We start from the raw sequence: 72,089 nt of genomic DNA on the forward strand, positions 1-72,089 counted from the left end.
GCTTCATTTCTGATTCTAGCTCCCAAGTTTATTCTGGTCCTCTCTTTGAATTCCATTTGACTTTGACCAGCACTAGTCGTTTGTGCTTGAGAAACTTGACTTTTCTATCTTCGATTTGTAGTGGTTTTTTTATGTATTTTAGTTTTTCGTTTACCTCTACATCTTGAAGAGGTACTACCAGGGATTCGTCTGATAAACATTTCTTGAGATTGGATACATGAAATACATCATGTACTCCAGCTAGTTCTTCTGGTAGTTGTAAGCGATAAGCAACTGGTCCTATTCGTTGTATCACTGGGAATGGTCCGACATACCTTGGACTCAGTTTTCCTTTCTTACCAAATCGTACTACTCCTTTCCAAGGGGAAACTTTTAATAGTACTTTGTCTCCGACTTGAAATTCTAATGGTTTGTGACGATTGTCTGCATAACTCTTCTGACGATCTCGAACCGTTTTCAGTCTTCCCTTGATCTGAGTTATCTTGTCAGTAGTTTCTTGTACGATTTCTGGACCTGATAGTTGATTTTCTCCTATTTCTGCCCAACATACTGGAGTTCTGCACTTGCGTCCATACAGTGCCTCGAATGGAGCAGTTTTAATGCTTGAATGATAACTATTGTTATAGGAGAATTCAATTAAAGGTAAATGGTTATCCTAGTTACCACCAAAATCTATTACACATGCTCAGAGCATGTATTCCAAAGTTTGTATCGTCCTTTCACTTTGTCCGTCGGTTTGTGCATGATATGCAGTACTCAGATTTAGTTGGGTTCCCATTGCTTTCTGGAAACTAGTCCAGAAATAGGAAGTGAAACAACTATCCCTATCTGATACAATGGAGAGCGGAACTCCATGTAAAGATACGACTTCGTCTACATACAACTTTGCTAACCTTTCCATGCTAAAGGTTTCTTTCATTGGTAGAAAGTGAGCTGATTTGGTTAATCGATCTACAATTACCCAAATCGCATCATTACCTTTTCTGGTTCTGGGTAACTTAGTAACAAAATCCATTGTTATGAGTTCCCATTTCCATACAGGCATTTCCAATTGTTGTAGTAGTCCTGAAGGTTTCTGATGTTCAGCTTTAACTTGGGAACAGGTTAAACACTTAGATACGTATTCGGCTATATTCTTTTTCATACCTATCCACCAGAAATTCTTCCTTAAATCTTGGTACATCTTATTATTTCCTGGATGTATAGTATACCTAGATTTATGAGCTTCTTCTAAAATCTTATTTCTTAATTCTCCTTGCTTAGGTACCCAAATTCGTTTCTTGTGGAATTTCCAAATTCCATCATTTCCTTGTTCTAGTTCTTTTATGTAACCTTTCATTCCTTCAGCATCGTCCTTGATTGCTGTTTCCTGTATTTTCTTCAGTTGCTCCATTAAATCTACTTGTAGATTTAATCTAAGAGCACGGACTCGCTTTTGTTTCTCATGATACTTACGACTTAAGGCATCTGCGACTACGTTTGCCTTTCCTTCATGATATTGAATATCACAGTTGTAATCACTTAGGATTTCCATCCATCTTCTTTGTCTCATATTTAACTCTTTTTGCCCAAATATGTACCTTAAGCTTTTATGGTCTGTATAAACAGTAAACTTACTTCCATACAGATAATGTCTCCAGGTCTTAAGGGAAAAAATTATGGCTCCTAATTCTAAGTCATGATTCGTATAATTCTCTTCATGCTTTTTCAATTGCCTTGAGGCATACGCAATTACCTTCTTGCGTTGCATCAACACACATCCAAATCCTAACCTTGAGGCATCACAATATACTTCGAAATCTTCTATTCCCTCAGGTAAGGCTAAAATTGGAGCATTTGTCAATCTGTGCTTTAAAATCTTAAAAGCTTCTTCTTGTCTAGGTCCCCATTCAAACCTAATGGCTTTACAGGTCAACTTAGTCAAGGGTACAACTATCTTAGAAAAATCCTTAATAAATCCTCTGTAGTATCCAGCTAAGCCTAGAAAACTTCTAATTTCCATAGCTGTTTGTGGGACCTTCCATTTAGTGATTGCTTCTATTTTAGCAGGATTTACATGAATTCCTTCGTGATTTACCATATGACCTAAGAATTGCACTTCTTGCAGCCAAAATTCACACTTCGAGAATTTGGCATAGAGCTTTTCTTTTCTTAACAAAGTTAAGAGTACATGTAGGTGCTCGCAATGTTCCTTCTGGCTTTTGGAGTAAATAAGTATATCGTCGATGAAAACGATCACAAATTTATCCAAGTATGGTTTACAGATCCTATTCATCATGTCCATGAATGCTGCGGGTGCATTCGTTAATCCAAAGGGCATGACTGTAAACTCATAATGACCATACCTAGTTCTGAAAGCAGTTTTAGGTATGTCCTCCTCTTGTACCTTCAGTTGGTGATATCCAGATCTTAAGTCTATTTTGGAAAAATATATAGCTCCTTGAAGTTGATCAAAAAGATCACCAATCCTAGGGAATGGGTATCGATTCTTAATTGTAACCTTATTTAATTCTCTATAATCGATACACATTCTCATCGATCCATCCTTCTTTTTCACAAACAACACTAGTGCTCCCCAAGGGGATGAACTAGGTTGTATAAATCCTTTGCTTAGTAATTCGTCTAATTGCTTTTTCAATTCTAGCATTTTGGTAGGTGCTAATCGATAAAGTGCCTTGGCTATTGGTGTAGTTCCTGGAATTAGATGAATTCTAAATTCTACTTCTCTATCGGGTGGTAGCCCAGGTAATTCTTCTGGAAAAATATCTGGGTATTCTGAGACTACAGGGATGTCCTGCAGTTCCTTATTTTTAGTGTTAATGATTACAGAAATCATATACACCATTTCTTGTTTTCTCGAATAACTAGCCAATTTCATCACTGAGATGAATTTCAATGGTTTTCGAGGTTTATCTCCTGTAATTAAAATCACATCTCCTGTGGGGGTACGAATTTCTATGGAATTCTTATCACAGAGGATACGAGCATGGTTGGCTATTAACCAATCCATTCCTAATACCACATCGAATCCGGCTAAGTTCATAGGTAACAGGTTTGCAGAAAACTTATGGCCTAATAGTTCTATTTTTCCTTCTTGCAAAACTTTATTTATGTTAACAGAATTCCCTTCTGCGGTTTCGACCATAAAAATCTGCCTAAGGGTAGTTAATGGTAAATTAAGAGCTTGGCAGAATGAAGTATTAATAAAACTTTGGTTTGCACCAGAGTCAAATAATACTTTTGCAAACACGTCGTGAACTAGGAACGTACCGACTATCACATCTGGGATGAGTTCAGCTTCTTGAGTGGTCAACTGGAATGCTCGTGCATTCTTCTTAGTAGCTCCGTCGGCTTGTTTGGCTTTGTTGTCTGCTGGTTTGGCTAACTTAGGACATTCAGATTGGAAATGTCCCGTTTCTCTGCAGTTATAACAGATTCTTGTTTTCCTTCTGCACTCTTCTTCACGATGTCCTCTTGCCTTGCAAAAGTTGCAGATTATATTGCATTGTCCATAGTGTTTCTTCTTGCAATTTCTGCAGAAAGGAGGTGATGAGGATTGCCCTGTTCCTCTTTTCTTAGTATTACCCACACGAAATCCTTGGGTAATCTTTTGAGCCAATTCCTTCTTTCGATCTTCTTCCCTTGTGCGTACCAGTTCATCGGTTAAGGTATTAGCTAACTCCACAGCATCGTCAATAGTGCGTGGTCTCGCAGCCTTAACGATGTTACGGATTTCTCCGATTAATCCCCAAATATAACGGGAAATGAGTACTGGTTCTGGCGAAGCCAGGGTAGGTACCACTCTCGCATATTCGAAGAATGTCGAAGTATATTTCCGACAATCTACGCCTATCATACGATGATTTAGGAATTTGTTGGCCATTTGTTCCTTTTCGTATTCGGGACAGAATTTTCTTTCTACCAGATTCTTAAATTCTTTCCAGTTCATTGCATAGGCCACCCTTCTTCCTTTTGCTTGCAATACAGTGTTCCACCACTCTAATGCTCCTTCTTTGAACAAATTTGACGCATACATAACTTGATCTTCTTCGGCACATTTACTTATTGCAATTACTGCTTCGGTTTTCTCTAACCAACGCAGTACTGCAGTTGCTCCTTCGTTACCTGCAAATTCAGCAGGTTTGCAAGCAAGAAATTCCTTGTAAGTGCAACCAGGCATTGCAGCTTTCATTTTCTTAGGAGGTGGAGCCTGTCGTTGATTATTATTGTCATGATTGCCGCCTCCATTTACACTATGACTAAAATTATCTTCTTGGGTACGTTTACTAGGAATGATTTGTTGCGGTTCAACAGGTTTCTGAGCAGCAGCCATGATTGCAGGAATAGCATTAGCTATCCCTTGAGTGATGATATTTTCAATATCTTGTCTAGTCATGTATTGGTTTTCCTGATTTTGCTCAGATTGATTCTCTTCATTAACTGGTTCATTACTAGCGTTTTCCATCTAATAATTGGTATAAGTGTAATTTATTAGTGTCAAATAATTGCTAGTTAAATATAATAAAGCAATTACACATAAACACATAAAACCTTACAACACAAATCTATAACCAAAATTGTCGATTTTCTCGACTTCTGATTTGTTTGATAGATTATATAGGCGTCAATACACACTATCTTTCTTACAATGTTTTATTTCCCATTTTACAGAGTTAGATTTCACTATTACTATTATTATACAAACAGACTTTCCAACCCCACTATTCTTTGATCAACTGGCAGTTCAGTAGTGACGCTCCCTCTCCTCATACTTCCAAGAGATTTGTTCCCCTATTTCCCGGATCCTATTCCTTGTACCTATCAGTTCTTCACCAAACTGATGAAGTTCGGCCAGGTTTTCATAGCTCATTGGCGGGTTGGGGATAGGTTCTGGATCAAATTGAGGAAGTAAAGTAAAGGGACTATTGATCATATTTTGGAATTGCCAGTCATTTGTCCACCACTCTTCCATTTGGCCTAAAGGTTATGTGTGGATTAGTGGGTCTGGAATAGCTGGTTTTAAGTTTATTGGGAATTGGGCTGTGGCAGGGTAAGAGTAGAGATTATTGTTGATAGGTTCTATGACATCACAATTTGCTAGTAGACGGTCTATTTTGTCTTGGAGTGTGATCTCCTCAGGTTGTTTAGAGCTCTCTCCGATCTCTATTCCCTTTTGCTTAATATCTTCCCTTATTTTATTTCTGCTTGTTTGGAACTCTCTCCAGTTTCTATTTCTTTTCCTTTGCTCACAGGATTTTCTATTTTAGGAAGTCTCCTAGTGGCTGGCTTCCTCCTGCGTACTTTTCTCCATCCTACATATCTTCTTCTCTTTTTAGGTTTGGCTTTTTCCAGCGGTGGAGCATGGAATTCCAGGGGTTCCTCTATGTCAGCAATATAACCAGTAAAGTCGTGGGAGACTTCAATTGGTACTGGGTAGAGGTTGAGATTCTGAAATGCTTCCGATATCTCATTCATGCTGGATAGCATATATGCAAAATGCACAAAAATGTTAAGTTAAAACTTTGGAACAAAGTTTAACAAATAAACATTGAAGTTTTATTGCATACTAATTTGTACAAAGACAACAGGAAAGAGAACACACTAGGATTGATTTATTTATTTACGGAGTAGCAGTTTTCTACTAGTTCAGGTTTATTGGTAATCTAGAGGTTTGCATTTTCTGCTACGGTAGCTAGCATATAAAGACTTGCCCATTTTTCATCTACTTCGTCCTCCCAAGGTGGACTAGTAACAAATTCCTGGATTTCTGGATTAAACCTCACTTTCTTGGCTTGGGGTTTCTTTATTTTCTCCTGACCCTTCCTAAGAATTGAATTTCTTTTCTCTGGAGTAAGGGGATTTTTATAATTTGATTTACGAACAAAAATTCCTTCTTTTAGATCTGCTGGGGGTTTGGAGGAAGAGGTTCCTTTTTCCTGAGGTGCAGTATCTAATTTGTGGTAGATAGCAGAAAGCTTTTGTTTACCCATACTGTATCTAATAAAGAACCAGTTAATAATCACATATAATCACAAAATAGCAACTAGTATTTTGTTAAATACTTAATTTATAGGCTTAAATCAGTGGCTCGATCAGTGGCTCTGATACCACCTTTTCCTGTCACAGCCCTCGGCCTCGGTTTGACCCGGTTCAAGAGCCGCGGGACAGGAATCCCGTGGTTTTTAATTTAGGCAATAGCGGAAGTCTTTTAATACAGGATCTTTTAATACTAAAAATGCCCGTTTAATATATTACATAAAGTTTTAGGGAGAAAATCCCATAATTTACAATAAGATGATTTCACAAGGAAATCTTTATTTCTCAAAACACGTTTCTTTATTTATTTACATTGAGCCACTTATCTGAGCTTGTAGTGCTTCACGGCACTTTCCTTGGATCACAACAGATCACCTGAAACATGTTTGGAAAAGGTTTTGTCAGCAGGGAAATACTGAGTGAATCATTCATTTTACTGAAAACATTACGTTTGTTATAATTCACAGTATTAAGAGCGATTACAATGTTTCTGATATCAAACCAACTACCCACAGTATTTGTCACTCGACCATCCATTGGCTAGCCCATTTGTCCAATGGTGTCTGTGACTGTGGTCAGATCACCCCTTGGCCACCCGTTTGTCCAAGTGTGACGGGAAACAAGTAATGTATACAAAACCCCACATACCGGCTGTAACTTGGTGATTACAAAGACTTAATCCCTGTAATTATAACTTTGAAAATAATTTGGAGTTTTGTAAAACAGTTGATAAAAAGAGAATGACTCACATTGCATATTTAACGAGCAAAGTATAAGCCTACTGATTTGCCTTGATTAACCTAATTTAACAATAATGCACACACAAACGGGTTAGTAACTAATATAGCAGTTACGACAATTCACGAGATTAAACCCTCACAATGATTTACAAGTGCAATACTTAATAATTCAACGGATTCACGACGAATAACAGAGCATAGTCCGAATTCGAACAGCACTCAAATATTCAAGTCGAAATTACGAAGAATAATCAAAGTACAAGCTCAATTTAAGCAGCACTCGGACAATCGTTGGATAGTTATAATCGATCGGACGTTGAATTGTAATAGCGATCGAGTTATTACCCTGATTGCGGCAGCACTTCGTGATTGTGTGTGTTATGGACTGTTTCTGCTTATAGCGTACTATACACAACGAATTTCTTTGTCGAACTAACAACAGAATGCAAGTCCCAATGTCTGCTATTTATACTGATTTTTGGACACGCTTACGGACCGTAAGCCATTTCCCTTACGGTCCGTAAGGGAAGCAGTCTAAATATAGGGTAGCCAGGTTCGGGACTAGGCTTGCTGAGTCAACTGTTTTATGAAATTCAATTTAGACAACGAAGTTATTTAGATAATCATCACTAGGGTTTAACCCCCCTGAGTTTTAGGGGCCCTGATCCTGATTCCAATTGTTCTGGAAATTTTAGGGTTTATGCAGAATCACTTGGGTGTCTCACTTAGGGTTTCCTTAATAGATAATAATCATTCTAAGTATTACTTTTAGTGAGAGTTGTTACACCTTACTTTCTAATTCACATGGACCGATGATACGTTTCTCATGTATACAAACTTTACCATATGCTGTTGTCTTTTAATTCATGTTTTTTTATTGAAAAGCCAACGGAACTTTTTATTAACTCAAAACCAGTACAAAACAAAAAAGAAAACACCCAGCCAGAAGCTGGAATATACAAAAGAAAAGCTTAAACATAAACAAATTACCAAACTACATTAAAATCCCACCATTCTTGACATGTAATCGAAGTATACTTTGATCTCGCCTTTAAACTTTTATATGAAGCTTCTTTAATCTCCTCCGTTATTAATTGTACCGGACCGTGTTTGTTTGAAAATACTTTTCCGTTCCTATTCTTCCATAATGCCCACATTGTTTGAATAGCTATTGCGTGTATCGCTTTCCTCACCTTTTTGCTCCTTTGTAGCCCAAATAGTTCTTGAAATAAATCTTTTATGCTTCCTTCCAGGTTTATCATTGGGATGCCGATCCAATTTGCAATCTTATCCCAAATTCTTTTAGCGAAATTGCACTGAATGAGAACATGCTCCGCCGTTTCCTCTGCCGCCCCACATATCTTGCAGGAAGTATCGGGTATATTCAGACCTCTGTTCCTTAACGCCGCTGCCGTCTGGATCTTGCCTTCCATCGCTCTCCATACGAACATCAGACTCTTGTTAGTAGTCCATCGATTCCAAACAAAGTCTGTAGCTGGATCATTTAAATCAATGTTCCGATTTAAAGCTTGCCTCACCACTTTCGTGCTTAGATCTTGTTGTTCAAAGTTATGCCAATACCACACGTCTTTACTGCAAGAGATTCGCTGCAGTTGTAGAAGAGAATATAGATCATTCAATTCACGTAATTCCGATTCACTATTTGGGATTCTTTCCCACTTCCAGTCCCATAACCTCCCACTATTAATTTTCCGATAACATTCACTTACAAGGGCCTTCTTATTTGTAGTAATGAGATACAAGCTCGGAAATTGCACTCTCAACGGATTGCTTCCAAGCCATGTATCCATCCAGAACATAGTATTTTTACCCCAGCCCACTTTGCTTCTTAAATTTACACTAATATCGATATTATTTTTGAGAAATTCCTTTGCTTCTTAAATTTACACTAAAGACTTTTTTACTGGTATTGCTTCCACCTTTTTCTGATTGGTATGAATCGACTTTATCACTTTTACCCATAAGTTTTCGGATTCCAATTTCAGTCTCCACCACCATTTAACCAACAGAGCTAAGTTCAGATCTCTAATTTTTCCGATGCCAAGGCCCCCAAAGTCTTTTGATGCCAACACCTTTTCCCATTTTACCCATCTAATTTTATTATATATACTATTTCCACCCCAAAGGAACTTCCTCCGAATCCCTTCCAATACTTTCAATACACCGATGGGACATTTGTATAATGATAAGTAATAATTAGGCAGGCTACCTAGTACTGCTTCAACTAGAACTGCCCTGCCCGCGAATGATAAATTTTTTGCCTTCCAATTTGAGAGTCTTTTGTTAAACATATCAATCACTTCTTTCCAATTCACAATCTTGTTCATATTTGCCCCCACCTTCAAACCTAGGTATATAAAAGGGAACTTCCCAGCTTTGCATTTAAATACCGATGCCATATGTTCTACCTCTTCTTCCCGAGTGCCCACCCCGTAAAGTTGACTTTTCCGTTGATTAACTTTTAAACCAGATAAGAGATAGAAAATACGAAGAATTCTTTTTAGATTTTTCACATTATTTTCCTCCCATTCACCCACAAATATTGAGTCATCCGCATATAACATATGAGTTAAATACGGACCGTTCCTTGGTAACTTTATTCCCGCAAACATATTACTACTTTCGGCTCTAATAATCATGATGTGCAATGCTTCCATTGCAACAATAAAGAGGAAGGGTGAGAGAGGGTCCCTTTGTCTTAGACCTCTTTTATATTGGAACTCATTCGTGGGAGAACCGTTTACCAAAATCGATCCTCTCCGTGTGAATAGTATCCCCAGTACCCAATTCCTCCATTTCGGAGGAAATCCCATTTGCATTAAAACCGAGATTAGGAATTTCCAATTAATCGTGTCATAAGCCTTTTCTATATCTGCTTTAAACACGAACAACCGCTTTCCGGTCCTTTTTGCCCAACCCACCACTTCATTAATAATCAAAGGACCATCCACAATATTTCTTTCCGATACAAAAGCTGATTGTGCATTTGAAACTACACATTTTATAATCTTTTTTATACGATTCGCGAGAACTTTTGAAATCAATTTGTTGACCACACCTATTAGTGATATCGGTCTAAAATCAGAGAGGGTCATAGGATCAATTACCTTTGGTATAAGGGCAATGAAAGAGGCACTGCATGAGTGATGGAGCGAGCCGTGGATGAAGAATTCCTCCATGATCTGCATTATCATTCCCTTTAATTCCTCCCAGTACTTTTTTATCAATTTGAAGGTAATCCCGTATGGACCAGGCGATTTATTAATTCCACAATCCCAAACGCACTACGTACCTCTTCTATTGTAAATGGTGAAATTAGATCAATCGATTGTTCCTCACTTAATTTTTTAAAATCTCCTGGGCCAATCCTGGGTCTTGATCTTACTGGTTCCTTAAACTTTTCTTTAAAGGCCAATAGAAACTGTGCTTTAATCTGTATCGGATCTGACACCCAAACCCCTTCAATCCATAACCCCGCTATTCTATTCCTAGCGATATGATTGTTAACAATGGAATGGAAAAAATTCGTGTTTTCATCTCCCAATTCGACCCACCTGAGCCTGGCCTTTTGTTGCATATCTAAAGCCATCACTTCTTGACATTCTTTTATTTTTGATTTACATGATTGCCATGTTTTGATTTCCTCTTCCGTTAACTGTCTATTTTCCGCTATCTCATCTAAGTGTTCCAGTTTGTTCTTTGCTTCCAGAATAACTCTCTCCTCTTCTTCTTTTTTATTTTTTCGCCATTTCTTTAGCTCTTCTTTAACAGCTTTTAACTTATCTGACATTTCTTCATCTTTGAATCTTGACTCACTTAATTTATCCAAACCTCTTCTCACAGCCTCGTCAAAACCTTCTAGTGAGAACCAACTATTAAACAGTCTGAATGGAGAGGGACCAAAGCTATTATTGACTGTGGTAAGTATTAGGCGACTATGATCAGATATGTCTCTGTTTAGAGCCAGTAAAGATGCATTCGGCCATTTATTCATGAAGTTTCCACACACCAAAACCCGATCGATTTTACTTAGGTTCTTGCGGTCACCCGATAGAAATGTAAATTTTCGGCCAGTCATGTTGTATTCCAAGAATCCCCCTCTACTAATAAAATTATTAAAACATATAGCCCCATTCACATCAAACTCAGAATTAAATCTATCTTCAGGAAATCTTACCTCGTTGAAGTCGCCAAGCATGATCCAATCTCCGGTTATTTGATTTTTCGCCTCCAGTAATTCTTCCCACATTCTTATCCTATTTGCCTTTGATGTTGAGCCGTACACATTCACCACAACCAAATCTTCGTTTTCTCCTGTTAATTTACCCTTTATTATTAAAAAATTCTGACTTTTTAGTTCCAGTTCCTTCTTAAACACTAAAGGATTCCATAGTGATAATAATCCCCCAGATCTACCGTCAGCATCCACTTTCGAAAATTCAAAACTAGAGCTATCCCAGAATCTTCTTATTTTACTTAAGGACAAGTCCCTAAATTGTGTTTCTTGTATAGCAATAAAAGCTAAATTGAATTTCGACAATAACCCTTTGACTCGAGCCGCCTTCCCAATCCCTCCTGCTCCTTTAATATTAATTGTTCCGAAATTCATTGGATTGGTGCATCTGCCATATCTTCAGTTATTGCAGCCTTGACCAATTCTTCGTGGTTATGCAGGTCAACTCCCAATTTTACCCCCATCTCTATCATTGCTTTTGATTCGTTCTCAATCTCCTGCTCTTTCCTTGAATTATCATTACTGTTACCATTATTCTCCGTATCCAGTTCATCTTCATGAGGGGAAGCCTGGTTGTGATCTTCTTCCCATTCCGAGTCAAATTCGTCTTCTAAGCCCTCACCACCTTGTTCAATATTGATTAGTTCTTCCTCCGAAATTCTCTTCCTTGACTTGTTTTTTCTTTTGTTATTCTTGCCTAACTTGTATAGCGATCTCTTCTTTTTTGTTCTGATCCTAGCTTCGTCTGATAATTCAACATTTAGGTCAGGAATTTTACCTTTCCCAATCACTCCGTTTGGTTTCAAGCTAGACGTGGACCGAGCTTCAACTAAGGTTGGTCGTTTTCTTTTCTTTTGGGCTGAAGGACCAGGCCCAATAGCCCAATCATCATCCACTTTATCAAACCCCAGGTCATTTTTCGTTGTGGGCCCAACCGAATCTATGTTTTCCTGCGTTTCATATGACTCACCAATTTCCTTGTTATTTTCCTCGTACCTTATCCCATTAATTTGTTCTTTTTCCAATGTATTATTTTCTTTTTCCACATAACCCCCATTCTGACCGTCCACCTCATCCCCATTATGGCCATCCACTTTCTCTAAAGTAGGGTCACTTCCAGGTTCCAATGTTTCATTTCCCAAGAATGAGTCTGCCTGACTTCCGTTACCTTTCGTCTTCTCCGGCACCGGACTTGACTGTACCGGTTCCATCTCCGCCTCTGGTTCAGGCTCTGATATGAACTCCGGTAACCATAGCTGATTCATTTCGGACACCCATACATCGAATAATTCTTGTTTCCATCTGATTGTAATCTTTTCATTAATCATGGCTCCGTGTTTAACTATTACACCTATTATGTCATCGTTAAAACTTAGATCTTTTTCATTAGCTTCGGATGATTTTACCACTTTTCCATAGCTCTCACCGATACAGTTAAAAACTTCCTTGATCCAGAGTTGAAGAGGGACACCTCTAATCCTTAGCCATGCTATCCTTTCAAACGGTATATGATTCCTATTCCAACTATCCACATTACAGAACCACTGTTTCCAATCCTCCATCTTGCTATTCAACATCTCATTCAACTTTTCTCGTGAATCAAAGATTATTAGCAATTTAAGTCCACCGATATATCTAACCTGAGCTTCTCTTAACCCCAACTGTACCTTCATGATACTCACTTTCCTTAGTGCCTCAACATTTATCAATTCTCCGATTGCCGATCTCCCTTTCCAATCCGCGTATAACTTTGATTCGTTTGCAAAAGTTAAGCAATTTTCAGCTTCGTTGACTGGTTTCTTACCTCTTGCCACGTCCGCCTATGACAAGCCTTGTCTTGTCATTGTGTTATGCATAACCCCATTGTTCAGTATTTCAGTTTGACCATGACTTTCAGGTTTCCTCACCCATGTTTTGTTCTAATTCTTCTCTGGTTTTTTAGTAATCTTTATGAATCTCGCAACATTAGCTCTTATCTTCCATCCGTAAAAATTCATTTGGTTCAGTGCCTTAATCATCTTCTCCACATCTTTGATCTTGATAAACCTTGAAAAGCCAAATCGATTACCTCTTTTGTCCAGTTTCCTAGCAATATATGCATCCACTATATGGCCATAATTCATACATTCCGTCCACAGTTCACCATCAGTAATATGTGGATGAATGTTTGATACATAAAAAGTTATTGCCTTTTCCTTGTCTGGTATCTCGTCGCCATCCCTGTTATTGTCACCATCGAACCGATTATCGGAATTTTCTATTTCTCCTTCCTCTCTCTCCATGACTACTAAGCAATCAAAACCTAGATTCAGAAGTTTATGTTTTTATTCTCTATTGGAATCCGAACAATTAGCGAATGGATTGCAGCAGAAAAGATGATTAGAAGGAAAGGATAATTTAAGATTCGCAGTTATGTGAATCAGATTCAGCCTCACACACAGAACCACTTTACTTTTCACCTTCGAGCCGACGTCGGAGAACCGATCAATCAGCGAATGGATGAAACAGGAAAAGAAGATTTGTAGTAAGGATGAATCAACTATACCTCGCGCCCTAATCGACTTCAATCTGCAGTCGTCGAGCCAATAGCCAGAGTTGTTTTTGTTTCGCCGGAAATTGCCTCACCTTTTCGTTTCCCTCATCATATAAACAATCCCAAAGAGGTTAGTTGAGTTACGATACTTTTGTATAAACTGTCTTTTAATTCATGTGCCAACAAAATCAATTCAATGTTTTGTAATCATTAAAGCTGGCCGACAAGATTGCTATTTAACTTTTGAACATGGCCGACACTATCATCACCTAATCAAAATTCTCATTGGGCCTTACTTTCTAATTCACATGGACCGATGATAAGTTTCTCATGTATACAAACCTTACCATATGTTGTTGTCTTTTAATTCTCAAACATTTTATCTTCCACTTAATTTAGCCGCTTAACCTGTAAGATCACATGCTCTCTAGGATCTGAATAGTCTTCGGCCATTGCCGCACCTTGTTCAAACGTTGTATAACAGCCTGTAATTGATCCAGGGTGTTCTTCCTCTGTCGATCATAACGAGATTGTTAGCATAGTTTTGAGCTTCGTCGGTTTTCTGGCTTTTCTTTCGTTCGTGTTATTCTCTTTTCGGTCTTCTTCCTCGTCCTCCCCAGCCCTTGATTGCTTAGCGAGTCTGAATCGGTCGTGGCTATCCTTATAGTCCAGCTAGACTGTTTTCGAATCTTGTTAAACTCTTAAAGCGCTGGTTCCCATGGGACGGGGAGGTCGTAGAGGTCAAGTCATTCGCCAAGAACCAGGATCCCTGAATGTCTTACGGTTTAGAAAGGAGATGGAGCAAAAAAAGATAAAGGGCAACCATTATCAGAAGGATGATAGATGGTACACAGTTTTAAGCAAGAAGGAGGCTAGACAGGAAAAGGTTTTCATGAACAGGGAATATAGACTTCGTAACTCTACGTCTTTTTTCATCTCTAACCTCCCTGATTCATGTAATCGAGCCATGTTGAAACAAGCCTTTGCTCACTTGGACAACATGGAGGATGTGTTTGTCCCTTTCAAAAAGGATGGGGGGGGGGAATAAGTTTGGTTTTCTAAAACTTTCTGATGTGAGAGACCCGAATGAATGGATTGATGTGCTCAAAGAAGTCCGGATTGATGGTGCTGTTATAGATGTTAGCCTGGCTAAATTTGATAGGTTTGGTGCTAAGATTGAGCCAAAGAAGGTAGAAGAAAGGGCTTCGGTATTCGATAGACTCTATCCTCCGGTGCATGAATCGAATTATGGGAGACCCTTGGGCCCCTCCGCGGCTAATCAGGTGTCTAAGAAAACGTTCAGTTCAGTTGTGTGTTCGAATAGGCAGGCTAGCCAAGGTATCAAGGTTGATCTTCCTCCCATGATATCGGACACGAAGAAAAAATGGCAGAACCGATCTCTTATTGGCGAAACTAAAGATATTTCTACCCTCAATGATCTTAAGGAACTTCTCTCGGGCATTATGGATGATGGGCTTGAACTTAGATATGTGGGCGGTCTTAAAGTGCTATTGTGTTTTAACCATGCAGAGGATGCAGAAGAATTCCGCATCAACAAAGCTGAAATCTGGGAAAAGTGGTTCTCAAGGTTATATGTCTGGGATGGGATTCCTCCGTTATTTGAAAGGGTTGCCTGGATTAAAGTCACGGGGGTTCCTATTTCTCTGTGGGATCGTCAAGTGTTCAATAAAATTGGAGAACGTTGTGGGAGACTTCTAGTGCAATCTGAGGTAGATGCATCGGACGGAAACATGGCGGAAGATAGGTTGGCTATTTTAGTCAATTCCGATAGTAGATTTTATTCAGAGGTAACGCTCTCCTAGAATGATCATATCTTCACTGTTTGGGTAGAGGAAATTCAGGGACAGTGGTTCCCGGACTTCCTTAGTTCGCCGGAACCGGAGTATGTTCCAGGTTCTCCGGTATGTTCGTCAGAATTCGAAGGGTCTCCTCCTCAGTCGGGTGGAAATTCCAAAGGGCGGTCGTTTGGTTCTCCTATAACATGCATGGGAACTAATGAATCCCCCTCTTCTCCCAATAAACCTGGAAGCATGCATAATCTGGGGACCCACAGTCCGCCGACTCCTGATGAGAGAGAAATCAATGGTGTGGGTTTTGATTTGGACCCAGGGATTGACCAAGGTGGGCCCTCATGTGGAGGTAATAGGCCCAGCTATATCACTTTACGTCCTCGTTTTAAAAAGCCCAAAAAAGGCCCAATCTCTTAACATCCCTGATCTCAATCAGGAAGTGGATAACGTTAATGACTCTGATCCGTTTAACCTGGAAGATATCTTCAGAAGGGAGAATGAAGAAAGAAGGGTTCTTAATCACTCCTCGCGTTCTGATGCTCCCGCTGAAGTTCAGGAAACTGCGATGGCTGAAGCTCTGCCTAATGAGTTTGCAGAGGAAGCTACGGCCGTGGTTTTGTCAGGCTCTGACCTGGATCCGGCTTTGGGAGAAGATCATTTCCGTGCTTTTGTGGAAGAAGAATCGGCCCACACAATGGATCTTGGAGCTAAATTGGGGATTGAGGTCGGTGGGTTTGAAAACCACGTGAAAAAGCTGATATGTGGGGAATTGGAAGCCAACAGGAACTTATGAAGTTTATCTCTGTCAATTTAAATGGGGTGTCAAACAGTCGGAAAGGTCCGTGGATCCGTAATCTTAAGAGAAAGGTTAGATCTGACTTTATTGGGATTCAGGAAACTCATCAATCGAGCCTATCAGAGCTGGTCATTCGCAGGTTCTGGGACTTGTCTCCAATGAGTGTCGATTCGGTGGACTCTTCCGGAAGATCAGGAAGCTTGGTTTCTATGTGGAACCCAAACATCTTTTCGGCGAATCAGGTCATTAAAAACTCTAGATTTCTTTGTGTTTCAGGTCAGTTGGTGGGTTTGAATGATAAATTAAATGTGATTAATTTGCACGCTCCTAATGACCATATTAGTAGAAGATTATTATGGTCCGAGTTGTTGTCTCTTATTAACCAATTTGATGGTGCCTGGATTCTTTTGGGTGACTTCAACGAAGTCAGGTCTATATATGAAAGAGTGAATTCCAGGTTTGACAGGGGATCCTCAGAAGCTTTTAATGGTTTCATAACGAGCTCTGGCCTCTTGGAATATTCGATGTGTGGAGGAAAATTCACCTTCATCTCTGGTCATAAAGATTTGAAGCTTAGCAAATTAGACAGGTTTTTAGTGAATGATATGTTCCTAAGTTTATGGCCAAACGCTGTTGCTGAAGTTCACAAAAGGGGCTTCTCGGATCATTGCCCAATCTCTCTGTCTTGCTCTTCAGCTGACTTTGGGCCCATTCCGTTTAAGTTCTTTAATTCATGGATTGGTGACCAAAGATTGACGGATATTGTGAATAATGCTATCAACTCGGTGCCTGATATGAGCGGTTCGGGGGGTGTTCGGGTCTTTTCGGATATGGTCCTGCTCAATACCCTTAAAAGTATCAAGGTGAACATAAAGTCTTGGAGAAATCAGGTTTCAGCAGATCGTCTGAAGGATGTCACTGAGTTGGAGGAGACGATTGGTAGAATTGAGCAGAAAGCTATTTTCAGCAGGTTATCGGAAGAAGAGAAAACGTCCAGAGCTGAGTCTCGCGTTAAACTTGATAATCTCAAGTCTATTCTCAATTCGGACATTCATCAAAAAGCAAGAGCCAACTGGATTCGTTTTGGGGACGAAAACAACGCTTTTTTCCATAAGGTTGTTGCAATCAATGCTTCGAGAAACAGGATTAATGGGCTGTTGTTTGATGGCAGTTTTATTTCGGATCCTTCAGTTTTAAAAGATCAGATAAAGAAGTGGTTCAAAATTCAGTTCTCGGAACCCATTAGAAGAAGACCAGACTTCTCTAACATTGGTATTCCTACTATTCCCGGTCAGTTCAAAGTGAGACTCTGCGATAGGTTCTCGGAGAAGGAAATATGGTTGGCGATAAAAGGATGCGACGGTGGGAAAGCCCCGGGTCCTGACGGGTTCTCCTTGAAATTCTTCAAGGTATTCTGGGAAAAATTCAAAACCCTCCTTATGGCTTTCTTTAACGATTTTTTCCAGTACGCTTCGATAAGTGGCGGGTTCAACTCTTCTTTTATTGCTTTGGTCCCAAATACTAAAGATCCCCAGGATTTGTCAAATTTCCGGCCGATTTCGCTCGTGGGATCTTTATACAAAATTCTAGCTAAAGTCTTAGCTAATAGAATTAAGCCAGTTGTGAATGAGATTGTCGATCCTACCCAATCGGCCTTTGTTGGTGGTCGAAACATCATAGACAACCCCCTTATTCTAAATGAAATCGTTGCTTGGGCCAAAAAGTCTAAAAGGAAGTTGCTTGTCTTTAAAGTGGACTTTCAAAAAGCGTACGATACAATTAACTGGAAATTTTTATACCGAATGATGGAAAAAATGGCTTTCCCGTCGACTTGGGTCTCTTGGATTAAGGGGTGTCTCCAATCCGCATGGGGCTCTATCCTTGTTAATGGTTCGCCTTCCAAAGAATTTAAATTTAAGCGAGGTCTTAGACAGGGCGACCCTCTCTCACCCTTCTTGTTTGTTATCGCCATGGAGATCATAAGTGTGTTTATGAAAAGAGCTTGCGACTTGGGCCTTTTTCGGGGTTGCAAACTTCCTAATAACGGTCCGTTAATCTCTCACCTATGTTTCGCTGACGATGTGGTCTTTATTGGTGAGTGGTCAGAATCCAATATTCTGGCCCTGAATCGCCTTCTTAGGTGGTTATACCTCGTCTCTAGCCTCAAAGTGAATCGGCAAAATAGCAAGATCTATGGGATTGGCACTTCTGCTAGCGAAGTGGCGGATTTTGCTTCTTTGGCGAAGTGCGATATCGGGGCTCTCCCCTTTACCTATTTGGGGATGTCTGTCGGTGCTAATATGAAAAGGGCAAAGTTCTGGCAACCGGTAATTGATAAGTTCTCTTCAAAATTGTCCAAGTGGAAAGCCAAGTACCTATCCTTTGCCGGTCGTATGACGCTTGCTAAATCGGTTCTTGGAAGCCTTCCGTCATACTATCTTTCTTTATTTTCAGCCCCGAAATGTGTTTTAAATAAACTAGAAAAGATAAGGAGAGACTTTATATGGGGCAAAACGGCCACGGGTCATAAGATGAGGTGGTTGCGTTGGGACTTCCTTACTAAATCGAAGAAATTGGGGGGTATGGGCCTAGGCGTTTTGAATGGGTTCAATAAAGCCATGTTATTAAAGTGGTGGTGGAGGTTCAAAGAATTTCCAAATCAACTTTGGGCTGAGGTAATTCGTGTTATTCATCACACCAAGGTTTAGAATCCTCCCCCGTTCATCCCCAATAAAAAGTCGATTGTGACACCTGTGTCACTTCAACCATCAAACAAATGCCAAACCAAGGAAATATTGTATTTCATACTTGGGATTTGTATAAATATGTGTATGCTTTGCACATATCAATTCTTGTTCAATTTCATACTCTACAACGCTTTCTGGAGAATTATACGCAAACTGGTGCATAAACGTACTCAGTTTAATGCGACAAATACTCCGGGAGACCATCATACACTTAACATACCTTAAATAACCTTTACATAACTTAGAAATAAGTTTTGAAGGCTTTGGTATGGCAAAAACAAGTTAATTCGCTTACAGGGACTAAACTTGACAAACTGCGAAAGTATGCCAATTTGAACTGTAACGAACATTCCGGAACATGTCCATAAGTTAAACATACCATATATATCCTTTACATAGCTTAGAAATAGGCTTTGAGGGGTTTGGTATGCTAAAACAAACTTTTGGATCATTCAGGGACTAAAAGTGTCAAAAAGTGCATAAGTTTGCACTTTCGCGCATAACTCACGTTCTGAATACATCCGGACATCCAAAAATTTATGTAAGCATCCTTATATTATGCCTTAGTGTTTGGCATGAGAAAAATCCATTTGTCGCGTCATTTGGATCGTCTTTCACACTTATGCGCATTCCGTCGTAATTAAGCGAACATCGCGATCGTACGGCCAAACGAACCGACATCCGGAATATTTTTGAGCATATTTCAAGTCCCCTACACTTTAACTTCATCTTAGAGCCTTGAAATGAGGTTAACGGGGCTTAAACGTGCCAAAAATGGGCCAAAATACGTGTTTTTGAAGTGCAGGGACCAAAATTGAAAATTCTGGTCTGGGAACCTTAGGCGGGGCGCGTAAGGATTTGCCAAATCCTTAGGCGGGCCGCGTGAACATGTCTGACAGAAAGATTTTGCATTTAATGCAGAATCTGGCCTTTCGTTCGATCAAAGGGCGATGCCTTTTCACCCAATGAAGAGCCAAGGGTCAAGTTCACTGAACTTATCCACTTGGACACATGTACGCACGAGATCAAGGCACGATATTCGATAAAACGATCCTAACGGTTCCACTTTTCCTATAAATACCCCCCCCCCCTTTAGTGTAAAATTCACAAAATCAGATCTTAGAGCTCTAAGTTGAAACCATTGTTTCATACCTGAGCTATTTGGTCTTGATTAGCACTCGGGGACCCTCCGTAAGTCTTCTTTCGCTCTTTTATTCGCTTTTCGAGTCCGAAAGTCAACGTTTTGTTGACTTTCTGCATTGACCAGCTTATGGTCGATGCGAAGTTCATGGAACTTCAAAACGTGAGCGTGATCACGATGGTTATAGTCCGTAGTGACTATACCTACTGATCACCACGTTAACTAGGCTCAGTGACGAGTCGTAGTTTCGGCCAAAATGTGCATTCTTGCATATTTTGTAACCAAACTGCTCGTGGGCATCAAAGCCGTTTGTTTTGATGTCAAACCTGTTTTCAAACTTAGTTAAGCATGTTCTAACATGCTTAGCTCGTCACTTTTAGTTTAGTGCTTATATAGGGTCGTAAGGTAAGCGATTTAAACCATCGCTTATACTTTCGAACCCGACCCATTTGGTCGGTCATTAGGACCCGACCAAACACATTAGGTGACCATAGCTATAACCTTCCGAGGTTATACCGTGTGGTCGCAATGTTAGGCGTTCCGAACGCGTTCTACGCGAACGACGCGTTAGGGTAGCATAAGCTACCTAAACGGGTCGTGATGGACCGTAAGCACTTAGATTAGGTTTCATTTTAGTATGTAGGCTTTGCTAAGCCATACCACACGAGTCTCCATACTCGTTTGGTTTACGAACCCGCGTACTGTCCGATCCTTCCGATTTGGTCCGGTATATTAACATAGCTACCTATTAGGTGTCGTTTGATATCCCGTGATCTTTAGCATTATCTGGTTGTTATACAAGGAACTCAAAGCAATCTCAGGTGAGTACATAGAACCCCATCTTTTACTGTTTTCCAAACTGTTTTGGGGTGAAGCATGTGTACCTATCTGTTATTTTCATGATTTCAAAGTATAATTGATTATACATGTTAGTATTTATCTTTTGACAAACAAAATGACTATCTATGGTTTAAATACTGAGTTCTCAAGGGCTACAAAAGTAATTGTTGGAATAGTACTTATTTTGTTCACCAGACCGATTGGTAGTATGATATAGCGCTATAGGACTAGACACCCCATTCCTGTTGTCATGGAATGTCTGAAACCAATTTGTTTCTCCATCCAAATAGGGATTTCCTTTGTGGTATCCTTATAGTCTCAAAGGTGTAGTTTGATGCACCAGGTCTGAATGAATTCTTAAACCGCACCTTTAAAGTATATTTTGATATACTCCCAAAAAGTATAGTTTGATATACTCTCATGTGTGGTGTTGTACAAGAACCAACATATATTTTGTAATCACCCAAAGCATATTTTGATATGTTACTTGCAAAACTAAAACATAGTTTAATGTGTTATTTATAAATCCAAGGTATACTTGTAATATACTACTGAAAACTATTATTTTGAACAACCAAAGTATATTTAATATACTATCTATCAAACGATTTGGTTTTGGCTAGTGTTTAGATAACGGAACGAGTGTAATATGATGAAAACATGGTAGATACGCCGCTGGTACTTCTTATATATAAGTGTTTTCATTGCATTACATACCGTGGCGTTATTTAGTACACTTGGGTTAACAATATTGGAACTGAAATATATTTTAATATATTATTTATTCAACTTTCTTAAAACCAAGGTATATTTTATATATACCATAAACGTTTTATTAAAACATTGTTTTTCAAACAAACTTAACTTATACAAACTCATTTTACATGGTTATTCAGTTAACCATACATTATTCTCTTATTTATACATATCATCTGATCCTATCGTTTTTCAAATGATTTACAAGACGAAGCAAAAATACGAGGTTCATGACTAAACATTTTCTCAAACTCAAGTCATGAACTCCGTTTTCACAAAACCTATGTATCTCACAGGCATTTTTATGCTGACGTACCTATTTTTACACATGTTTCAGGTGCTGTCTTGAGATGATTGTTGATGCATGCTACATTTAGGATGGACTCGTGCCTTAGCAACTTTAAAACTTGGAAGATCATAGTTGTACTTATGTGATTGTAATAGAACAACGAGTTCATTTAATCAATAAAACAATATTTAAATTTCCATGTGTTATGAAACAATGATTCTGTTACAACACTCCCCGACGTTTCCGCCACGTTTTGTATGTTCTACGTGGTCGGGGTGTGACAGAAAAGTTGGTATCAGAGCTCATGGTTATAGGGAATTAGGTTATTAGTAATGCTTTGACCTAGTCTATAACCTTCCTAGGACCCTAACGCGAGTTTACTTGCGTTTAGTCATAAAACAACACCGTCACCTATCCTTAGGCGACGACCGCAACAAGAATATAAATTTCAAAACCGCTTTGAAAACTAATCATCTGTTCTAGGATGATTGATTACTAGGTTTTGAACCCTCTGTTATAAGGTTTTGAACCCCTTTGAATTTTCAAAACTCTTGTCAAAGTTGGTCTAAATATTGTGAACACATGCAAACTGGAAGGGTGGGTGCCTGTACCCTGAGTTTTCTGTCTAAGGCTAGAGTGTTCGTACAAATCCACATAATCGGACCAGTCACTCTTACCTGGGAACTCTTGGGGTGAGTGTCCACTTATAGGCGAGCATGTCTTCGCGATACATTATTTTTGACCTATTTGCTTTGATTAATCACCAAGTCGTTTGTTGCTTTGTAGTAACAGACAGACGGCCACTATCATTACTTTCATCAGATTTGTTTCATCTCATTCTTTTCGTCTAATTCTCTCACTCGTTTCCTCTCATGTTTCCTCTTTTAGAATGCCTCCTCGACGCGACAATCAGATGGCGAATGCCGAACTGGCGGAAATCATCGCGCAACAAATGGCTGCTGCCTTCCCAATTCTTTATGCTCAAATAACTCAAGCCATCAACAACAACAATGCTCCATGCAATTTCAAGATTTTTAACTCAGCTAAACCGCTCAAGTTCAATGGTTCTGAGGGAGCAACTGGTCTTCTTCAATGGTTCGAGAGCATTGAGAATACTTTCCGTCACGTTCAGTGTCCTGAAAATCGCAAGGTCGAGTTTTCTTCGAGTGTGTTTCAGAAGAGGGCTCTTACATGGTGGAACGGGGTTATGAGAGACCGCGGTGCAGAGGTTGCATTAGCACAGACTTGGGCCGAGCTTAGGGCTCTTATGATGAAGGAGTTCTGTCCTCGTCATGAGCTTAGGGCTCTAGAAAGGGAATTTGATGATTTAAAGCAAGACAGTGGGGAACATCGAGCCTATACTGATCGCTATGAGGAATTGAGCTTGTTATGCCCTACTATGGTTACGCCTCTGGATAAGGCGATTGAGAAATACATTGATGGGCTTCCTGACGTAGTTCAGGACATCGTTACTGGCAGCAACCCTACTACTGTCAGACAAGCCATTGAATTGGCTGCCACTCTGACTGAATCCCAAATCAGGAAGCGCAAGCTGTTTCGGAAGGGCGACTTAAGACCATCTGACAAGACTGCTCATGTGGAACCAAAGGAAGAAAGTGCTGAGGTGTCCAAGAAGAAAAAGCGCAAAGCCTCTCAAAGCTACGCTGTAACTGCTCAAGACAAACAAGTTGCACCAAACCAGCCAACACAACCTCGTAAAAGACAAAACTATGTTGGTACAGCACCGTTGTGCAACAAATGCAACCGTCATCATCTAGAGCAAGAGCAGTGTCACAAATGTACCCACTGTGGGCGGTTGGGACATTTGATCAATGTTTGTCGTTATGCAAATCAAACTGCTGCAAACCCTGCTGCTGTTCAAGCACGGTTCCCTCCAGGGTCATGTTATAACTGTGGTGACCTTACCCACTACAGAAACAATTGCCCAAGGCTTGTTAACATACCTCCAGCGCGTGGACGAGTGTTCAACATCAATGAGGCAAACATGAACAATGATGCAGCAGTGAACAATTAGTGTTTTGTATTTCCTTAGTTGCTATCTTTTGACACTTCAAGACAAATCCGTTGCTACATAAATAAAGATTTGTTGTTGTTATTTCTGCAAAATTTATGCGTTTGTGTGAATGCTTGATGTAACTTTATGATGTCAACCCAAAAACAAACTACTCGTATGGTTCTGTCATTTTATGATCAATTGTGATCTCCCCAAGAACCTTAAACTCTCGTTTCTTTTAAGAAACAAAGTCAAACACTTATTGAGAATCCCTCTATCCTTATAGATAGATCTTCATAAATCGTTAAAGTGCCAAATGAAATCCATAGGTTGGATTCCTAGTGTGCCTTAATATCCATACCTAAGGATAACAAAATAAAGAATCAAGTTAACTAAATTTGTGCTTATGTATTTTCTTACATGTTTTGTGGTTGTATGTGATCCATCCAAATCCTCATAGAATCTTTCATATCTTCATACGAGAGATTCATAATGGGATATCCAAAGATACTATCTTAAACCCTTAATGGATTTCAACAGTGTAGTTAAGTCCCTCGGGTTATAAAGTATTATTCTATAATTGGACCTCTTGAAAGGTCTGCTTAAACAGATTGATTTTGAAAATCTGATTAGAAATATCATGTGATGATATAAAAAAAAAATGATCCCTTAAGCGGTCTATTTAAAGAGATCGTACGACGGTCTAGTTAAGAAGATCATGTGTTGATCTAGTTAAAAAGATCGTTCGTTGATCGAATTAAAAGGATCCTTTGGTGGTCTAGTCAAATCGCTTCATATTTATTCAAGTAATTTTTCCTACGGATTATGAAATGGATTGTGCGGACTGTGCAAGGAATTACGTAATTATGGAGGCCTACATAATTATGGAATTCAGTGCACAGGAACCACAGGAAGTTTCATCATGTGTTAAGACCTAGTGACAAGAATAATGATACGGGAGAAGTCTCGGACCTCGACCAATGTCATTTATTCTCACACTCCCCCAATTCTGATCTCAATCACACACCAAGTTTTCCTATGATAAGCCTTCATAAGAAACGTTCGTCAATCAGTAGTTCAAAATTTCATGTTTTACTATTTCAAGGAATTCACTCCGAGGGTTAACAAATTCGCTAAAGAATCCTAACATGGCCCAGGGTTTTACCTAAGGGTTCAATGGATCTATTATAAGGCGAAACCTTCACAGCTGTCCTCACGAGTTTCCTCTAGAATTAAATTTCGGGACGAAATTTCCTAAAGTAGGGGAGACTGTGACACCTGTGTCACTTCAACCATCAAACAAATGCCAAACCAAGGAAATATTGTATTTCATACTTGGGATTTGTATAAATATGTGTATGCTTTGCACATATCAATTCTTGTTCAATTTCATACTCTACAACGCTTTCTGGAGAATTATACGCAAACTGGTGCATAAACGTACTCAGTTTAATGCGACAAATACTCCGGGAGACCATCATACACTTAACATACCTTAAATAACCTTTACATAACTTAGAAATAAGTTTTGAAGGCTTTGGTATGGCAAAAACAAGTTAATTCGCTTACAGGGACTAAACTTGACAAACTGCGAAAGTATGCCAATTTGAACTGTAACGAACATTCCGGAACATGTCCATAAGTTAAACATACCATATATATCCTTTACATAGCTTAGAAATAGGCTTTGAGGGGTTTGGTATGCTAAAACAAACTTTTGGATCATTCAGGGACTAAAAGTGTCAAAAAGTGCATAAGTTTGCACTTTCGCGCATAACTCACGTTCTGAATACATCCGGACATCCAAAAATTTATGTAAGCATCCTTATATTATGCCTTAGTGTTTGGCATGAGAAAAATCCATTTGTCGCGTCATTTGGATCGTCTTTCACACTTATGCGCATTCCGTCGTAATTAAGCGAACATCGCGATCGTACGGCCAAACGAACCGACATCCGGAATATTTTTGAGCATATTTCAAGTCCCCTACACTTTAACTTCATCTTAGAGCCTTGAAATGAGGTTAACGGGGCTTAAACGTGCCAAAAATGGGCCAAAATACGTGTTTTTGAAGTGCAGGGACCAAAATTGAAAATTCTGGTCTGGGAACCTTAGGCGGGGCGCGTAAGGATTTGCCAAATCCTTAGGCGGGCCGCGTGAACATGTCTGACAGAAAGATTTTGCATTTAATGCAGAATCTGGCCTTTCGTTCGATCAAAGGGCGATGCCTTTTCACCCAATGAAGAGCCAAGGGTCAAGTTCACTGAACTTATCCACTTGGACACATGTACGCACGAGATCAAGGCACGATATTCGATAAAACGATCCTAACGGTTCCACTTTTCCTATAAATACCCCCCCCCCTTTAGTGTAAAATTCACAAAATCAGATCTTAGAGCTCTAAGTTGAAACCATTGTTTCATACCTGAGCTATTTGGTCTTGATTAGCACTCGGGGACCCTCCGTAAGTCTTCTTTCGCTCTTTTATTCGCTTTTCGAGTCCGAAAGTCAACGTTTTGTTGACTTTCTGCATTGACCAGCTTATGGTCGATGCGAAGTTCATGGAACTTCAAAACGTGAGCGTGATCACGATGGTTATAGTCCGTAGTGACTATACCTACTGATCACCACGTTAACTAGGCTCAGTGACGAGTCGTAGTTTCGGCCAAAATGTGCATTCTTGCATATTTTGTAACCAAACTGCTCGTGGGCATCAAAGCCGTTTGTTTTGATGTCAAACCTGTTTTCAAACTTAGTTAAGCATGTTCTAACATGCTTAGCTCGTCACTTTTAGTTTAGTGCTTATATAGGGTCGTAAGGTAAGCGATTTAAACCATCGCTTATACTTTCGAACCCGACCCATTTGGTCGGTCATTAGGACCCGACCAAACACATTAGGTGACCATAGCTATAACCTTCCGAGGTTATACCGTGTGGTCGCAATGTTAGGCGTTCCGAACGCGTTCTACGCGAACGACGCGTTAGGGTAGCATAAGCTACCTAAACGGGTCGTGATGGACCGTAAGCACTTAGATTAGGTTTCATTTTAGTATGTAGGCTTTGCTAAGCCATACCACACGAGTCTCCATACTCGTTTGGTTTACGAACCCGCGTACTGTCCGATCCTTCCGATTTGGTCCGGTATATTAACATAGCTACCTATTAGGTGTCGTTTGATATCCCGTGATCTTTAGCATTATCTGGTTGTTATACAAGGAACTCAAAGCAATCTCAGGTGAGTACATAGAACCCCATCTTTTACTGTTTTCCAAACTGTTTTGGGGTGAAGCATGTGTACCTATCTGTTATTTTCATGATTTCAAAGTATAATTGATTATACATGTTAGTATTTATCTTTTGACAAACAAAATGACTATCTATGGTTTAAATACTGAGTTCTCAAGGGCTACAAAAGTAATTGTTGGAATAGTACTTATTTTGTTCACCAGACCGATTGGTAGTATGATATAGCGCTATAGGACTAGACACCCCATTCCTGTTGTCATGGAATGTCTGAAACCAATTTGTTTCTCCATCCAAATAGGGATTTCCTTTGTGGTATCCTTATAGTCTCAAAGGTGTAGTTTGATGCACCAGGTCTGAATGAATTCTTAAATCGCACCTTTAAAGTATATTTTGATATACTCCCAAAAAGTATAGTTTGATATACTCTCATGTGTGGTGTTGTACAAGAACCAACATATATTTTGTAATCACCCAAAGCATATTTTGATATGTTACTTGCAAAACTAAAACATAGTTTAATGTGTTATTTATAAATCCAAGGTATACTTGTAATATACTACTGAAAACTATTATTTTGAACAACCAAAGTATATTTAATATACTATCTATCAAACGATTTGGTTTTGGCTAGTGTTTAGATAACGGAACGAGTGTAATATGATGAAAACATGGTAGATACGCCGCTGGTACTTCTTATATATAAGTGTTTTCATTGCATTACATACCGTGGCGTTATTTAGTACACTTGGGTTAACAATATTGGAACTGAAATATATTTTAATATATTATTTATTCAACTTTCTTAAAACCAAGGTATATTTTATATATACCATAAACGTTTTATTAAAACATTGTTTTTCAAACAAACTTAACTTATACAAACTCATTTTACATGGTTATTCAGTTAACCATACATTATTCTCTTATTTATACATATCATCTGATCCTATCGTTTTTCAAATGATTTACAAGACGAAGCAAAAATACGAGGTTCATGACTAAACATTTTCTCAAACTCAAGTCATGAACTCCGTTTTCACAAAACCTATGTATCTCACAGGCATTTTTATGCTGACGTACCTATTTTTACACATGTTTCAGGTGCTGTCTTGAGATGATTGTTGATGCATGCTACATTTAGGATGGACTCGTGCCTTAGCAACTTTAAAACTTGGAAGATCATAGTTGTACTTATGTGATTGTAATAGAACAACGAGTTCATTTAATCAATAAAACAATATTTAAATTTCCATGTGTTATGAAACAATGATTCTGTTACAACACTCCCCGACGTTTCCGCCACGTTTTGTATGTTCTACGTGGTCGGGGTGTGACATCGATCCCGGGGGTTTGGAGGGACATCATTTCGGTTGAATCTGATCTTGCTAAAGATGGAATAATAATTAATCAGAAGCTGATCCTTTCCGGGTCTCGCTGGAAGTGGCATAATGATCCCAATGGGTCATTCTCCGTCAAACAGGTCAGGTTCGATTTAGAGGAGGTAAATAATAGGGACACCATTGAGCCGGTTTCTTTCTCCTGGAATTCCTGGGCCCCTCCGAAGGCTAACGTTTTATTGTGGAAAGCCTTTCTAGGTAAAGTGGCGTCCAGAATGGGGCTGATGCATCGTGGTATCCAGATTGCGGACGTATCGTGCCCTTGGTGTGGGTTAAGAGACGAAGACTCTTCGCATATTTTCGTTTCTTGTCTGTGGTCTAAGTGTATTTGGTGGAATATTTTCTCTTGGATGCGGATATCGTACCCTACCAACATTCTTCGCCTTACAGATCTGATCGACTTTATCAAGAACCAGCCGGGAGATACGAAATGGAAGAAAGTTGTTTTCTCCATCGCTTTGGCAGTGGTTTGGAGGATTTGGCACGCTAGAAACACCAAAATTTTTTACGGCAAATTTATCCCGATTACTTCTACTGTGGATTCAATTAAAGTAGACGCTCTTTCATGGATTGCTAATCGGTCGAAGCTCAAATCGGTGCAATGGGGGAACTGGTTAGATTTTAATATCTTGGATTCGATGTAATTGTTTTGCTTCTGTTTCGTGTGTTTATGTTTTTGTAGTTTGTTCCTCAGCTCCTTGCTGGCTCTTTATATATATATATAAAGTGTTTGCCGTTAAAAAAAATGTTGTTGTCTTTTAATTCATGTGCCAACAAAATCAATTCAGTTATCAATTGATGATTGGACCGTAAAAACCACTAGTCCGACAACTTTAAGTCATGAATTGGGTCAAAGACTTTAGTAAATCTGACATTTCACATGGGCTGACATATTCACAATTGAGCTTTGTGACTTTGATTGGACCAAATGATCAGAAACCATTTATGATTGGACCGAATTGTTTATATCGTGGGCTAACACATGTACTCCTTGGCCTCTACAATACTTGTAATATTTGCGGCAGTCACATGCAGTCTTGATATCAACAAATGTATTGGGCTGATTATATGATGCAATAAATGGATTCAGAAGTTCTCGTGATGTGGCCGACAACTTTATCACTTTATCACTTTATCACATGTATTCAAGCGATATGACCACTACGTGCGAAATGACAAATTTCAAGCGATCTGAGACTCTTTCAAACGAAATGACACTTTCACGCGAAATGATATACTAACTGACCAATCTGCGTGAAATGGACTCTAATTTCACACGAAATGGATGTGTTGGTACGAAATGAATTCAATTCGTACGAAATAGAGTCAAATCATTCTAATCCGTGTGAAATGGATTGTATTTTCACACGAAATGACAATATTCAAATGAAATGGAGTTCTATCTCGTGCGAAATGGCGACATGTTCAAACAATCGGATAGTATTTTGACAAATTGATCAACTTTTAAGATGAATTAGAGTCTGATATGTTCAAGGATTGATTAAAACCATGTTTCGCATGTAATATGTAAAAATCAGTTCATTTTGATTGCAAAATCACGATTAATTTTGAAAAAATGTGAAGAAAGTGAGTAGAAGTGAGATTTTCAGATGAAATCAAGCTGAATCGGTAAGAACTCTTCCTCCTGAGCTCTGATACCACATGTAGGATCGTTTGCACGACCAAATGAGTCGTTCAGAAGAGATATCATCCAATACGAAAGGCGGAAACAGACGTATCAGAGTTGAAACAGCTTGATATACATTCTAATTGTCTTGTTTATTGATATAACAACGTTTTACAGCCTGGAGACACTTCGGCAGCACCTCGGTACTGGAATCAGAAAGTTACAAATGAAATGATCAAGGCAGTTATTTATAGGCATTCCATTTCGTGCGGAACAGCTTACACGAAAGGGTCATTTCGTGCGAAATGGCTAATAGTCATTTCGTACGAAATGGATATTCCATTTCGTGCGAAATGAACTTCCAACACTAAATCCCTATTTTCTCGTACAACGTGCCCCGATCTTTCTAATCTATTACAAGACTCGATACAAGACGAAGTCGACAGACATATGCACCAACAATCTCATTCAGCAAAATATTATTGAGTTAACCCCCTCAGAAAAAGGATCCATTTCAGTGAAAGCTTTGCCATCTGTAGCGTTTTAAAGGGAGTGGTTTCTAGAGGATATGGCGTTTTTGTGTTTTTCTGGGTGTGATTAATTTCATTGTGTATAGACCCCTCTCTTATAGGAGTTTTTTTTTTTTGGCGCGTAGTTTAGGCGGGACTTTTTATTGTAATAAATGATAGTAATAAAGTATCTGTCTTTTCAGTTACTGTTTTTGTATTTACTGTGTTGATCAACTTTTATCAGTTTTATAAGTTATAGACGTCCTATCTTCTAAGTTTGGCGTTTTTTTAAATGGCCTTATGCAGACAAACATGACAAAATACAATAACGGAGTAAATAAAATATTAAGCAGGAAAAATATTTTTTGTTATTTTTGGCGTTTTGTTAGGGTTAACCATTTTTAGTATTATTTTGGCATTTTGCTAATAAAGATAAAAATATATCATTTAGTTATCTTAAAAAAAGATTACATAGAAGAAAAAAAAAGAGGAAAAAAATTAAAATAATTCGTCAGAAGGTACTTTATCCGAATAGTATCCATGACTTGCGTCATCTTCTTCCTCCTCGGAGTCTTTATCTTGATCTTCATCCATGTCATCACATTCACCTTCATTAGCTTCTTGTTCCTGAAGATTCTAAAGCCTCCACCTGAACATGTCTTGTATTAGCTCAAATTTTGAGTCTATTTCTGTGTTGGTACAAGTGGCGTTACGCAATTCTTCCATATAACCCAGTCTGCTTTGTCATGATGTTCTCTAGCCAGTAGTCTTCCTACTCTCCGCTATCGTATGTAACCGTCACCATGTCTGTTTCATCATCAAAACGCCATGATGTCATGATAGGGTCTGGCTTCACATCTCCTTTGATTGGTCCAAATTTGCGGGTTAATGCTTTCATAAGCATATGCATTTCATGGCATTCGTTGTCTAGAGCGATGCCAATGGATAAGATTTGCCTATGTATCTCTTCTTCCATCTTCAGAATTTCCCTGACCGTCTTAACATACACCCTCCTTCTCTTGTCAAAATGGAGGACGTATCACCTGATTCCCAGAGTGTATCTCCACGAAACGATTGTTGCCGTTTTTGGCGTTTTGTTTAAGTTGGTGTTTTTGGTTAACGATTTTTTTTTTTTTTTTTTTTTTTGCAGAAAATGGATAGATTGAAGTGATTATGGAAGCTATGTTTTACCTTTGTTGATATAATGGTGTTTTTGGCGCGTAATTTAGGAGGGAATTTCTTGTAATAAATGTTAATAACTGAAATTCAGTTATTTGTGTTGTTTCATCTTCCTGTAATATTCAACGCATTTTATTACTAAATTTTGGCATTTTGTTTTTAATGGCGTTTTATTTTTTTGTATGGCGTTTTATCATTTGATGGCGTTTTGAATATGAGCGGTAAAAGACCCTTTTATCCTTAATGAAGCGCGTCCCACATAATAATATTGATGTTATTTACGAAAACGCCACCACGCAATCTAGTCCATGGATTATTTTGATCGGACGATCCATAAGTGTTCTCACCGTCCTCACACTTTTCACCGTTTTCTCTAAATCCTGACCCTATATATATATATATATATATATATATATATATATATATATATATATATATATATATATATATATATATATATATATATATATATATATATATAGGGTTGGGTTCATTTCAGAACTCTAAATAATTGCAGAACTTTCAGAACTCCTAATAAACAATCATTTTATATATTTTTTTTTGTATTTAGGATCTTTTTATCATCTATTATACGTATTTTTATGATTGCATATGTGACAACTGGCACAAAACCGGTAATTTCCGTACAGTCTAAATATTATTTATTATCTGCAATTATGTGCTTATGTGTCAACATTATCTGATTACATGCTATATATGTGAATTCTTGCACGTTTTATACTTCAAATATTTCTTTATGCATTACTTTAAGCGTTGAGTCAGAAAGACTAGTAAACTCACCGGTAAGACACAGTGTGCAACAGTTCTGCAGAAATCAATCAGATAATAGAATTTCGGCCTAGGAGTAGGTCCAACATCTAAAATACCTTAAAACCCAAGAGTAGATACTAGGGTTAAAATATAAACTTTCCGGAAGCTAAACTATGCACTAAAAGACACCCGAAACGCACTATAAATACAGAAATCTGCATAAATCAACACTAATTCAGCTATAATCAGCTTTTAAACATCTTAATATCATGTATAATTTATGTTTTATTGTTTAATATAACTTACAAAGTGTCAGGAATTGAAACTTCGCAATTTAGTACTTTAACGAACCGTAATGAACCGAACAACCGAACAATAACTGGGACATCAAAATTTGACTAGAAGTAATGTTTTTATGATATTAAACTAGTATTAATGCTAGAACACCTTAAAAATCATAAAAACCCCTAAACACACTCAAACTAAGTTAAAACCCCTCGTTTACACTCAAACTAAGTTAAAACCCCTCGTTTACACTCAATCATAAAAATTTACACTTTACCCCCCCCCCCCCTCATGTTGTAACCGGCCCTAATGGTCCCACCCAACTACATTTACTTTTCCTAACCATGTTCCCTAACTATTAGACAAAGAAATCTATGAGAAAGATTTGTGTTGGATTTTTTTTATATAAATAACCACAAGACTTATCACATGTCCATCATTCCTCACATTCACCATCTTCTTCCTCCCTCTCCTCCTTTGCTCACGGCTCAACACACACCCACATACCCATCCATTTTCACTTCATTTCCTCACAATCCAAGCTTGCTAGAAGGTGTATGGAGGCCATTTAGGAAGGTGTATGGTGCTAGAACTTGAAGGACCATCTTGTGGAGCTTTTAACCTCTTGATTTCTTTCTTGTTCATCTCCTTCATTCTTGTGCCACTTCCCTAGCCATTAGAGCTAGTAGTAAGCTTCTTGATCACTAATTTAAGTCATGTTTATGTTATGTACAAGTTTCACCATCTAAGCAACTTAACTTCTAATGTTAAAAATGAAAAGATCTAACATATTCATGAAGAAAATAAGAGATTACATGAAATTTTAGTGTAAGAAATTTCAGAAAATCCAAAAACATTAGAAAATTTGAAAAAACCAAAAACATGATAAAATCTAAAAGCCAAAAACATTGAAAAACAAAAAACGAGTTTTGTTGTAAAAAAGAGGAAATGATAGTACATCAGTGGACTATCACAGCACGCTAAAGAATTGGAAAGTAAAAAATGTGATAAACGATCTCACTGAAGATATGCCAGTAGGTTTTTATACATTCAGTAGATTGTTTTCGAGATATAAACCTAAATAACAAATACTTACTTATCTCATGGGGAACATCTCTCGGATATATGGGTAACCCCCGATATCTTGTTTTAAAGACTTTCTATTTCTAACATACTAGGTCTTTGTGCGTGATGATATCTGGGGTATTATATCTGGACTTCTGATTTTGCGGGAGTAATAGCCTAGTCCTCGTATAATGCTCTGCACTGCTTAAATTTTTAAGCCCACCCTCAGCATAAAAAATGATGAAACATTGAAAAATGCTAATCATGTGCTGTTGAAGAAAAGATCCCCAAACAGGACACACCGAAAGTCGAGCCATCATCTCTTTGTCTGAACGGAAGTTCTAACCTGAGCTCTCATGGTCTCGCATTACCCGTTTACAGATATCATTAGTGTACACTCACTCGTAAGACTGAATATAGAAGTCTGGATACGGGAGTATATTCTAAGATGGGACACGTGAATAAGTTTAAGTTCTTAAAACACTAATCTCATATCTCGAAACAGTTGAACTTTGTGTGAAAATTTAAGTGGATCAGTATACTGACAATCTACGTGAATCGTTTAGAACTTAAAAGGTTTAAAGCTTAACGGTGTTAGTGATTTGTCTCATAAACTGATAGGATCCTCTTACACAAACTCACAAAAATATTGTCTTTAAATATTTCTTTACTGCTTTTCTTTAAAATCAAAAACTCAAAAAGATTTTAAGTGTGTTTTAGCATAAAATTTAAAAAAAATTCATAAGGATTTCAGTTCATCTTATTTTTGACAACTGATGATGAAAAGCTGATTTTCAAAATTTCAAGTGCTATACATGACGACAACAGGGTTGGGAGAGTGTGTTTTGAAATGAGAATAAATTTTGAAATGTTTAAATGAAACCAAATCTGAATGTTCAAATTACAAGTGGTAAGCCAAAATTAAAATTGTCATAATATGAAAATCTTATGTTTTGGGTAGCGTTTTTTTGCAGATAGTGAATTCCAGACTGCGATCCCAGCTTATCGAAAGGGGGAGTCCGAGGACGTAAGAACCAGATTCAGATCTTCGAACAAAGCTCGAGTTAGAAGCTGCTGATTCTGAAGAATTTATGGAATCAACATCCAAAGAAGAATATAGCTGTTGATGCTAATAAAGAGAAGAGAGAAGATTGAGGATGCTTACAATGTTAGACACTTTGGCAAGAGCACGAAGACTGATCAAGACTGAAGACTCGTCATACTGGAGACTCGACACCGAAGACTTCGTCAACATCCAAGGGGGAGTCTGTTGGTGCATATGTCTGTCGACTTCGTCTTGTATCGAGTCTTGTATCTAGATAGGATAAACTAGAGCTCGGTAGTCAAAGAAATAGGATTTTAGTGTTGATTGACCAGTTCACACGAATTGGCCGTGCCAGTTCATGCGAAATGGCCATTCCACACGAAATGGACATGTCAGGTTCCATTCCACACGAAATGGCAATGGCAAGTCCATTCCATCCGAAATGGACAAGTCCATTCCATGCGAAATGGAAATCCTATAAATAGGTGACTTGAGATTTCATTTGTAATTTGTCATTCCGGTAGCAAAGCTCCGCTGAGGTATCTCCAGGTCTGTAATCGTCATCAAATCAATACAAGAGATAGTTAAAGTGATTCTAGTGCATTACAAGCTGAAATAACTCCGATACGTCTGTTTCCGCCTTTCGTATTGGACGAAATCTCTTCTGAACGACTCATTTGGACGTCTCAATGATCCTACAGTTTATGATTAGATCAAGTATGTTAAAGCTTGGATCTACCAATTTTAAGCATGGATCTTGAAGGATCCATGGTTAAACTTGAAGGTGAACATATGAAGCATAATGTGAACTTGAAGTATGGATTTTATGCATAAACTTGTAATCTTGAAGTAATAAAGTGTGTGTAGAACTAATTTTTGAAACTAAATCTCATGGAAAGTTTGTTAAAAATTTAACATAAAGTTTATTTTTGAGAGATCTAAAAATATTAAGCATGGATCTTTCTAGCATGGATCTTGAAAGATCCATGGTTAAACATGAGATTAAAAACAATGATCTTTCTAATAAACATAAAAGTGGTTTTAGAAACATGATTTACAAACTTTGAAACCATTAAACTCATGGATAAGTTGGTTAGTAAAATAAAATCTTACAAAAGTTTGTTTAAAATACTCAAGAACACTTATTTTTGGAAAGATCATAATATGTAAAGTGTAGATCTAAAAGACTACACATTTTTAACAAGAAACAAGTGCACCATGATGTTTCATATGGGAAAGTTAGTGTATATTGTTGATGATTATTGTTGGAAAATTGTTTTAATGTTGAAAAGAAAATAAACATATGTTTTGAAAACATGGGAAACCTCCATTTTTAGGGGAAACTATGTCAAAAATTTTATAAAATTTTGACACTTAGAAAATATAAGTTTTTGTGAAACTATTTCCCTAAAAATTCACCTAAAAATATTTACCAAGGTTTTCCTAATTTTGGTGTAAAAATTACAAGTTAAGAAGTGATGATTTCTTCAAGTTAAAATGGATATTAAGTATGTATATTTTTAGGGAAAAATATATATATTTAGTGATCACCAAATTTTGTGCTAAGTGTATATTATGTGTATTATATGTAGTAGTGTATTAGGACTTGAAAATACACTAAATACTCCTAAGGAGTAAAAATACAAAAATACACATACTAAATACATGAAAATACATACAAGAAATTATATTTACAAAAACATATTCCTTAACATATTTTTGAACTTAGACATTTATAGACTTAAATATATATATTTGGAAAAATAAATAACCATATATATTTTATAACATGACAAAATATATATATTTCATACAAATATTAAAAATACATTATTTTTAAGGAAAATAATTCTGGAAAGTAATAAAAATCAAAGTATTGATTTTTGGTGAAAAATACAAAATACACAAGTATCTACATAAAAGACAAAGTATACTTTCCTAAGTATACTTGTACAAAAATAATATTGGAGATATTATTTCACAAATTACTTATATTTATTTTTGGGAAAATAATATAAGTAACATGCATAGTTAAAAATATAAATTATTTTTTTTACAACAAAGAACCTAAACATAAACAAATGATGGTGACTTGTACTTGTGTAATACAAGTCTAGTGACTAACATTAATAGAACACGTATAGGTCACAACGCTACCGGTGAAGTTTACGACGTAGGAAATGCAAAGTTGTGAGTTCATGTCCCCACTTTTAAACTTTTACTTGTTTTCTAAACTTGGGGAAAATACATGTGTTATGGTATGTTGATTTCAAAAACTAAGGAATGATATTTTAGATCATGTCACGAATAGGGTGCCATAAGCACCATTAATCAGTTACATACCAAGACCGTAGAACAAAAGGTTAGATCTAATGAGTTTAAGGCAGCCACACTCTTGGCCACTCTTTTACCAAGTAGTGCTTTTGTGTCCCTAGTCGTAAATCGACAGTCGTGGATCGACAAGTAAAAATGCCTATGGTTTGGATGCTTCCTATGTCGTTACATATGTTAGTGGCCTCGCGAACCACTAGCGATCTCGTATTCCTTATATTTACCTTTATATTTATTTCTTACAATTACATACCATGTTTTGCATAACGAATGCTTTAATGTTTTTCACAAATCTGCATGAATTCACACCAACATTATGTTGATGGTTTTCCAAAACTAACATGTATTACAGGTAACTAAAGTGGATGTACGTGCGGTCTTACTCTTGCTCCAGTATGTCACTTTTGATTATTCATGTTGTGTCAAGTCTCCGATGCCTGTTTTGTGGGATTTGGTTACTATATTCCATCTTATGTAGGATATAAGAACCAAAACCTTTATGTTCGTCTTTAAATAAAGTTGTAAACTTTTCAGACAATATTTTATGCTATGATGTAAAATCAAAACTTATGTTATGTTTTTTAATTATGTAATGTCGATGGCAATTTGGAGTTATTCTACGAGCATGTAGTATGTTCCTTTCGTATGCAATGAGAACCTTTCAGGATCACACCTCGTGCTTCCGCTTTAGAAAGGGGTGTGACAGATTGGTATCAGAGCTGCGATTGTAGTGAACCAAGTTTCCTTCTCGAGTCTAGACTACAATCTTTAGGATCCTCTCACGAAAACATTTTTCAAAAGCTCCCATTGCATAAAACTTTCCGCGACATCCACTACCTGAAACTGTTTTCAAAGAGTTAAGTGAAGACACTACGAGACTTAGGGTGCACTGGAGTAGCACTTGTATTTGACTAAGAATTGCTTGCAACTATGTGTATAATTATATATATATTAGTTAAGTAATAACATATATATATATATATATAATATGAATAGAATATCACAGGTACACGTGTCATCGTCTGAAAGCAGTGACCTATTTGAAGGAAGTGCCCCGATGATGATTGCCCCTGATGACGAGATTTCTTCAGCACAGGAGGCCGATCCTGAGATGATAACCGACGAAGATGATCCCGACGACGTCTTAGCCTTACCCTTACCTCTTCTTGGCCAGCAGATCGTAGGACATCCAGACGGTGGACATCTCGTTGAACCTATCCCCATCCATGCTGTTCCTTTTGTTGCCATCTCTGTTGAGGACTAGTCTCTCGTCGATGTAACACCTCGAAAATTTATGTCCAATAATATATCGACACGTGTCATGGACTTAAAACGTGTAAAGGATTGATTTAGAGGGACTAAAGTTGACAAACAAGGAATCTATGTGAGTAAAAGGATTCAAAGTGTCAACAATGAATAAATATATCTTTAAATAACCCAACATGATGTTTATACCCTTAAACGAATAAATCATGGATCATACGAAGCTAATTGTGAAAGAAAGTGAGGAATTACAAACTACAGGGGTTAAATGTGTCAACATGTTTAAAGTATACCTCTGAGTAACCTTTTAGCAAACCCAAAGCTTTGTAATGATTAATTATACTCACGAGAATGTGTGATAAAAATTTCACAAAGTTTCTTTATCGTATGAAAAAGTAATGACAATATTCGTATACGAGGGGTTAAAAGCGTCAATGTTGAAATTTAAGACTTTTCGGTGATCGTATGAATAACCGGTGTCACACCCCCAAAATACCACTTAGGGAGTGTCCCTGATAGGCGTGTGACGTACCAGCAATGAGCCACTAATTACATAGAACCCATACATGTTTCTAAAATAAAGTTCTTGATTATTAATAAAACGCCATCCAAGTTCAAAAGAAAACCAAAGTATTCAGCGGAAGCAAAACCAAACGAAGTTAAATAGTTTAAAACCAATATAAGGTATCAACAAATCAGTAACGTAAATCCCTCCAGTCGACCCATGAGACTCCAGATACTCCAGACAGCAAGTTCCAATGCAACAACTAACGACCTACAAGCATGCAAACAAGTGTGTCAGACAACGCTGGTGAGTTCAAAGTTTTGTTACCGAGTTTAGTTACCAGATACATGTATAAAACAGTTTAATCAATTGATTTGATTTGATGTTGTTGTTAACTCGATTACCGAAATGGCTACAAGATGTGTTTGCCCAACCCCAATGTCTCTATCAAAACATTGGTCATGCTTTAAGGAAATTAGTTCACGCCCGACCTCCCTGAGACGGTGTGAGGGTGCCAAACCTAATAGCGCTATCAACTAATAACCTCGTTGCCTCCTCAGCAACTGTCGGTAGATGTAAGGGGTCTTATGTGATAGAAACTGAGTAATAACCAACATCCCAATAACCTGCATTCCTCCCTGGAACGTTACCCAATATCCCTTCCCGGGATGCATGCTTGGAAAAGAGCAGTGAACTCACCTTTGGTTTGCTCGGTAAGATTATCTACGAGTCTACCAGTTAATCAAGTACGTCCTAAAGGAGTTACCGATATCAGTCAGTTTTACGTGCATATGAACCACAATTTACATATTCATGTAATTCAGGTATTCATTGATCACATAGAACACATTTACTGTACATGCAACACACACATGTAATTAAAGTCATGGTAGTTAACTCATCCGTCTAGAGCGCCAAACAAATGCTTAACGTGTAATCACTCAAACATGTTATATACATACCCACATAATCTACTAGTCCACATTTCCAACCCAATTATCAAACATGTACGACCCAAAAAAAAACATGTATGTATCATAATTACTAGCAAAATTAAACATTCAAGGTCCAGCCGAATTGTATCTTGTGCAGCCCAGCATCATTCCATGTCCAATCAAGCATATGTTTAAAACAAATCAATACATTATTACTTAGAATAAATGTGGCCCTATAATAGCATTTAACATATAAATCTGATGAACATATATATGATAACCACAATTTATTTTTTTATTGAACCGAGATGAGTTTATCAAGTGAGCTTTATGGCAGTTACACACAATTCGAGGATCACGGACTTAAATCATACAGCCTAACAATTACTATCATCATCATCGGCATTCAACTAGATCATGGGTTATGGCCGACAACTGTACTCCTAATCCTCATACCATTGGGCCTCAATTATTAATGAGATCACATGCAAACTGAGTAGTTGAATTATTGTGCCAAGTTCAATGAAACTTAATTTCAATTAGACCGAATATTTCATTTAGTGGGCTAGACACTTTATTTGTTCATCGAGTCTCACAAATCAAGTTCAAGATCAAGGAAAACCAATACATACAAGCATAAACATATGTTCTAATAATTTAATGGTGAACCATCCAAGATTATAACATCGTTCAAGAGAATCATCAACAAGAAAAAATCATACTAATCATCACACACACACATTCCAACGAATTAACACATAGTTTATCAGTTCATTATCAGTTCATACAATTTCATGTGTATAATTTTTAGGCACTTGCAGTTCACTAATTTTTATCATACCACCTATAGTCCTCATCGTTCCATGTACAGATCAAGAACCTTACTGCAAAATCTATAACCTTAATATTAATACATCATACATAAACGACTACAGATCAAGAACCCTACTGCAAAATCTATAACCTTAATATTAATACATCATACATATACGACCTATATCATCCACTCTCCAACCGATCATATCAAATTAAGCACACACATACTCGAATCAAATAATAAATAACACTAACAGGTTCTGATCATAAATATTACTGGTGCGTATCACAATTATAACCGCATGCGATCAACATCAAGCTGACTCTATTAATCCTGGTTACCAAAAACAATCAACTTAAACAAGGGACTTAGTGTACTAACCAAGAAACTCGACTAACGAGCAGGTGTCCTCAACCTACAAGATCACTTCGATGGGGGGGGGGGGGGTCTCCTACGTCCGCACGTATGGGATCTTGAGAGATATGGAGTTTTTTTTTAAAGCTAATCCTAGATATAGGGGAGTATAAGACGTATACTTGTTGGCCAAGGTTGCTTGGGGCGGTTCACAAAATAATCAAAGTGATGGGCTTAAACCCAAACACATGGCAGCCCATGTAATGAACAAAGGGCTCGGATTGGATTTTAATTGAATTGCGGATCAAGGTGTAAGCATGTAAAGGCATAATTGGGCCGAGGGCTTGATGTGCGGCCCGAGTAGTGTGTGCATGCTAAATAGTTGGTCCAATTACATGGGTTACCGACACGTTTACGCTTCATAACTGATCGTAACAACAGTGTAAGAGGAATATCGAGGAATCAAAATTACAAAACTAACCTTGGAAGTTCGAGTTGTCACATCATCCCCAACTTGAAAGAAATTTCGTCCCGAAATTTAACAAGTAAGCACAAAGAAACGAAGAGATAAATCAAGGTTGCTATAAGTTTTCCCCAGGTGCGACATCATCCCCAACTGGAAGAGGAATTTCATCCCGAAATTCACCGGCTGCACTAGACTCAGGTTCACCAGGCTTAGACTTGTCCTTTGGGAATAAATGTGGATACTTGAGCTTCATCTGATCCTCGCGCTCCCACGTGAACTCCGGTCCACGCCTTGAGTTCCAACGAACTCTAACAATCGGAATACGACTATGTTTACGCAACTTGACCTCCCGATCCATGATCTCTATAGGCTCTTCGACAAACTGCAACTTGTCATCGATCTTCAGCTCTTGAAATGGCACGACCAGTGTCTCATCAGACAGACACTTCTTCAGCTGCGAAACGTGGAAGACATCATGAACATTACCCAACTCAGCAGGCAACTCAAGCTTGTAAGCAACTTTACCGATCCACTCCAGGATTTTAAATGGCCCAACATAACGCGGATTAAGCTTGCCACGTTTCCCGAAGCGTACAACACCCTTCCACGTCGACACTTTCAACATAACACGATCATTAACTTCAAACTCCAACGGCTTTCTACGCTTATCTGCGTAGCTTTTCTGTCAATCACGCGCTGCTGCCATACGATTCCTCATTTGAACAATCATTTCGGAAGTTTCAAGTATCAGCTCAGGACCTGTGATCTGGCTATCACCCACCTCGGCCCAACAGAGAGGAGAACGGCATTTCCGCCCGTATAATGCTTCGAACGGAGCTGCCTGAATACTAGTGTGGTAGCTGTTGTTGTAGGAGAACTCGATCAGCGGCAGATGTTTCTCCCAGCCCTTACCAAAATCAATCACGCATGCTCGTAGCATGTCTTTAAGTGTCTGGATGGTTCGCTCACTCTGACCATCCGTCTGTAGGTGATAAGCAGTACTCATATCGAGTTGTGAACCGAACGACTTATGCATTGACTGCCATAACTCAGAGGTGAAACGCGGATCTCGATCCGAGATGATAGATGTTGGCACCCCGTGCCTAGAAACCACCTCCTTAAGATAAACCGCTGCCAGCTGTGAAAACTTATCTGTTTCCTTGATTGCCAGAAAATGCGCTGACTTCGTGAGACGGTCAACAATCACCCATATAGTATCGTTTCCAGCCTGAGTCCTTGGTAACCCTGTAACGAAATCCATGGCGATCTGCTCCCACTTCCACGTGGGTATCTTTGGCTGCTCAAGTAGACCCGCGGGCTTCTGATGCTCCGCTTTGACTTTAGCACAAGTCAAACATTTGCTAACGTAAGTTGCTATGTGAACTTTCATGCTAGGCCACCAATACGTAGTCTTCAGGTCGTGGTACATCTTATCTGAACCAGGATGTACTGAGTAGCGAGACTTATGTGCTTCCCCCATTACAAATTCTTGTAAATTGCCGTAGAATGGGACCCAGATGCATCCGGTTACGTAGTAGGCGCCGTCTCCCTTTTGTTCTAACCGTTGCCTTGAGCCGCGTAGAGCTTCAACGCTGACATTTTCGGGTTTCAACGCTTCTACCTGAGCATCTTGTATCTGGGAAGGAAGACTAGATTGAATGGTGAGTTGTAATGCTCGCACACGCTTAGGTGCAGTATCCTTTCGACTGAGAGCGTCGGCCACAACATTTGCTTTGCCCGGATGGTACTTGATGGCACACTCATAATCGTTCAAAAGCTCTATCCAACGTCGTTGCCGCATATTCAATTCCTTCTGGTCGAAGATATGTTGAAGGCTTCTGTGATCGGTGTAGATGGTGCATTTGGTACCGTACAGATAATGCCTCCAGATCTTCAACGCGAAAACCACAGCTCCTAATTCCAAGTCATGAGTCGTATAATTTTTTTCGTGCACCTTCAACTGTCGAGAAGCATATGCTATCACCTTGTCGCGTTGCATCAACACACAACCGAGACCCTGAATCGAAGCATCACAGTAAACCACAAAATCTTCCGTACCCTCTTGTAGAGACAAGATCGGTGCGCTGCACAATTTCTGCTTCAAAAGTTGGAAAGCATCCTCCTGCTTCGCTCCCCAAGAATAAACTACGTTCTTCTGCGTTAAGGAGGTAAGAGGTTGAGCGATCTTTGAGAAATCCTGAATAAACCGACGATAGTACCCTGCAAGACCAAGAAATTGTCGCACCTCCGAAGGATTCTTCGGTGCCGCCCAATTCCTAATTGCATCGATCTTAGCAGGATCCACGTGTATCCCCTTTTCGTTAACAATATGCCCCAGGAAGTGTACCTCTCGAATCCAGAAGTCACACTTAGAAAACTTCGCGTAAAGTTGCTCCTTCCTCAAGAGCTCCAAGATAAGACGTAGGTGTCGCTCATGGTCCTCCTCGCTCTTGGAATAAATCAAAATGTCGTCTATGAAAACGATAACAAAGTCGTCGAGGTACGGTTTGCACACGCGGTTCATGAGATCCATGAAGACCGCTGGCGCATTAGTCATCCCAAACGGCATAACCAAAAACTCGTAGTGGCCATACCGCGTACAAAAAGCTGTCTTTGGTACATCCTCCTCCCTAACTCGTACCTGATGATAACCCGATCTTAAGTCGATCTTAGAATAAAAACTTGACCCTTGCAGCTGGTCAAACAGGTCTTCAATACGGGGTAACGGATAACGATTCTTGATTGTCACCTTGTTGAGCTCACGATAATCTATGCACATCCGAAAGGATCCATCCTTCTTCTTCACAAACAGTATTGGGGCTCCCCAAGGCGAAGAGCTAGGTCGGATAAAACCCTTATCCAACAGCTCTTGGAGTTGATTCGACAACTCCTGTAACTCTCTTGGCGCAAGACGATAAAGAGCACAAGCAATCGGGGCTGCTCCTGGTGCGAGGTCGATCTGAAATTCCACCTGACGATGTGGAGGTAAGCCAGTGAGTTCTTCAGGAAATACATCGGGAAATTCACGAACCACTGGAAAATCCTCGATCCCTCTCTCATCAGACTGCGAGTCAGTAACAAGAGCTAAAAGAGCAGGGTAGCCCTTGCGTAAACACTTCTGAGCCTTCATTGCGGAGATAATACCAACCATGGCACCACTATGATGACCATGAACCGATAAGGATTCTCCGCTAGGGAGAGGAATACGCATGATTTTCTCCTTGCAAAGAATCTTTGCCTGGTGCTTGGACAACCAATCCATGCCAACGACTACGTCAAAACTTCCAAGAGTAACAGGGAGTAGGTCAATGTCGAATACTTGACCCATGAGATCGAGTTTACAACCAAACAAAACATGAGAAGCCTATATCGATTTATCATTAGCTACTTCTACTATATGATTAGTGATAAGTGGTGTAGGACTCAATCCTAAACGACTACTGAACTCCAACGATAAGTAACTGTAATCGGCACCCGAGTCGAATAAAACAGAAGAAAATATGTCGTTTATCGAAAACGTACCAGTCACTACGTTGGCATCATTCCTAGCTTCCCCAACTCTAATAGTGAACACCCTTCCGTGTGCACCATTTCCCCCATTGCCCCCATTGTTGCTGTTCCTGTTGTTATTGTTCCCATCATTGTTGTTATTGGAATTTTGATTCAGCTGAGGGCAATCCCGCTTGAAGTGGCCCTCGTCCCCGCACTGGAAACACCCTTTCTTAACACCCTGATTCGGCTGAGGTTGTTGCCTTTGCTGTCGCTAGTGCTGCTGGCTTTGCTGCTGATGCTGCTTTGGCTGTGGGGCTCTACAGTCTTTGGCCTCATGGCCCACTTTCTCACATGTACGACAAGTTCGGAGGCACTGCCCATAGTGATGATAGCCACACTTGTTGCACTGTGGCTTCTTTCCCACATAGGAACCCTGATTCTGATTGCTGCCCTGGCCTTGATTAACTGAAGAAGACTGACTGAAACTGCGGTTGTGGTTGTTATCGGACTTTTTCTGTGATTGACCTGCACTGGTTGCTTTATCAGTATCGTTCCACTTGCGTTTATTATCACTAGCAGGTGTGGTGGTTGTAGCAGTCGAAGTAGTCGCAGAAACACGTGGCGGCAAATTGCCACGTTCGACCTCTTGGTCAGTAATCTTATGTGCTAAACGGACGATACAGGGCAGATTGTCTAGGTTTGTAGCAGTAACGTACCCCTTAACAGCTGGTGCTAAGCCCTTGAGATACAACTCGATTCGCCGGGGTGGGGGTTGAGACAGGTTAGGGCACAAGGTTGCTAAATCATTGGACCTCCTCGTGTATGCTTCAATCTTAGATCCCTCCATTTTGAGATTACAATATTCGTTCTCCAATTTCTGAACCTCATCCCGAGGACAATACTCCTCCCTCATCAACTCCTTAAAATCATCCCAAGTGGTGGCATTCGCCATTTCGATACCCAACATCTAAACCTGGGCGTTCCACCACGTCAGGGCACCATCCTCGAGCGTGCCCGTAGCATACTTCACTCTGTCCCCATCAGGACAATTACACATCGCGAATACCGATTCTGATTTCTCAAACCATCGCAAGAGTCCTACTGCCCCTTCAGTCCCACTAAAGGTCTGTGGCTTACAATCCATAAACATCTTGAACGTACAAGCAGGTGGAGCAGGTGGATTGTTTTGATTCGCAGGTTGACCTAAAACGGAAGAACGTACAACGCACAGATAAGATTCGAGTATACAACACAAGGATAGAAAATACTTGGCACATATCGTACCAGCCTGGTAAGCCGCTAGAGCTTCAGCTACACGAATGTTGATCAGATTGGTCAATTCGGCCTGCGTCATAGCAATGTGGCCACGTCCACCACCTCGGCCTCCTCCACGTCCACTCATGGTTCTAAATAAGAGAAGGGAACTATCTTAAGGGTCGAAACGAGGTAAAAGTCAAGTTTCATTAAAATCTACAACTATCAAGTTTACATATAATAGGGCAGAATCCTTCTCACGTTCGTTAAGCCTCATTGGGACCTACATGCACCTTACGTTATTATTATGTGTGCACCCATAGTAATAAGGTAATTTGCATGCTCATCTCAGTGCCTCTTAACTTGCGCTAAAAGTTTCCCCCGCATTCAAATAGCCAACGGTGGGTACTACAGGATTATGATTCACAAAAACCAGAGAGTGGTGTCACACTATCAAGTCACCATAGTAGCTAATATATCGTTTCTTGCAGACTGTAAGTGTATGACTACTAAACAAATAATGCATAAAGTAAGCAGAAGACGAACCTTGCAATCTGGAGCTGAGTGTCATGGTCGATTCTCGAAGTTGTTCGGTTATAGTCTGGTTTTATAAAAAAAAAACGTTTTAAAACCAAGTTCACTATAACCAGTGGCTCTGATACCAAACTGTCACACCCCGAAAATACCACTTAGGGAGTGTCCCTAATAGGCGTGTGACGTACCAGCAATGAGCCACTAATTACATAGAACCCATACATGTTTCTAAAATAAAGTTCTTGATTATTAATAAAACGCCATCCAAGTTCAAAAGAAAACCAAAGTATTCAGCGGAAGCAAAACCAAACGAAGTTAAATAGTTTAAAACCAATATAAGGTATCAACAAATCAGTAACGTAAATCCCTCCAGTCGACCCATGAGACTCCAGATACTCCAGACAGCAAGTTCCAATGCAACAGCTAACGACCTACAAGCATGCAAACAAGTGTGTCAGACAACGCTGGTGAGTTCAAAGTTTTCTTACCGAGTTTAGTTACCAGATACATGTATAAAACAGTTTAATCAATTGATTTGATTTGATGTTGTTATTAACTCGATTACCGAAATGGCTACAAGATGTGTTTGCCCAACCCCAATGTCTCTATCAAAACATTGGTCATGCTTAAGGAAATTAGTTCACGCCCGACCTCCCTGAGACGGTGTGAGGGTGCCAAACCTAATAGCGCTATCAACTAATAACCTCGTTGCCTCCTCGGCAACTGTCGGTAGATGTAAGGGGTCTTATGTGATAGAAACTGAGTAATAACCAACATCCCAATAACCTGCATTCCTCCCTGGAACGTTACCCAATATCCCTTCCCGGGATGCATGCTTGGAAAAGAGCAGCGAACTCACCTTTGGTTTGCTCGGTAAGATTATCTACGAGTCTACCAGTTAATCAAGTACGTCCTAAAGGAGTTACCGATATCAGTCAGTTTTACGTGCATATGAACCACAATTTACATATTCAAGTAATTCAGGTATTTATTGATCACATAGAACACATTTACTGTACATGCAACACACACATGTAATTAAAGTCATGGTAGTTAACTCATCCGTGCAACACACCAAACAAATGCTTAACGTGTAATCACTCAAACATGTTATATACATACCCACATAATCTACTAGTCCACATTTCCAACCCAATTATCAAACATGTACGACCCAAAATAAAACATGTATGTATCATAATTACTAGCAAAATTAAACATTCAAGGTCCAGCCCAATTGTATCTTGTGCAGCCCAGCATCATTCCATGTCCAATCCAGCATATGTTTATGTCACACCCCGACCACGTAAAACAACAAAACGTGGCGGAAACGTCGGGGAGTGTTGTAACAGAATCATTGTTTCACAACCATGGAATAAATAGTTTCATTTTATTAAATCAAATGTATTACATTACATTAGAAATTGAAACAAAACATAAACAAATAGTCTTTCGTTGTTATTAAGTCACTAAGGCCTCGTCCATTCCTATGTGAGCATACACCAATATCATCATCAAATATCATCAACTATTGTACCTGAAACACATGTGAAAATATGTCAGCATAAAAATGCCGACGAGTACATAGGTTTTATGTGAGTGTCAGATTCATGGCTCGTTTTACATGTTGCAATGCTTATTTAAAAACCTTATTTTGAAAAGTATAGCATTGTGACATAATTAACCAACTCAAATCAAGTTGATTATAATTTATAAAATCTCGTAGCCATGCTTCTTAACTCCAAAAACATTTGTTTAATTAAACTCAGATTGGAAATCATTTTTGAAAAAAAAACTCGAATAGTATATATATATTGTTAGAAAAACCTTGTAGTATCACTTTGTTTTTGATAACCTTGCCCAAGTGATCCAGATAACGCAACGATATATAATGTGTTAAAAGCACTTATATATGGGAAGTACCAGCGGCGTATCCACCATGCTTTTAGCACATTACACCCGCCCCGTTACCTAAGCACTTCCCTAACCCAACGGTTCAAACAAATTTCAAACGGTTCATGTCAATCAACATATACAAATGGTTCACACGGTTCAACAATTACAAACGGTTCACATAATTCAATGGTTACAAACGGTTCACATAATCAAATAGTTACAACGGTTCACATAGTCAAATAGTTACAACGGTTCAAAATGTAATTCAATGTGTCCATATGCTGGATGAGCATATGTAGCAAAATGTAATGTAAAACAATGTACAAATATAGGTAACTACATTAATAACCGGACCTAATAGTGTACTAATATATGCACACAATGGACATACATAGCATAAAAACATAATGAAATCATCTACTAATAGTGTACTAATGAACATAGCAAGTATATGATTTAAAAACATGAAAACATGAAAGTAACAAGTAGGCACATGTGTTTCACCCCAAAATGTTTGAAAAACAGTAAAAGAGGGGTCTATGTACTCACTTGAGGGTGCTTAGAAGTCTTGAACAACAACCAAGCAAAGCTAGAGGGATCACGGAAATCAAACGGCACCTAATATAGGTAACTACATTAATAACCGGACCTAACTCGGAAGATCGGATAGTATGAGGTTTCGTAAACCAAATGAGTATTGGAACTCATATGATATGGTCTAACAAATCCTACATACTAAAATGAAACCTAACCTAAGTGCTTACGACCCGATATGACCCGTTTAGGTAGCTTACGCTACTTTAACGCGTCGTTCGCGTAAAACGCGTTCGGAACGCCTAACTAGTCCTATGACAAGTAATATATGCCTTAACATGTCTAAGATTATTGTCTAATCAGTTTAGATGTCAAAATTTAGGTTACATATGCTTAAAATGAATTTATGCGTAAAAAGGGTATTTTGGTAATTTCCTAAGGCATATAAACTACCTATCATACAATTAATTAAACCTAGGTGACCATAAGGTATAACCTCGGAAGGTTATTCCCTATGCTACTATGGTCACTAAACATGTTTGGTCGGATCCTAATGATCGACCAAACGGGTCGTGTTCAAAAGTCTAAGCGGGTGTTTAGTCCGCTTGACTTACGACTCTATACAAGCATTAAACTAAAAAGTGACGAGCTAAACATGCTAAAACATGTGTTGGAAAACAGGTTTGGTATCAAAACAAACGGTTTTGATACCTATAGGTAGCTTGGTTACAAAATACGCGAGAAAAGGCATTTTGGCCGAAACTACGACTCGTCACTGAGCCTAGATAACGTGGTAATCAGTAGGTATAGTCACTAGGGACCATAACCATCGTGATTACGCTCACGTTATGAAGTTCAAACGAACTTCGCATTGACCATAAACTGGTCAAAGCAGAAAGTCAAACGTAGTTTGACTTTCACGATAAAAACGAATGAAAAGAACGAAAGAATACTTACAAAAGGTCCCCGCAAGCTATGATCCGATTTACTCTCAGGTATGAAGCATAAACTTCAACTTAGAGAGCCAAAATCAGATCATTTTGGGTTTTGCAAGTGAAAGGAGGTGGGTATATATAGGAAATCTAGAACCGTTAGGATCGTTCATCGTAAAACGAGCTTCGATCTCATCCGTACACATGTGCCCAAGATTTTGTGAAACCATGGGAGCCCATAGTTTCATTAAAACCATGTGCAAATGAGGGGAATAGCTGGAACAAGCTGGAATTTAGATTTTTCATTTTGGTCCCTTCCTAAGAAAACTATGGCAGAATTTCAATTTTGGTCCCTGAACTTCAGAATCTTGCATTTCGGCTCATTTTTGACACGTTTAAGCCCCGTTAACCTCATTTCAAGGCTCTAAAATGAAGTTAAAGTATAGGGAACTCAAAACATGTTCAAAAATATGTCAGATGTCGGTTCTTTTGGTCGTACGGTTGCGTTGTTCGGTTAATTACGACGGAAGTCGTAACGAACGCAAAAACGATCCAAATCAAGCGACGAATGGAATTTTCTTATGCCAAACACTAAAATAAAATATTTTAATGCTTACATAAATTTTTGGATGTCCGGATGTATTCAGAACGTAAGATATGCGCGAAAATGCAAACTTATGCACTTTTTGACGCTTTTAGTCCCTGAATAAACATAAAGTTTATTTTTGCGCACAAAACACCTCAAAGCCTATTTCTAAGCTATGTAAAGGATATTTAGGGCATATTTAACTTATGATCAAGTTACGTATTGTTCGTTACAGTTCAAATCGGCATACTTTCGCAGTTTGTCAATTTTAGTCCTTGTAAGCGAACAAACTTGATTTCGGCATACCAAACCATCCAAAACTTATTTCTAAGTTATGTAAAGGTTATTTAAGGTATGTTAAGCCTATGTCACTATTCTGGAGTGTTTGTTGCATTAAACTGGTTATATTTACGCATCAGATCGCGTATAACCTTCCAGAAAGCGATTTAAGGCCCGAAATCGAACAAGAATTGACATGTGCAAATGATACACATGTTTACACAAATCCCAAGTATGAAACCCAATATTTCATTGATTTGGTTTTTGTTTGATGGTCGCAGAGGCACATGTGTCACAGTTTAAAACAAATCAATACATTATTACTTAGAATAAATGTGGCCCTATAATAGCATTTAACATATAAATCTGATGAACATGTATATGATAACCACAATTTATTTTTTTATTGAACCGAGATGAGTTTATCAAGTGAGCTTTATGGCAGTTACACACAATTCGAGGATCACGGACTTAAATCATACAGCCTAACAATTACTATCATCATCATCGGCATTCAATTAGATCATGGGTTATGGCCGACAACTATACTCCTAATCCTCATACCATTGGGCCTCAATTATTAATGAGATCACATGCAAACTGAGTAGTTGAATTATTGTGCCAAGTTCAATGAAACTTAATTTCAATTAGACCGAATATTGCATTTAGTGGGCCAGACACTTTATTTGTTCATCGAGTCTCACAAATCAAGTTCAAGATCAAGGAAAACCAATACATACAAGCATAAACATATGTTCTAATAATTTAATGGTGAACCATCCAAGATTATAACATCGTTCAAGAGAATCATCAACAAGAAAAAATCATACTAATCATCACATACACACATTCCAACGAATTAACACATAGTTTATCAGTTCATACAATTTCATGTGTATAATTTTTAGGCACTTGCAGTTCACTAATTTTTATCATACCACCTATAGTCCTCACCGTTCCAAGTACAGATCAAGAACCCTACTGCAAAATCTATAACCTTAATATTAATACATCATACATAAACGACTACAGATCAAGAACCCTACTGCAAAATCTATAACCTTAATATTAATACATCATACATAAACGACCTATATCATCCACTCTCCAACCGATCATATCAAATTAAGCACACACATACTCGAATCAAATAATAAATAACAATAACAGGTTCTGATCATAAATATTACTCGTGCGTATCACAATTATAACCGCATGCGATCAACATCAAGACGACTCTATTAATCCAGGTTACCAAAAACAATCAACTTAAACAAGGGACTTAGTGTACTAACCAAGAAACTCGACTAACGAGCAGGTGTCCTCAACCTACAAGATCACTTCGGTGGGGGGGGGGGGGTCTCCTACGTCCGCACGTATGGGATCTTGAGAGATATGGAGTTTTTTTAAAGCTAATCCTAGATATAGGGGAGTATAAGACGCATACTTGTTGTCCAAGGTTGCTTGGGGCGGTTCACAAAATAGTCAAAGTGATGGGCTTAAGCCCAAACACATGACAGCCCATGTAATGAACAAAGGGCTCGGATTGGATTTTAATTGAATTGCGGATCAAGGTGTAAGCATGTAAAGGCATAATTGGGCCAAGGGCTTGATGCGCGGCCCGAGTAGTGTGTGCATGCTAAATAGTTGGTCCAATTACATGGGTTACCGACACGTTTACGCTTCATAACTGATCGTAACAACAGTGTAAGAGGAATATCGAGGAATCAAAATTACAAAACTAACCTTGGAAGTTCGAGTTGTCACAACCGGGGCCTTAACAAAGTTGGTTTATGACTTGGGGTCCTTAAAAGTAAAGTTAGAAGGCCAAAAGTGCAAGAAATAAAGTGAAAACCATGTTTGGAGGGACCAGGGACCTAAATTGCAATTGTTGAAAGTTGTTAACCTGGACCCAGACCTCACACGGGCCGCGTAAGCCCAGGCAGGACCCTTACGCAGGCCGCCTGGCACTGCCAAATACATAAATTCTTCACAGCTGCCTATTCCAGCCAGGTTACACTGACTTTAAAGCTTGTTTTTTGATTCAAGGGGCTTGTTTGATGGTTTTAAAGGGCCTAGGGACAATTGGGATGATCCCATAACACTTGTAGACTTACTTGTAATAATCTAAAGGCATCAAGAACTCCTATATAAAGACCCATATGTTGCAACTCTTGGACTTGCACTTAAAAACTTTCATAACTCACTTCCCGGAGGTTCCTGGAGCTCAAGACTCATTCCTAGTGATCATTAGTCGTACTTAGGACTATTGTAAGTGTATTTAACCTTTCTTAATTCAGTTTTACTTGGTTTGTTAGCTTAGAGTCAAACCGTCGTAATTAAGATTTGACTTCGTCATTAATCTTAATTTGTCCAGTCAAATTTCAAATTGAAAGTACCTATAAGTTGGTAATTATGTGGGCAATAAACCCTTAAAAGGGCACCCTCTGATTCCTACTCTAACTAGGTCAATTGTCGGGTCAAACTTGATATTAAAAAGTCAACAGAAAGCTAATTTTCAAATATATGCATAATTAGCAATGTAGAAGCTATGCAACCTGTTTTGACATTAATATAACTTGGTAATTAATGTAAGAACATGTCTAAACATGTTCAACCCGACAATTTTAAGTCTAAGCTCGGATTGGAACCGAAAGTTGCATAGTTTGACTTCTGCTTTGACTTTCAGTTCTGACCCGTTTAAGCATGATTTAGAAATGCCTTAGAGCCTTTATTGGCCCAAGTTACCTATAAGTATAACCCTCTGTGATTATACAACTTGGTTCATTAGTTATCCAATTTATATGCATGTTTCCGTTAATCGCCTAAATGTTGAGTATTATGCCCTTATCACCTTAAAATGTGATTTTTGAAAAAGTGAAAGAATAGAAGCCTTCACTACTGATTTTTAAACTTGTCCCTAAAATTTGGCTTTAGTTTGAGGTCTAGATTAAGAGTTATGCTCATTAGCGTAATTAGAAAGCTTTTTAGTAATTAAACCGAATAATTAGCATATAGCCTATCTAAACCCAATTTTTGATACCAAACTTCTTACCCACTAATATAAAAATAATATTTTAGGATTTATGGAGATTTTTATTTATTTTTAGACTGAGCATAACCTAGAGTTCTAAGCTTGATTCGGTTATTGCCGGTTTTGCCCTTTTGGGCTATAAAATGAGTTTTACAAATCCTTTTGACCCCAAACCTTTTTCTGCTGATCTAATATGATAAATAAAGTATTTTGAGCCTTCTGGAATAATAAAAATATCAGCTTTTCTTTGAAAACCCGGAAATGGCTCCAAATCGCCTTTTTTAAGAGTTTTAACGCATAGTATATATTAAAACCATTTTAGATATATAAGACTTGATACCTACTGATGTTTTAAGTAAATTTTTATACTTTAGTAGTAAGAAAAAGTCTTAAACTCAGAATTCCAGTTTTGACCTTTTAAGCCTTGTGAAATGACCAAAATGCCCTTACGGGGCATAATTTGAGTTTAAATACATTTGGGGCATAATAGAAGATATCATACTGATGTCACAACATATTTAAGGCATATTAACTTAGGAAACTTGCATATGACTCTTTTGGTTACCCGTTACGCACTTTTCGCGTTCGGATCAGCGTGTGTAATTAATTTGCATATATTAGCCGAAACGGGTCAAACCATATCGTTTTTATCTCAAAATTCAGAATGTGTTTAGTTTACCCATATTAAAAGAGTATCCAAGCTTGTTGGGTCAAAACCACATTCTAAACTGGTCTTCGCTTTATAATGCGTTTGAACCGTGTCTTCATTTTGAAAACTAACCGGTCTAAGTCTAAACTTAATTAAAGACCCGTTAGGATTCTAATAGCTTATTAAAAACCTTTGTTCCAGATTAGGAGCCCAGTAAAAGCTACGTGCACTTGCTGTATTTGATTTATACTTTGCTCAGGTAAATACTCTTAACTTATTTTCCCTATACGGGCTTGGGATACGGTATTATAATAATACCGCTTGGTCGGGTATGTAGTCATTTAAATCGGGTTGTGATTAATCTATGTACATGACCCGTTTAATATGTATTATTTGGTGTATGGATTTTGGGGGTTAAATGACCATGTCCCGGATATCCTTGGCATCATTCAAGAAATGGCCACGACCTAAGCACGGGGTGTAGGCGTACACCTGACAGATGCATTATGTAAAAACTGGTAACCCACTTAAAGGAATCAACCTTGTGGGCATTATACCTGTGGCGTGTTAGTTAACTTAAGTCCGGCCCTAATGGACGACAAATGAGTAAAACTATATACAAGATTATATACAAATAATTGTCCCAAGTTATAAAAATATTTTTGCCGAAGTGCATTCAAATCAATTTTCGAACTCTTTTCAAAATGAGTCAGTTAAGTTGTATTTACCAGTGTAAACTGACGTATTTTCCAAAAAAAGCTAAGTGCATGTATTATACGTAATAGGCTGGCTACTCCAGGCATTAATAACCAAGTCTCGCAAGCTCTAGATGTCAAAGTCTGTTGAACAGTTTTTTCCTTTTTATTTGATCCGCCTGTGGATCTTTTTCAACTATCTTGTGATACTTAATATTACAATTTATTCAGTTGAAATAAATCTATCTTTTGCTTCCGCTGTGCATTTAAATTTGTGTTGTTTGACTATGATGATATCAACTACGTCACGATACTCCCCACCGGGCCCACCGGTAATACGTGGAAATATCGGGGTGTGACAGGTTGGTATCAGAGCCAACACTGAGTGAATTAAACACTAGCCTTTTGTGTTTAATCTCAGTTACACAATTGCACATTCCTTGATTCTCGAGTCTAGACAAAGAACATGGGACTACTCTTGATTCGTTTTTGTCCTTTATTTGTTTCCTTTGTTATTTTTCTGATTAGCCCTTGCATGGGCGAGTCATTTCAGCTAGAAGTCCCGTGTAGGGCAACCATGTACCTGTTTAAATTTTAGTAGAATGGTTAGATTGAAAATAACATTCCTATCATAAGATCTACCATTATAATAAAATGGCAAAATCTAAAAAGGACGAAACCTAGCTCGTGTGTCGCCTTAAGACAGGGCCAAGATGGTAGTTCCACAATTAGATTCAGATCCTTGTTAACATCTCAATTTAGGATTGTTCTGCGTTAAATATTAAAAAGAATCTTAAAGGTGAAACCTAGCCTAAATGTCGTTGCAGACATGGCCAAGATGGTAAAACCTATTCAAAAGATTCAAATCCTTGTTAAACATCTGAAAGCATTTAAACATGCTTGACAAATGTGATTCGATAAAACCACATAAGTCATTCTTAAATTGGGTTAGTCTAAATTACCTTATTTATATAATCATCCCTTAAGGATGAAGTGCCCACGGGCTATAATTAACGTCCTTTGAGACTAAAGACAGTGGTAGCCTACAACTCCCTGTTAAGAAACGGTAATGAACTTTGATTCAAACCTTAATACCTCGATTTTGTAAAATCTTGGTTTATAAATCTGTCCATGTGACTTGGTTTTTTGTGCCATAGTTATAGTTTAATTAAATCTAGGATAATTATAATGAAAATCCTGAATAAAATAAATATAATACCTTTTTCTGCTAGTATATATATTATAAAGAATCTTAAAAGTATAACATAGCTTGAATGTCAATAAAGACCTAGCTAAGATGGTAAAACCTATTTAAAAAGAGATTCAGATCCTTGTTAACATCTGAAAACATGTTAACACTCCCGACAACAGTGATGCGATAAAATCACACTTGTCATCTTTATATTAGGAATTTTCCAAACCTCCTTATCTAGCCTAAATGATCAATAGGAATCATGGCTAATAAACGTCGAACATGATGTACACATCTAAACATCCATCTGGGATGTATACCTACGGGCAAAGATGTATACATGAAAAAGATAGTTTTATTTCATAACTTCTTGTCAAGACAATGATATATAAAATTTTCCGATCCAAAGGAATCATTGATTATGTTTTAAAGTTTCCCTAGTGACAAGGCATCTGTGCCATCAAAAAGTCCTTTGGAACAAGCCATTGTGCTATATAAAATGTCAGTACGGCATTGACAGTCGTGACTTATGTCCCCTGTCTAATAAATATGAAGGATTGTATTCCGTTTAAACGCCAAAGATGGTTTATTTAAAAACCTAGGCAAAACATAATCAAATAAACTTAATACTATCTATTCGCCTATATGGTTGATTTACACCATGGCTATTTAATCATCAAGTTCGACAAATCAGCAAATTGTTACTACATGGTTTGTAGCCTTCAAAACTTCACCATGGCTGACTCCTCTGAAGCCCACAATCATCCAGTTGATCAGAATAATGGTGTAAGACTGAACTTATCAGGCACCGAGTTACAGGCTATGATAGATACAACCGTAAACAACACTATGACTGTGTATTAAAGGATCATAAGCGAAAGTGCGATAATACCCCAAATAAAGGTTACAAAAAGGGTAAGACTGGTTCAAACTATAACCAGCCCAAGCCAAAGGAGGCGAAACCCAAATATAAAACCTGCGGGAAGAAGCACTTCGGAAAATGTTTCTCTAAACAGACTAGGGGATGTGTCATCTGTAAAGAGATGGATCACAAGACCCATGAATGCAAGGACTTGAAGGACGCCACGTGCTATGGATATGGCGAGAAGGAGGCACATGGTACAGATTGTCTAAGCACTTGTTGAATTTAGTATTTAATACCAAAGCTCCGAGTATGGGAAACTCGAAAGAGATAAACAAAAGTCGCGATGTTAGAGATGCGACAAATGTTAATGGTGCATCAAATATGAACTTCAATTTGAGTTAATCTCCAAAACTGTAACTAACACAACCATTGGAAAGGCTATGAGAAAAGTCATGAAAAGGTTCTTCAAATGTGAAGAATAAACCCAACAAAAACATATATGGCAAGGAGCCCCGTTCTTTTAGGAAGTATTTAAAAGTACTTCGTCGCTTGGAAGTCAAGAGACTTCAATAGTAAAAAGGGGCCATCGATTGCAGGAAATTGTTGGATGAAGTAGAAACCATTAAGTGTATCAGCGGATTTTGCTGGAAAGGACACGGTGAGGTATGCATCACAATCGATCGATGGCAGTACCCTTAATTAGTGAAGACATTAATGAAGTCCACAAGAAAGATCCCCTTATACAATACAGGGTGGTCCAAGTTTTAGGGACCTTATTAGGATAACCTATTATCCGCATCTCGAAATGGAAAAAGATGGAATAAGAATTTTCTGACTCTCACCATAAAAGTTTTAGATTGTCGACAGTATGTTGCAAATTTTAATTCATGGGCTGAGATAGTGCCCTATTCTAAGGTCTAAGCTTAATGAAATAACTATTGGTGGTTAGCATCGGAAATAAGAGGGCACATTAAGGTTTCAAAGTCTGCTTATTATAAATCCATTATGGATCTACCTCAGCTACTCATGTTATATAGATTAAGAGACAACTAGTCAAAGCTAAGTCTGCCCTAAAAAAATGTCAAAGATTTTGCAGCCAAGTTTAAAAGGATTAAGAATGGAGGCGTTTAACCCTCCTGATGAAAGATTAGAGGCAGATCACATTAATAATGACACTAGATAAATCCCTTATTGTGATTTTATTGCTAAGAGTTACGTTTGGTTTCAGATACCGCTAAGTCTCTCATAAGACCATAAGCTTAGCAAACTTTTAGAAATTTTTCCGTAAGAACCCCAAATATTAAGTGTAAGGTAAAACTTACAGGTGAAATCATAAGAACCATTTCTTCTGTTCCTATCATAAGTATTCAGTCATAGAAGTTTAGAAGTGTCCTCTCTAGAGGAAGTGCGTTAGCATATGTAGTTGATATCTCTTTGATCTCTATCGATTGCGAATACCAGACGGTATGATAAAAGCACCACATGAGGATTGGTGTATCTTAATATGTTCCATAGATTGCTTCCATGCCTGATCAGTATGGAGGTTTAATGCATGGGACCACAAAGATATCCCGATGGTCATATGGTACTAAAGTCAACTAATGGTATTCAAAGAAGATATCCAGAATGGTATTTTCCAAGAAAATGTCTTCGATTAAGGAATTCGTGGACTCATACCATAAATGTGTCATTTATCTAACACAGAATATGATGAATGAACTGGAGCCTGAGATTTGGAAAACCTCTGTAACCTCCTTGTATCTTGATTATCTTCTCCTAAGATTACCCTGTTCACCTCCTGAGAGGCAAGTGGAGTTAAGATTTATATCCCATTTAGGGATGTATTATTATGAAATCTCCAAGACGGCTAGTGCCATCATTGGAAGAATCGAAACCCTGATTAAGTAAAGTTTAAAATAGAGGATTCATATAGCTTAACTCAATACTCCGAGAATTTAGTATAGTAATTAAGAAAAACGGTTCATTTTGCTTATGCATTGATTACCGCAACCCTATTTAGGCAACAATTAAAAATTGCCATCAGCTGCCCAGGATTGTCGATTTGTTCGACTAACGGAAAGGATTAGCTATTCCTTAAAATTAGTTTTATGCGGTGATTGGAACAACCATCTCACCTTAAAATAAGCTTTTCTATAATAGTTGCCATATAAGTATCAAGGTTGCTCCTTTGGAGACCTTGTATAGATGAAATATCAAAACGTCCGTTTGATGGACGAGACTTTGGGAAGTCCAATTATCAGGATCTGAAAGTTTCCTTGGAAACAATGAATAAGATCATACGAATCCATAATCATCTGTAAGATGCCGGTATTCGGCAGAAAATCAAGGATCAATGAAAGTAGCAACCCTCCTAAGTTCTTGTTAAGAAATAAGGTTCAACAAAGGATATTACCCTGGAAGGGTGTGCCAACTTGTTAATTATCAAGCTAGTTAAGCTCTAAATATATAAAATCATTCGAAGGAATCAAATATATCAAGATCAAATAGCTTATAAGCTAAAACCTATTTAAGAAGGTTGGCGAAGATCACCATGTATTACACACCAATGATTTAAGGATGTGTTTCACAAATAAGTCGAGAAGCATTATCACATAATGATATGCAGATTTATGATATGATCAGAAACCTGTATCGATTAAGGATCGACAGGTTAAGAAACTCCAAAAAGGATACATGTACATATCAGAGATTAGCTTGGGAGCTTGGAAAGGCTCCAGATACGCTGTAGACGCTAAAGTCCATTATGCGATAAAAAGTACTTCCAGCATTTTAGCAAATCTCGAGGTCGAGATTTCTTTTAAGGGGGTGAGGATGTAACACCTCGAAAATTTATGTCCAATAATATATCGACACGTGTCATGGATTTAAAACGTGTAAAGGATTGATTTAGAGGGACTAAAGTTGACAAACAAGGAATCTATGTGAGTAAAAGGATTCAAAGTGTCAACAATGAATAATATATCTTTAAATAACCCTACATGATGTTTATACCCTTAAACGAATAAATCATGGATCATACGAAGCTAATTGTGAAAGAAAGTGAGGAATTACAAACTACAGAGGTTAAATGTGTCAACATGTTTCAAGTATACCTCTGAGTGACCTTTTAGCAAACCCGAAGCTTTGTAATGATTAATTATACTCACGAGAATGTGTGATAAAAATTTCACAAAGTTTCGTTATCGTATGAAAAAGTTATGACAATATTCGTATATGAGGGGTTAAAAGCGTCAATGTTGAAATTTAAGACTTTTCGGTGATCGTATGAATAACCGAGGACTTAACAAAGTTGGTTTATGACTTGGGGTCCTTAAAAGTCAAGTTAGAAGGCCAAAAGTGCAAGAAATAAAGAAAAAACCATGTTTGGAGGGACCAGGGACCTAAATTGCAACTGTTGAAAGTTGTTAACCTGCACCCAGACCTCACACTGGCCGCGTAAGCCCAGGCAGGACCCTTACGCGGGCCGCCTGGCACTGCCAGATACAAAAATTCTTCACAACTGCATGTTCCAGCCGGTTACACCGACTTTAACGCTTGTTTTTCGATTCAAGGGCTTGTTTGATGGGTTTAAAGGGCCTAGGGACACTTGGGATGATCTCATAACACTTGTAGACTTACTTGTAATGATCTAAAGGCATCAAGAACTCCTATATAAAGACCCATATGTTGCAACTCTTGGACTTGCACTTAAAAACTTTCATAACTCACTTCCTGGCTGGAGCTCAAGACTCATTCCTAGTGATCATTAGTCGTGCTTAGGACTATTGTAAGTGTATTTAACCTTTCTTAATTCAGTTTTACTTAGTTTTTAGCTTAGAGTCAAACCTTCGTAATTAAGATTTGACTTCGTCATTAATCTTAATTTGTCCAGTCAAATTTCAAAATGAAAGTACCTATGAGTTGGTAATTATGTGGGCAATAAACCCTTCAAAGGGCACCCTCTGATTCCCACTCTAACTAGGTCAATTGTCGGGTCAAACTTGATATTAAAAAGTCAACAGAAAGCTAATTTTCAAATAAACACATAATTAGCAATGTAGAAGCTATGAAACCTGTTTTGACATTAATATAACTTGGTAATTAATGTAAGAACATGTCTAAACATGTTCAACCCGACAATTTTCAGTCTAAGCTCGGATTGGAACCGAAAGTCGCATAGTTTGACTTTTGCTTTGACTTTCAGTTCTGACCCGTTTAAGCATGATTTAGAAATGCCTTAGAGCCTTTATAGGACCAAGTTACCTATAAGTATAACCCTCTGTGATTATACAACTTGGTTCATTTGTTATCCGATTTATATACATGTTTCCGTTAATCGCCTAAATGTTGACTATTATGCCCTTATCACCTTAAAATGTGATTTTTGAAAAAGTGAAAGAATAGAAACCTTCATTACTAATTTATAAACTTGTCCCTAAAATTTGACTTCAGTTTGAGGTCTAGATTAAGAGTTATGCTCATTAGCGTAATTAGAAAGCTTTTTAGTAATTAAACCGAATAATTAGCATATAGCCTATCTAAACCCAATTTTTGATACCAAACTTTTTACCCACTGATCTAAAATAATATTTTGGGCTTTTTGGAGATTTTTATTTATTTTTAGACTGAGCATAACCTAGAGTTCTAAGCTTGATTCGTTTATTGCCGGTTTTGCCCTTTTAGGCTATAAAATGAGTTTTATAAATCCTTTTGACCCCAAACCTTTTTCTACTGATCTAATATGATAAATAAAGTATTTTAAGCCTTCTGGAATAATAAAAATATCAGCTTTTCTTTGAAAACCCGGAAATGGCTCCAAATCGCCTTTTTTAAGCGTTTTAACGCATAGTATATATTAAAACCATTTTAGATATATAAGACTTGATACCTACTGATGTTTTAAGTAAAATTTTGTACTTTAGTAGTAAGCAAAAGTCTTAAACTCAGAATTCCAGTTTTGACCTTTTAAGCCTTGTGAAATGACCAAAATGCCCTTACGGGGCATAATTTGAGTTTAAATACATTTGGGGCATAATAGAAGATATCTTACTGATGTCACAACATATTTAAGGCATATTAACATAGGAAACTTGCATATGACTCTTTTGGTTACCCTTACGCACTTTTGGCGTTCGGATCGGCGTATGTAATTAATTTGAATATATTAGCCGAAACGGGTCAAACCATGTCGTTTTTATCTCAAAATTCAGAATGTGTTTAGTTTACCCATATTAAACAAGTATCCAAGCTTGTTGGGTCAAAACCACATTCTAAACCGGTCTTCACTTTATAATGCGTTTGAACCGTGTCTTCCTTTTGAAAACTAACCGGTCTAAGTCTAAACTTAAATAAAGACCCGTTAGGATTCTAATAGGTTATTAAAAACCTTTGTTCCAGATTAGGAGCCCAGTAAAAGCTACATGCACTTGCTGTATTTGATTTATACTTTGCTCAGGTAAATACTCTTAACTTATTTTCCCTATACCGGCTTGGGATACGGTATTATAATAATACCGCTTGGTCGGGTATGTAGTCATTTAAATCGGATTGTGATTCATGTATGTACATGACCCGTTTAATATGTATTATTTAGTGTATGGCTTTTGGGGGTTAAATGACCATGTCCCGGATATCCTTGGCATCATTCAAGAAATGGCCACGACCTAAGCACGGGGTGTAGGCGTACACCTGACAGATCCATTATGTAAAAACTGGTAACCCACTTAAAGGAATCAACCTTGTGGGCATTATACCTGTGGCGTGTCAGTTAACTTAAGTCCAGCCCAACAAACCGGCCCTAATGGATGACAAATGAGTAAAACTGTGTACAAGATTATATACAAATAATTGTCCCAAGTTATAAAAATATTTTTGCCGAAGTGCATTCAAATCAATTTTCAAACTCTTTTCAAAATGAGTCAGTTAAGTTGTATTTACCAGTGTAAACTGACGTATTTTCCAAAAAGGCCAAGTGCATGTACTATACGTAATAGGCTGGCTACTCCAGGCATCAATAATCAAGTCTCGCAAGCTCTAGATGTCAAAGTTTGTTGAACAGTTTTTTTCCTTTTTATTTGATCCGCCTGTGGATCTGTTTCAACTATCTTGTGATACTTAATATTACAATTTATTCAGTTGAAATAAATCTATCTTTTGCTTCCGTTGTGCATTTAAATTTGTGTTGTTTGACTATGATGATATCAACTACGTCACGATACTCCTCACCGGGCCCACCGGTAATACGTGGAAATGTCGGGGTGTGACAGTCGATGACCTGGAGTGTGATATGACGACCCCTGTTGTGCCCATTGCCGATATCCTTTCTGATTCTGACCTCGAGTCTGATGTCGATTATTTCGATTCGGTGATATCTTCGACCCTTTTTACTGCTGGATTAAGAGTCTACCCGACTAGTGATGATGACGACACTATACATGTTGTGCCATCCACTCTTACCCATGTTCCTACACCTCCACACACTCCTGCTCATATCAGCTCCCTCATCCGTCGAATTCCTGAGCTTGAGGATGAAGTGACTCATCTTCATAGTTTGATCTTCCCTACACCCCCACCTTCTCCCCCAGCCTATTAAATACCCTGTTGGAGTAATGTTTTGGGTATGAAGACAAGAACCGCCAATGTGAAGAAGGATATTTCGTCTCTTATATGTATTAAACTTGTACTATGGGGTGATGTAACACTTATGCATTCTGTTTTCTCCTCAAACAATAATGTAACAAGTTGCTCTAATATGTATAAAGACTCGGTGAATATCTTATGACACATCAGTATCTATCTGTTTATGCATGCTTGTTGTTGTATGAATTGATTTATATGTTTGGCGGATTGTTTGATGTTACTTATGTGGGTATATGCATGTGTATATATACTACCACTATCTCGTATGATGATATCAAACAAATGGCTAACCCTGTTGTGTTGTGTTCTGACAGAACATGGAACCCAGGAAAGCTGTGAACGCTCGCAATCAACCTCCTCCTCCTCTCCCACTACCGAGGACTGCTGAAGAACTGAACTCCCTGCTAGAAGAAAGGATCTCCGAAGCTATCGCCCAGTACGAGGCAAACCGTACTGAACACAGTGGAGGACCAAGCAATACTAGATGTAACGGACATGGAGATTCATTTGGAAGAAACACAACTCAAGGTAACCTTAAGCTGATTTGCTAAAAAAATGATGAAATTTATGAACGGTCTTTGATTCGTTGTTTCATTAATTGCTCACGTGTGAATTGGTTGGATCAATTCCAGGCTGCACCTATAAGCAGTTTCTCGACTACAAGCCACTGAACTATGATGGCACTGGAGGTGTAGTGGCTTTTGTGCGCTAGACGGAGAAGACTGATTCCACCATCCGCATGAGCAAGTGTACCGCAGACCAGTAAGTCACTTTCGTTACTGGGTTGTTTGTTGATGAGGCTTTGACTTGGTGGAATTTGCAAGTCCAAACCTTGGGAGATGATGCAGCGTATGGTATGACTTGGGACGAGTTGAAAGAAAGAATGAGAGAGAAGTATTGCTCCCGTGCTGAACTCCAAAGGTTAGACACTGAGTTCTGGCACTTGTCCATGGAAGGTGCGGACATTGTTGGTTATACTCGAAGGTTCCATGATCTATCAAGAGTGATCCCCTATATGGTGACTCCCGAATTTAAGCGCGTTGAGCACTACATATGGGGATTGGCTCCAGAGTTTCGCAGCATGGTAACTTCGGCTAAACCCGAAACGATCACTCAGGCTGTAACTATGGCTATCGGCCTTACTAAAGATGCTGTCCGTATGAAGAAGTTATCGCTGAACCCAACTGAGAAGACCGAGACGCATGCTGAGTCGTCTTGTGACAAGAAGAGGAAGCATTCGAGCCTGAATCAAGCGACACGTAACAACAAGGGTTCCAACAATAAGAAGCGTGACCCCAACTCGCCCAAGGATGTGAAAGCCCTTGCAGCTATGAATGACGCTCCTGCCAGAGGATACCAGGGCACTCTGCCCAAATGCAGTCAGTGCAAGCATCACCATGAAGGAGTTTGTCACATCCCAATATGTGACAAGTGTGGAAAATTGGGTCACCGCACCGAGAACTGTTGGGGAAAAGGTAATGGATGTGGTAACAGGAACGGGAATGGCAACTGAAACGGTGCTGGTAATGGAAACGGTGGTGGAAATGGCAACGGTAATGGTAACCGAAATGGTAATGGAACTGGGCAGAACCAAGGATGCTTCGAATGTGGTAGCAAGGAGCATTTCAAGAAAGATTGCCCAAAGGAGAACAACGCTCAGGCCCGAGCATTTATGATTGGAGCAAGGAACGCACATGAGGACCCTAATGTGGTCACCAGTACGTTTCTCGTTAACAATCACTTTGCATCCATACTATTTGATACTGGTGCCGATTATAGTTTCGTATCTGTGGAATTTAAGCGTATGCTTGGAATAAAATCTAGTAGATTAGATGTTCCTTATTCCATAGAACTAGCCAATGGTAAACTTGTTGAATCAAGCGAAGTAGTTAGGAGTTGTATGTTAGAACTCAGTGAGCAGAGATTTAGCATCGACCTCTTACCTGTTCAATTGGGTAGCTTCGATGTGGTGGTCGGAATGGACTGGCTGTCCAAGAATAAGGCTGAAGTTGTGTGTCACGAGAAAATCATTCGTATCCCCTTGCGAATGATGAAACTCTCATCGTGCATGGAGAGAAACGAGACATACCCCTGTGAATCATCAATTGTATGAAGGCGCAGAAGTGCTTGAGGAAAGGACGTGTTGCATTCCTGGCACACATGATAGATAAGAAGGCCGAGGAGCCGAAACTCGAAGACATTCCTATGGTGAAGGAATTTCCTTATGTTTTTCCCGAAGATCTGCCAGCACAACCTCTGCAACGACAAGTCGAATTCCATATTGACTTGGTTCCAGGAGCTGCTCCTGTAGCCAAGGCACCATATCGACATGCGCCATCCGAGATGCAAGAAATATCTACACAAATCCAGGAGTTGTTGGATAAAGGCTTCATAAGGCCAAGCTTCTCGCCTTGGGGAGCTCCAGTTTTGTTCGTGAAGAAGAAGGATGGAACACTGCGGATGTGTATCGACTATAGAGAGTTGAATAAGCTCACTGTTAAGAATCGGTACCCACTACCGAGGATTGACGACTTATTTGATCATTTGCAAGGATCGAGCTACTATTCCAAGATCGACCTTCGATCGGGATACCATCAGTTAAGGATCCAAGAAGAGAGCGTACCAAAGACTGCATTCAGGACGCATTATGGGCATTACGAGTTCCTTGTGATGCCATTCGAATTGACGAACGCGCCAACAGTATTTATGGATTTGATGAATCGTGTTTGCAAACCATATCTCGATAAATTCGTGATTGTATTTATCGATGATATTCTGATTTATTCCCGAACGAGAGAAGAGCACAAGCAACACCTCAGGACCATTCTGGAACTACTGAAGAAAGAGAAACTTTATGCAAAGTCCTCAAAATGCGAATTTTGGATTCGCGAAGTACAGTTCCTTGGTCATGTTGTGAACGAGAAGGGTATCCATATAGACCCAGCCAAGATAGAAGCGATAAAGAATTGGGAAGCCCCCAAAACGCCGACTGAAGTTCGACAATTTTTGGGATTAGTGGGCTATTACCGCCGGTTCATCGAGAACTTCTCTAAGATAGCTCAACCGCTGACTTCCCTTACACAGAAGGACAAGAAGTACGACTGGGGTGATAAGCAGGAAGAAGCCTTCCAACTTCTCAAAAGTAAGCTATGCGATGCACCAATACTTTCCCTACCCGAAGGCACTGAGGACTTCGTGGTGTACTGTGACGCTTCGCGTCAAGGTTTGGGTTGCATGCTTATGCAATGCCAAAAGGTCATCGCTTACGCTTCAAGACAGTTGAAAGTTCATGAGAAGAACTACACTACTCACGACTTGGAGCTAGGTGCGGTGGTATTCGCCCTGAAGATATGGCGACATTATTTATATGGTACCTGATGTACTATCTTCACAGATCATAAAAGCCTACAACACATATTTGATCAGAAAGAATTAAATATGCGTCAGCGACGGTGGGTTGAGTTGCTAAACGATTATGACTGTGAGATTAAGTACCATCCTGGAAAGGCGAACGTAGTAGCAGACACTTTAAGTCGGAAAGAAAGGGTTAAGATCTTAAGAGTTCGAGCATTGGAAATGACTATTTGGACGAACCTCACTGCACGCATTCATGACGCCCAACAAGAAGCCCTTAAGAAGGAGAATCGTGGAGCCGAATATCTCCGAGGAATGGAGAAGAAGTTGGTGCCAAACGAAGAGGGGACCTTATACTTTATGGGATGTATTTGGGTTCCGCTTTATGGCGGTATTCGAGAAGTCATTTTTGATGAAGCTCACAAGTCGAGATACTCGATCCACCCAGGATCGATGTATCAAGACTTGAAAGAATACTATTGGTGGCCGAGACTTAAAAGCGATGTTGTTGTTTACGTTGGAAAGTGCCTAACCTGCGCTAAGGTTAAGGCCAAATATCAGAAACCGTCTGGTCTACTGCAGCAGCCCGAGATACCCCATGTGGAAATAGGAGCAAATATCAATGGACTTCATAAAATCACCCAGGACCCCTAGAGGGCATGATATGATATGGATAATAGTCGATCGGTTAACGAAGTATGTGCATTTCCTACTGATTCGAGAAAAGGATAGCACTGGAAAGCTTGCTGAGCTGTACCTCAAGGAAATAGTGGCACGTCATGGAGTGCCTATTTCGATCATTTCAGACAGAGATGGGCGTTTTGTCTCGAGGATCTGGCAATCCTTCCAGGAGGCCTTTGGGTCTCAGCTAGATCTAAGCACGACCTTCCATCCGCAAACCGACGACCAGAGCGAACGGACCATACAAACACTAGAAGATATGCTTCACGCATGTGTTATGGATCTGGGCGGTAGCTGGGATACTCATCTACCTTTAGTTGAGTTTTCCTATAATAACAACTACCATACGAGCATAAAAGCTGCACCGTTCGAGGCTCTGTATGGCTGTAAGTGCCGCTCGCCGTTATGTTGGGCAGACGCTGGAGACAAACGTATGGTTGGTCCTGAACTTGTTCAAGAGACGACCAACAAGATTATGCAGATTCGAGAGCGTATTAAGGCGGCCCGTGATCGTCAAAAGAGCTACGCTGATCGAAGACGGAAACCCTTAGAATTCGAGGTGGGAGATAAAGTTATGTTGAAGGTCTCACCTTGGAAGGGTGTAGCAAGATTCAGAAAGCGATGAAAGCTGAATCCACGATACATCAGACCGTTCAAGATCTTGGAAAGAATTGGTACCGTGGCGTACAAGTTGGATTTACCGGAAGAACTTAACGGAGTACATGATACGTTTCATGTGTCCAACCTCAAGAGAAGTCCAACCCAAGAAACAGTCATCATCCCTGGGGATGAGGTGCATATCGACGACACACTCCGGTTTACAGAAGAACCCGTTGAGGTTACAGACTGGAAGGTCCACAAGACTCGGAGGAGTAGTGTTAAGCTTGTCAAAGTACGTTGGAACTCTAGGCACAGACCCGAGTACATGTGGGAACGTGAAGATCGGTTCAAAGCCAAGTACCCCCATTTTTTAGAGAAAACTCCTGCGGGAGATAACTCAGCCTGAATTTCGGGACGAAATTCTTTTAACGGGGGGAGACTGTGACAACTGGCACAAAACCGGTAATTTCCGTACAGTCTAAATATTATTTATTATCTGCAATTATGTGCTTAAGTGTCAACATTGTCTGATTACATGCTATATATGTGAATTCATGCACGTTTTATACTTCAAATATTTATTTATGCATTACTTTAAGCGTTGCGTCAGAAAGACTAGTAAACTCACGGTAAGACACACTGTGTCAGTAGTTCTGCAGAAATCAATCAGATAATAGAATTAGGGCCTAGGAGTAGGTCCAACATCTAAAATACCTTAAAACCCAAGAGTAGATACTAGGGTTAACATATAAACTTTCTGGAAGCTAAACTATGCACTAAAAGACACCCGAAACGCACTATAAATACAGAAATCTGCATAAATCAGCACTAATTCAGCTATAATCAGCTTTTAAACATCTTAATATCATGTATAATTTATGTTTTATTGTTTAATATAACTTACAAAGTGTCAGGAATTGAAAGTGCTATAAAAAGTGCTTTAAACCTAGTGAAACTGCGCAATTCAGTACTTTAACGAACCGTAACGAACCGAACAACCGGACAATAACTGGGACATCAAAATTTGACTAGAAGTAATGTTTTTATGATATTAAACTAGTATTAATTCTAGAACACCTTAAAAATCATAAAAACCCCTAAACACACTCAAACTAAGTTAAAACCCCTTGTTTACACTCTAGACCCTCAACTTCCAAAAATTTACACTTTACCCCCCCCCCTCATGTTGTAACCGGACCTAATGGTCCCACCCAACTATATTTACTTTTCCTAACCATGTTCCCTAACTATTAGACAAAGAAATCTATGAGAAAGATTTGTGTTGGATTTTTTTTTATAAATAACCACAAGACTTAAAAGTGGTTTTAGAAACATAATTTACAAACTTTGAAACCATTAAACTCATGGATAAGTTGGTTAGTAAAATAAAATCTTACAAAAGTTTGTTTAAAATACTCAAGAACACTTATTTTTGGAAATATCATAATATGTAAAGTGTAGATCTAAAAGACTACACATTTTTAACAAGAAACAAGTTCACCATGATGTTTCATATGGGAAAGTTAGTGTATATTGTTGATGATTATTGCTGGAAAATTGTTTTGATGTTGAAAACATGGGAAACCTCCATTTTTAGGGGAAACTATGTCAAAAATTTTATAAAATTTTGACACTTAGAAAATATAAGTTTTGGTGGAACTATTTCCCTAAAAATTCACCTAAAAATATTTACCCAAGTTTCCCTAATTTTTGTGTAAAAATTACAAGTTAAGAAGTGATGATTTCTTCAAGTTAAAATGGATATTAAGGATGTATATTTTTAGGGAAAATATATATATTTAGTGATCACCAAATTTTGTGCTAAGTGTATATTATGTGTATTATATGTAGTGGTGTATTAGGACGTGAAAATACACTAAATACTCCTAAGGAGTAAAGATACAAAAATACACATACCAAATACATGAGAATACATACAAGAAAATATATTTACAAAAACATATTCCTTAACATATTTTTGAACTTGGACATTTATAGACTTAAATATATATTTGGAAAAATATATAACCGTATATATTTTATAACATGACAAAATATATATATTTCATATAAATCTTAAAAATACATTATTTTTAAGGAAAATAATTCTGGAAAGTAATAAAAATCAAAGTATTGATTTTTGGTAAAAAATACAAAATACACAAGTATCTACATAAAATACAAAGTATACTTTCCTAAGTATACTTGTACAAAAATAATATTGGAGTTATTATTTCACAAAATACTTATATTTATTTTTGGGAAAATAATATAAGTAACATGCATAGTTAAAAATATAAATTATTTTTTTTTACAACAAAGAACCTAAACATAAACAAATGCTGGTGACTTGTACTTGTGTAATACAAGTCTAGTGACTAACATTAATAGAACACGTATAGGTCACGACGCTACCGGTGAAGTTTATGACGCAGGAAACGCAAAGTTGTGAGTTCATGTCCCCACTTTTAAACTTTTACTTGTTTTCTAAACTTGGGGAAAATACATGTGTTATGGTATGTTGATTTCAAAAACAAAGGAATGATACTTTAGATCATGTCACGAATAGGGTGCCATAAGCACCATTAATCAGTTACATACCAAGACCGCAGAATAAAAGGTTAGATCTAATGGGTTTCAGGCAGCCACACTCTTGGCCACTCTTTTACCAAGCAGTGCTTTTGTGTCTCTAGTCGTAAATCGACAGTCGTGGACCGACAAGTAAAAATGTCTATGGTTTGGATGCTTCCTACGTCGTTACATATGTTAGTGGCCTCGCGAACCATTAGCGATCTCGTATTCCTTATATTTACCTTTATATTTATTTCTTACAATTACATACCATGTTTTGCCAAACGAACGCTTTAATGTTTTTCACAAATCTGCATGAATTCACACCAACATTATGTTGATGGTTTTCCAAAACTCACATGTATTACAGGTAACTAAAGTGGATGTACGCGCGATCTTACTCATGCTCCAGGATGTCGCTTTTGATTTAGTCATGTTGTGTCAAGACTCCGATGCCAGTTTTGTGGGATTTGGTTACTATATTCCATCTTGTGTGGGATATAAGAACCAAAACCTTTATGTTCGTCTTTAAATAAAGTTGTAAACTTT

General features: G+C 38.4%; 2 protein-coding genes across 2 annotated transcripts; both read right to left on the bottom strand.

Moving 5' to 3' along the window:
* Positions 1-7,762: 7,762 nt before the first annotated feature.
* On the bottom strand, positions 7,763-8,587 carry LOC110924646. The gene has a single exon (XM_022168640.1). It carries the CDS (start codon positions 8,585-8,587, stop codon positions 7,763-7,765), a length of 825 nt encoding a protein of 274 aa, XP_022024332.1.
* Positions 8,588-10,020: 1,433 nt separating this feature from the next.
* LOC110924645 lies at positions 10,021-11,406 on the bottom strand. The gene has a single exon (XM_022168638.1). The coding sequence runs from the start codon at positions 11,404-11,406 to the stop codon at positions 10,021-10,023; it is 1,386 nt and encodes a 461-aa protein (XP_022024330.1).
* Positions 11,407-72,089: the final 60,683 nt, after the last annotated feature.

The sequence above is a fragment of the Helianthus annuus genome, chromosome 17 (genome assembly GCF_002127325.2).
Source record: "Helianthus annuus cultivar XRQ/B chromosome 17, HanXRQr2.0-SUNRISE, whole genome shotgun sequence".
In the NCBI taxonomy this organism is placed as follows: Eukaryota; Viridiplantae; Streptophyta; class Magnoliopsida; order Asterales; family Asteraceae; genus Helianthus; species Helianthus annuus.

Excerpts from the sequence above, each read along its gene's own strand:
- LOC110924646 (XM_022168640.1), bottom strand. The coding sequence starts at position 8,587 with ATGGATACATGGCTTGGAAGCAATCCGTTGAGAGTGCAATTTCCGAGC.
- LOC110924645 (XM_022168638.1), bottom strand. The coding sequence starts at position 11,406 with ATGAATTTCGGAACAATTAATATTAAAGGAGCAGGAGGGATTGGGAAG.